General features: G+C 35.8%; 7 protein-coding genes and 1 long non-coding RNA gene across 10 annotated transcripts; 5 read left to right on the forward strand and 3 right to left on the reverse strand.

Annotated features, from left to right (window-relative positions):
* Positions 1-8,076: 8,076 nt before the first annotated feature.
* Positions 8,077-8,850, reverse strand: LOC113508709. The gene has a single exon (XM_026891795.1). It carries the CDS (start codon positions 8,848-8,850, stop codon positions 8,077-8,079), a length of 774 nt encoding a protein of 257 aa, XP_026747596.1.
* Positions 8,851-11,525: 2,675 nt separating this feature from the next.
* LOC113491838 lies at positions 11,526-12,009 on the forward strand. The gene is made up of 2 exons (XR_003400462.1): positions 11,526-11,860; positions 11,951-12,009. It is a non-coding gene; the product is annotated as an uncharacterized LOC113491838 (long non-coding RNA).
* Positions 12,010-16,432: 4,423 nt separating this feature from the next.
* On the reverse strand, positions 16,433-19,388 carry LOC113491819. 2 transcript variants are annotated; one of them, XM_026868990.1, is made up of 3 exons: positions 18,939-19,388; positions 18,366-18,860; positions 16,433-17,613 (listed from the first exon to the last, which is right to left on the reverse strand). In XM_026868990.1, the coding sequence occupies exons 1-3, from the start codon at positions 19,119-19,121 to the stop codon at positions 16,726-16,728; spliced, it is 1,566 nt and encodes a 521-aa protein (XP_026724791.1). In that variant the 5' UTR covers positions 19,122-19,388; the 3' UTR covers positions 16,433-16,725. The 2 variants fall into 2 exon arrangements, with proteins under 2 accessions (XP_026724791.1, XP_026724792.1); XM_026868991.1 differs by having other exon boundaries at positions 18,366-19,388.
* Positions 19,389-27,994: 8,606 nt separating this feature from the next.
* Positions 27,995-29,580, forward strand: LOC113491827 (fibrinogen silencer-binding protein-like). The gene is made up of 4 exons (XM_026868999.1): positions 27,995-28,576; positions 28,873-29,025; positions 29,111-29,236; positions 29,345-29,580. Exons 1-4 carry the CDS (start codon positions 28,177-28,179, stop codon positions 29,545-29,547), a joined length of 882 nt encoding a protein of 293 aa, XP_026724800.1. The 5' UTR covers positions 27,995-28,176; the 3' UTR covers positions 29,548-29,580.
* LOC113491824 (putative nuclease HARBI1) lies at positions 29,540-31,619 on the reverse strand. Its single transcript, XM_026868996.1, has 3 exons — positions 30,699-31,619; positions 30,321-30,598; positions 29,540-30,155 (listed from the first exon to the last, which is right to left on the reverse strand). Exons 1-3 carry the CDS (start codon positions 30,905-30,907, stop codon positions 29,584-29,586), a joined length of 1,059 nt encoding a protein of 352 aa, XP_026724797.1. The 5' UTR covers positions 30,908-31,619; the 3' UTR covers positions 29,540-29,583.
* A 271-nt stretch (positions 31,620-31,890) lies between these two features.
* LOC113491831 lies at positions 31,891-35,627 on the forward strand. The gene is given in 4 exon segments (XM_026869004.1): positions 31,891-34,135; positions 34,137-34,386; positions 34,539-34,614; positions 35,283-35,627. Coding segments are annotated over 4 exon segments (585 nt in total). The 5' UTR covers positions 31,891-34,078; the 3' UTR covers positions 35,485-35,627.
* A 5,149-nt stretch (positions 35,628-40,776) lies between these two features.
* On the forward strand, positions 40,777-45,687 carry LOC113491818. Of its 2 annotated transcripts, none has more exons than XR_003400459.1 (2): positions 40,777-45,135; positions 45,334-45,687. XR_003400459.1 is itself a non-coding variant. In XM_026868989.1 (2 exons), exons 1-2 carry the CDS (start codon positions 44,250-44,252, stop codon positions 45,597-45,599), a joined length of 1,152 nt encoding a protein of 383 aa, XP_026724790.1. In that variant the 5' UTR covers positions 44,229-44,249; the 3' UTR covers positions 45,600-45,687. The 2 variants fall into 2 exon arrangements, 1 of the variants encoding a protein (XP_026724790.1); XM_026868989.1 differs by having other exon boundaries at positions 44,229-45,135.
* A 7,198-nt stretch (positions 45,688-52,885) lies between these two features.
* Positions 52,886-54,471, forward strand: LOC113491826. Its single transcript, XM_026868997.1, has 2 exons — positions 52,886-53,425; positions 53,901-54,471. Exons 1-2 carry the CDS (start codon positions 52,904-52,906, stop codon positions 54,405-54,407), a joined length of 1,029 nt encoding a protein of 342 aa, XP_026724798.1. The 5' UTR covers positions 52,886-52,903; the 3' UTR covers positions 54,408-54,471.
* Positions 54,472-63,906: the final 9,435 nt, after the last annotated feature.

A 63,906-nucleotide genomic window follows, 5' to 3' on the forward strand; every position in this document is an offset into this window, starting at 1 on the left:
CGAATGCCCAATAAAACTATATAATTATTTTATAATTATTATATTACAAATAAATAAATAAAACTATGTTTATTATTGGTTTAAGTGTGATTAGTCAGTAAGATCATCAGTAAGATTTATGTTTGCGATATTCGTTGAAATGTCACGTGTCTGGTACTGAACATTATTGTCATCCCATTCTTGAGAATTATTTTCAAACAGCGCCATAGAGTCGTCTTCTTTAGAATTTTCAAAATGATCTGCAACGAATATGAACTACGAATGCAACCAGTTTGATTCGGTAGTGTTGTGGAACGAAATTACATAAAACTTTTGAAACTGGTTCAAGTTAATTAATTGAAAATTCCAACAAAATAGCTTTATCAAAATAAAAGATAATCTCGGAAAACATACATACATACTAATTAAAATGAGAATACACTTATTTTTAAATTTGGTTAAATTAATAACTTACCTTGTCTGTAGTGTGGTGAGAGCCACCAAATAATAACCATCGATTTACAATACGACTATACTTATTTATTAAACTATAAACTATTACATGTCGGTTGTAAGTAAGTTAACATAAAAAATTGGGATAGCGGCGTGCGCTCTAATAGAATAATGAGGCAGCGTGCGGGCGGTCCTGTGGTGTTGATGGCTCTGGGGGCTTAGAGAAAGTAACATCGCTTTGTAGCGAAACGATACCGAATTTCGACATCGTCTGTGAGATAACGACAAACATTTCCTATCCAATGTAAATCTGTTGTCGGGATCGTTGTGACGAATCGATCATTCGTTAAAAACCAAAATATTGTTTATGGCATCGAAAATTTTGCCGTCACTGCAGCTGTCAGTTCAAATTGTGTTAAATCCGCGAATTTTTGTTTGTTTCAAAATTAGTATAAACTAAGTGTAGCATTGCTTTCATAGAAAAGTTTTCAAGCAAAAACAGTATTCCGACGGTGATTAGTGTTATTACTTATAGATCGTCTGCACAACTTAATTATATTTAAAATACTCATTTTTTTATTCACTGATGTTCAAACGATGAGTGAGTAAATTATTTAATTTTTAGCGATAAATATGGAATCAAGAGTGCGAGCAAGTCCCCAGCAAATGACAACGCTGCTTGAATATATGAAAACGTAAGTAAATACAAGTCACTTGGACTGAACTGGCTAATATGTTAACACGTTCACTGTCCCAGTACAAAGTTATAAAAAATATTCGTACGTCCACCTACAAACTCGCTCTAACTTGACAATAATCATTATAAGGGATTACATTTATACTAATACGGCCTAAAAAAATGTATTTACAGGAAAATACCTGAAAAAAAAACATGACTCCCTAAGGAGTCATGGACGTGTGAACTAAAAATAGTGTGACTCCTTACGGAGTCATTGTAAGTCAATCATCATTTATTTTTATATATTCTGTGGTAGTGTGGTATGAAATGTCAATATCAGCTGTGAAATGTCATACCGGTAAAATAAAACTCTACGCTTGTACCAGTAAAAAAATTTGAACAAAGAGTTCAAATAAAAAAGGATCTTTGTTTACACAATGGCTGCTCAGAACATTCGTGCTACTGACATAATCCGTCTACTTGAAAACAGTGACCAATCGTGTTCCGAGGACGAAGATGCGCTGGTTTTTGAACGTGAGTCTGCACCAATTATTATTTATGAAACTATCGACGATATAAGGGACTATACAGGGTGTAAGGAACACCGTGACTTTTCCGTGGGACCTGAGTTCTAGACATGATTCCAGACCCCACTGCGTTGGAATTTTTCATCGGTCTTTTCATGAAAATTGCAGTTTTTTTTCGCGTTTTTTTAATTTTATGTGTCATAAAATCATTTTTCCTACGTATTTCAATAATATTTTCATAAACAAAATCATTATTAAGCCGTTTTCACAAAAAAAGGCAATGTAAATGAAACACTAAAAACTGCTCCCGATCAGCTGATTCGTAAAGGTACTCGTCGGTCATCGCTCTCTTGCAAATCTAACCGAAAGTGACGTCAAAACCGAACCAATACTCATGAGCGACAAGCGTAAGAGATAGCGCAACTATTGCGCGCGCACTCGCACGCATTATTCGTAATCCTGCCTACTATTCCTTTAAAAAAAGCCGCGCGCTTTGTAGGCACCGCTAGCCGCCTTTGTCGACACCGCCAGCGCGTCGCCGACACCTACAGCGGTATCGGCGAGTGACGTACCTGTGACACTGGATAAAATAGTACATCGATTTTTGTTACACGGGTTCCATGTTATAAAATAGAAAATCACCTTCTCAGTGTTTATCAACTTATCGTACTACGAAATTTATTAAAACCTTTTATTATTAACAGTTTGTTATTGTTTAGAATTCTGTAGTTCTAAAACATGTTGTTATAAACAATAATTTATTTTTTCTAAAATTAAACTCTGTTTTGTTACTAATATCCATCATCTACTAATGAAATTCCTGCCTAAAAAATTTTATCATTTTTTTTCCTACGAACTGCTGAATAATTATTCCAGTCACATAAAACAATTATGTTCTTACACAAAAGTAAATTTTGTGATTAATCAATTTTAAAGGTTTAAGTTAAGTACTTTATTGTCAAGAATAATTTTACGATATTCACTTCGACCTCATATAATTTATCGATAAAGAATCATAGGTACCTAGGTCCAACACTACTCAAAGGTAAAACCGAAAGTTCGGCTTTTTTCAAAATAGTACCTATTTTTACTCAGTTTGTTCCTTACGCTAATCGAATGTGCATGTGCAATCGGGTAATTCGCGGACTAATTATCGTGTAGGCAGACAATTTTATTGTGTTAAGTGATATAAGTGCGTGTGTTGTGTGTGTATTATTTAAATTACGATCCTAGTAGCTCGATAGGTTATTTTACCGCCCGGGAGAATGGCAACATGCTAATGTGTTATGGCGAAGCACGTGGCAATGCAAGTCTCGCGATGAACATTTACAACATTTACTGGACGCGGTACTTTTTGCCCCGGGTTCAGCAGCAGATTTTTCGCCGCGCCAAAATTTGTGTGCATGTGATGGCGGACATTTCGAAATTTTCGAACCTTATCTGGTTAGAAGTGAGCGAGATTAAGGTAAGAGTAGGTTTGATTTAATAATACACAAGACACAGATTGAAGTCAGAATAGTGTAAATTGATTGGTATTTTTTTGTGATTGTTTTTCGTTACATCACAACATTTTTATAAAATGCGCGCGCGTTTCGAATGTTTCGATCGTGTCGCCGAGTGTCGCCCTCCTACCACATTACAGTTCGTGTAAGTACGTACGCTGAGCGTAAGGATCGCGCGGTAACCAATTCATTGCGTGCTCAAAAATGACTAAATCTATAAATATTAATCTCCGACGGTAGCGACTTCTTTAATATTAATTAACACGTTATTTTAAAGTCATTATGCGACTTTGGTGGTACGGTGTTCCTTACACCGTGTATTCAGGAGGAGGAGCTACGCCAAGAAGAACAGCAATCTAATGTGCCCATTCATGCAAATATATCCCTACATGATCCCCGAGTAGAAACTCAATGGTCGTTTCAAGTAGATGACCTACCCTCACAAAATTTTACAGGTTGCGATTACCGCTCTCGACAATTTATTCACTTTGACATAAACACAGATGTATTCACTATATTCCGCCAAATTGTGGATGATAAAGTTAAAAAACTAATGGTGGAACAGACGAATATTTACGGTAGGCGTCTAAAATCGAGAGCTTCAGGAGAATATAGTCGCATAAAAAGATGGACTGACGTAACAGAACATGAAATGTTAAAATTCTTAGGAATGGTGCTGTTCACTGGAATTGTCAAACTACCCACAATTGAGAGTTATTGGAAGAAAAACCCTTTATATTTCCATCCGCTCATGCACAATATAAATTTATCCTATAATCGCTACAGCATTTTACTAAAATGTTGGCATTTTGCTGATAATGAGGCTCCAAGGAATGACGATGACAGGCTTTATAAAATAAAGCCACTTGTTGACCTGATTATGAAAAACGGCCATGCAATATACACACCAGGACGTGTTATTGTCGTCGATGAATCAATGGTGCACTTTCGCGGACGTATTACCTTTCGGCAATACATACCATCTAAAGCCCACAAATATGGCATTAAAATTTACAAACTATGTACAATTGATGGTTTTGTATGGGAATATCTGCACAACTTAATTATATTTAAAATACTCATTTTTTTATTCACTGATGTTCAAACGATGAGTGAGTAAATTATTTAATTTTTAGCGATAAATATGGAATCAAGAGTGCGAGCAAGTCCCCAGCAAATGACAACGCTGCTTGAATATATGAAAACGTAAGTAAATACAAGTCACTTGGACTGAACTGGCCAATATGTTAAATGCTATTGGTGGTGGTGTCAGCAAGACTACAACCAAGTGGAAAAAAGTACACACCTAATCAACAGTTTTTGAAAGATTCTTCCTTCGCAACAGTGATTCTTCCATTACTGGTGCTATGGGAGCAGCTAGCAAACCTATGTTTTCAAGGGTTTAATGCAGTGTATGAAATTTGGCTTGTAATCTGTCTAAAGGTTTTTGTAGACTTTTTAATTTTATATTATTATACTCAAAATATGTAAAATTTAGATTTTGTGTCCAATGGCCATATTAGAACAAATTATCAAAGTACTTTAACCTATTTTAGTTACGTATAAATGCATATATTTCATGTACAGTTAAAAGGAATGATAGATGTGATCTTTATTCAAAAAAGGTGTGGGCTGATTGGAAATCCAAAACAAAGAAAAAAGCTTTAGCCATAAGGCATCATGCAAGAGGGACGGGAGGTGGGCCAGCATGCAAACAAGCATTGTCAGCAAGTGATGAGAGAGTGCTGGCCATAATGGGTGCGCTAGCAGTGTCAGGCCAAGGATATGTAGAAGAGTTAGGATTTAATGTAAGTATTGTACATCTTCAGTGCTCCTGCTCAATAATAAGCAATGTTTTATAAAATATTCAAATTTGAAATATACTTGGTGAAACAAAAATTAATTAATAGATATGCAATACACTAAAATTTTTCTTAGATAAACTGTTTAGTATTACTTTCAGTATTTATTCCATAAGTGTGTATTGTTTTCAATTAATCTTTGATTACCCATTTTTTTTCAGCGATCTAATCATTTTGCACAAGATGGTCGTGTCACCCAAGATGTTGTGATCTCATATTTAGAAATTGATATATACAACATGTACCTAACAGAATAAACGCAAGACCTGAAAGTAGTTTGCTCAGAATCGGCTTCTGAATCGATTCCCATCATTATTTATATGTGTTAATTTTCTCCAGAAATATCCTTCATTTAATCTAAATTAGGACCACTGCATAAAACCAACGAAATCAAATATTTTATTTAGGGAATTATAAGCCTTAGCTCAAAGTAATAAAAGTCCATAAAAATGCACGGCTGAATTTGTAGATCGCTTAATATCCATCCATACACACACGTAAAAAAATCAAAGCATTTTAGAATAAAGTATGATAGTGTGCGAAAGGTAAAATATTTAATTTAAGAAAGATTAGTCTTTATTTCCAAGCAATACGTCTTACTTAACTGCACAACCGAATTTGTAAAAATAACAATATCATTTCTATCCTTACCTACACACACGTAGGTTTTTACATTTAAGCTAGTTAAATAAAAACATCATTTTAGGAAATTTCAAACTTATCTCAAAGCAATAAAGCTTTTTTAAATGCATTACTGAATTTGTAATTCCGCATTCACAATATTTTGTAGAGAAATGACAAAATATTAGAAAATCATAGGTACGTTTTTTGCAAACGCTAAATCAATATGAAAGAGCGAGATGCAATAATTTACTGACTTAGCCCTTTGAGTTCCCGCTTTTGTTTGATATGCCGCCGGCGCACGTGCCGCCAAATTAGTCATTCGCCGGCAACCGACAAGTGAATTACGCAATTTTGTTTTTGTTGTTTACGCGCGCGATGGCTTTCCGGTACAGCAATATCCAGTGTACTGAGATGGTGAGGACACTGGCTCGTTGCGACGATAATGTGGAGTTAGCGTGTCGAGTCTTCAATGAACGACATGGTACCAGAGTGAGCGCCAGGACAATGCTAGGTGCAACTCAGCGCCTGAGGGACTTCGGTACGTTTCGTCCTAACACGGCCTTGGATAGAGGGACGAATGTGCGTTTGCAAGAAAACATTCTCGATTAACGTGTGGGCGGGAGTTGTAGGTACACACATACTCGGCCCTGTGTTTTTACCGAGGTTGGCTGGAGATACCTACCTACACTTCTTGCAAGAGATATTGCCCCAGTTATTGGAGGAGGTCTCTCTCTCGTTGTTACGACGACCCGTGTTTTACCAACATGATGGAGCTCCCGCGCATTTCACTTGGAACGTTCGACGGCATCTTGATGCGGAGTATGACTCTCATTGGATTGGACGTGGAGGACCTATACCGTGGCCTCCCAGATAATCGATCTCGATCTAACACCGTTGGACTTTTTTTTGTGGGGTCGAATAAAATCGCTAGTGTATGTAAACGAAGCAACCAGTATAAATGACCTCAAACATAAAATTGAACTCGCGTTTGTTAAAGTGAAAAGTGAAACTGAAGTGCTTAACATATTTAAAATTAACTTAAGAAAACGTGCAATAATGTGTACCGAGCAAGGTGGTGGACATTTTGAAAATCTTTTAAAAAGAGGACGAAGAAGAAGTATTTAGTGTAAATAGCTCAGGTATGTACCTTCGTAATACTTATTTACTACTGTAAATACATAAATGATTGAAATCTTTTAAACACTGAATATGTTTTATACCTACGTAATAATAAAACCGGCCAAGTGCGAGTTGGACTCGCGCACGAAGGATTCCGTACCATTATCGACAAAATAACCGCCAAAAAATCACGTTTGTTGTATGAATAACCCATTTAAATATTAATTTTATTCCGTTTTTAGTATTTCTTTTTAGCGGCAACAGCGAAGTCTTAACAACATTGACAATTTTATCCTCTTGGTACGGAACCCTAAAAATGTAAACACAATGACGAGTAGGTGGTAATATCGCGAAATCGGTTAAAAGACGCGTGACATGTCTGACTTTAGGTATTGCCGTACTGATAAATCGCAGTGGGATGAAAGGTTGCTCAATTTAAAAATACTTTCTTAGCTATCCGTAGTTCAACTGAATTATTCGAAGTTTAAAAAAAGCCTGTAAGTGTGATGTAAAGATGAAATCATTATTTTACTAGTTAGGCAACTAACAATATTTTTTTATTTTTTTTATTTAGCGTATACTGTCCCACAGCTGGGCAAAGGCTGGCAACAATAATTAATAGGGTAATACCACAACTTACTAATATCAGCTAGGTACGTAATATTCGGCCATTAAACGTAAAGATACATACCTAAGCTTACATGCATTGCTTTCTACTCCTACCTACATGTTACGTAGGCATGCGCACGAGTATGCGCTATGAGTGTGTGCGTAGGGATACAGTAGTATGCTCAAACATTATGCGTCCAGCTAGGACAATTATTTTATAAAAAAAACATAGCGTTCTTTAGGTAAATCGAATTACAGATGTTTCTTTAGTTCTATCATTAAATTTTCTAATTGGGGAGTCTGAGGTCTTGCGTTTATTCCGTTACACGTTGTATATATATATCCTTTAAATAAGTAATGCAAACTCCTTCCTCAGACGCGTCAACTGTATTCGAACTAGGGTAATTGAAATAAAACACTAGATTTCAAAGTGAACACAAGAAGACAAAAATTTATTACATTCAACTAGCCTAAGTGATTTGTGTGAAGAAAACGATTGCGACTTATAATTTTTCTACTAACGCCATCTATCGAGTTGACATTTCAACTCTACTCCGATGGCGTTAGTTTAACTCTGCGTCAAATACCAATATTCATCTTAACATTCCGCCCACCATGGACAAAACATGATAAACTGAAACACCGCCCACCTTGGCATAATATTTTGTCCATAACAAGCCCAAAATAATTACAATTATTATTATTATATTTATTTTTTAAGTTTAATTACCGACTGGCAACACACATAATTTAGACACTGGTCTTTTAATATGTGACCCCTTACACTTTAATGTCACGACACGTGTTATCCCGTCCAACCCTGGATGCTTTTCTTCAATAACACCGTAAAGCCACCGGGCAGGCGGTAGGTCGTCCTCCTTTACCAACACAATATCTCCAATAGCTGGTTCTGGAGTTCGATATGCCCACTTATAACGGTTTAGGAACTGTGTCATATACTCATTTGACCAGCGTCGCCAAAAATCTTGAACCATTCGCTGGCAATGTTGCCAACGCTTCAAGGTTGATATATTGGATTGCTCATAGTTAAACTCCGGTACAAGTACGAGAGGTTCTCCAACTAAGAAGTGTCCCGGAGTTAATGGTTCTTGGTCTTCACTATTGCTACTTAAAAGGGACATGGGACGGGAATTCAAACAGGCCTCTATTTGCGACAGCACCGTAGCCATCTCTTCATAAGTCAGAGTATTGTTACCGATAATCCTCTTCAGGTGATGTTTTGTCGATTTTATACCGGCTTCCCATAATCCGCCAAAATTGGGAGCGTGAGGAGGTATAAAATGCCATTTGGTTCCGTTGTCCCCTAACCACTCTGCTATCTCCTTAACAACGCTTGATTTCTCAGCAGTCAGTAAGGTCTTCAATTCAAGATCTGCACAATATCCACGCCTAGCAACAAATCTCTTAAAGGCTGCTAGGAATCCTTGCGACGTCAAATCGCTGACAGCCTCGAGGTGTATAGTTCGAGTAGCCATACACACAAACAAACAAATATAGCCTTTATAAGCGTGATGTCCTCTGCCTTTGGAAGTCCTAATGTTAATAGGACCGGCATAATCAACGCCCGCTTGATGGAACGGGCGACATGGGGTCACTCTTGCTTTAAGTAGTTGACCCATAAGCTATTCTGAGTTCTGAGCTGCATGACGAAGACAAGTTACGCATTTCCGCACATAAAATTTGCATCGATTTTTAACGTCCAGAACCCAATATTTCGATCGCAAATAATTGACCATCAATTGTGGTCCGCCGTGCAACGTCATCTGGTGTGCGTTAGCTATTAACAAATTGGTAAAATGAGATTTTGCAGGTATTATAATTGGATGTTTTTTATTATGGTCAATTACGGCTCTTTCCAAGCGTCCACCTACTCTAAGAATTTCATCGTGATCGACGAATGGATTAAGCGAGGTAAGTACACTTTTCTTTTCTACTTTTTTTAGTTTATGTAGACTTTCAATCTCTTTACTAAAATGCTGACTTTGACATTGCTTAATACATGTAGTTAATGCCTTATTAAGTTCTTTCGCTGTTAACCACACACAGGAAATTTATCAGACTGGCTTTGTTTGCTTTTACACATTTTAATAAATCTTAGACAATACGCGATTACCCTGACCAATTTTCTTAGTGAAGAAAACTTAGTCCATACTGGAAGTTCGTCCTTATTAATTGTTTTTTCTTCTAGGTCTGTTGTATTTTCTTCACTCTTTCCATAGTCGATCTCTTTATTTTTTAACCATATTGGCCCTTCCAACCACAACTGATTGGAGATCAACTCTGCTGGTTTCATTCCACGCGAAGCGCAATCTGCCGGGTTGTCACCTGATTTTACATGCGACCATTGACTCCTATCTACGACGGTTAAGATCTCTGACACTCTATTGGCTACAAATGTTTGCCAATTAGATGGATGTTTACTTAACCAAGCGAGCACCACCGTAGAGTCTGTCCTCCCGTGAATATGTTCCTTGGCAATATTCAATACATCAGCAACTTCACTCAATAACTTGGCTAGCAATACCGCTCCGCACAATTGCGTGCGACCTTAGTTTTTGCTGTCACCAATCTTGTATGAACAACGCCTTGCTGACCAAAGACTATAAAACCTCTTGACGGCGCATCCAGTGCTTTGACGTTCAAAAACTATTAGTATTTTGTCGCCTATATAAGCTATCTGTATGAGTGACCATTTTAGTTTGTGTCCAAGTGTTAGACCTGTGCGCACGCTAAATTATCGTAAATTATTTTGCAATTAAAACGCATTAAAATGCCTTCTTGTGCGGTGAAGTGGTGTTCCATTCCAAGACATCGAGTTACAAAAAGGATGGCATAACTTTTCACCGGTAAGCAAGCAGAACGATTATTTTATTTATTTTTTTAGGTTATACTAGCGACCCGCCCCGGCTTCGCACGGGTGCAATGCTGATATACTAAATACGCTACAGAAAAACTGTGAACGTTGTTTATAAAAAAACATAGCGGCCCGCTCCGGCTTTGCACGGGTTTAAAATATGTAACTCACTGAAAAAATGATAAAATCAATCCAGTAGATTTGATTTATTCATTTACTGCCTGCCAACGATATCTTCGCTACGTTTCATCGATTTTTAATTTCTCGCGCGGAGATTTTAATATTACGATAACTCATTACCTATTCACTTTTTTGGTGTAGTGTAAAAGGCAATTTTGTTCTATATTACATGTAAAATATATCTAACTTATTTATTTCGATAAGGATTAATACTGTATTGTTAAAAATAGGTTCGTAAATAACCCATAATTTTACTGTATTAAGAAAACACATAAAAATGGTTATTGTGGGTTATCCTTGGAAGATAGACATTTACCACCGCGGACTTTTTTGTAGATTTATTAAAGAGGTACAAACCCGCCATACATAGTTTTGTTGTAACTCAAAAGGTTTTGGCAGCGTTCTCGAGGAAAGCTCTCGAATGGCTTAATTTTTTCCGACATGTTTAACTAATATCGTTGTAATATTGTCAGTTTACACAAAACCTAAACTTATTATACACTAAAACCTTCCTCAAGAATTGCTCTATCTATTGTTGAAAACCGCATCAAAATCCGTTGCGTAGTTTTAAAGATTTAAGCGTTCATAGGGACATACAACATGATGACAGAAAAAGCGACTTTGTTTTATACTATGTAGTGAAGAGATCTGCATGTGTCAAGATAAAATGGTTGGCGGGTGACCGATGCAAAGGTGCAGAAACGCGCGTTTATGTCTTTTGGAAAAGTCTCTTTCTTTCATTAGTCAATTCTAATGCGGGTATCTCTTTCTTTCAATGTGTAGGTCTATCGTAAAAAATAGTGCTGTTACTTTTAGCTGAAGTCAATTCAAACAAATATCGAAAATAAAATTTAAGAAAAATTATATGAAGAATGTCATTACTATTTTGCTCAATTAATTAAGTACATGTTTTCATTTTAGGTTTCCGAAGATTCCGGAACTAAAAGAAAAGTGGATGAATAAAATAAATAGGGAAAATTGGTTCCCAACGAAATACAGTGCTGTGTGTTCAAGGCACAGTTCACACCTGATTGTTTTGAGTATTTAAAACAACGTCGCCGTTTATTTAGATCAGCAATACCAACAATGTTTCTACCAATTTTGTTACGATGTTTTATTGATAAAATGCTAAGAAAAGTCAAAACATAAATATAAAACATTATTTTATTACAGGCTTCACCTTATAGTTTGACTGAGTCTAATACTAACGTACCTGGGCCTTCGCATCACAATACCGGCAAAGTAAGTTGATTTTTTTTTATGATAGGTCCGTGGATTAAATTTAATTTAACTGCGATTGTTGTACCCGATATTTTCAATTTTAGAGTTTATCATCAAGAACAGAAGTGCATTCTGAAGTAAATACAATAATTGAAGACCAGACTCTTGTGCCGTGCGGTCTACTAGATGATAGTAACATTCTTAGGCCTTCCCATGTTTATGAAAGTCCCGTAAGCTTAATTTTATAATATTTTACATATTACTTTATAACTAAGTAGTTCTGTTAAGTCCAATATTAATATTTCTTATTATATTTTCAGAGTTCAACAATGAATACCAAAGTAATAGTAGACCCAGAAATTGGTGAGCTCACTCCACGCAAACGCAAAATGAAACGACAAATAGACCATCTTATATATTCTCTAAATAACAAGAAAAAACATGTAAAGAGGCTTCAAGACAAAAATAGATTTTTGGTAAAAAATGCGAATCTAAAAGAAATTTTAAATACATTGTCTAAAAAATCTTATATAACCGTAGAAAATGAAAATATTTTATCCTGCATAGGTGTACAAAATCGAGAACTAGTTAAACGTCAAATACTTAAATCTAAAACAGGACATATGCCAAAACTAAAATACTCTCCAGAATTACGAGCGTTCGCTTTGACACTGCATTTCTATTCGCCAAAGGCATATAATTTTGTAAGAAAAACATTTAGTACATGTTTACCAGCCACGAGCACGCTCAGAAAGTGGTATCAGTCGGTTGATGGTAAACCAGGGTTTACGAAAGAGGCGATTGATGCCATTAAAATCAAAGCGACAGAATCAAAACAAAAACTTTACGCTACTATTATATTTGATGAAATGGCTATAAGAAGCGGAGTCGAATATCACCCCCAAGGCCGGAGGTATTATGGCCACGTTAGTTTCGGTACCAGCTTGGAAACAGATTGCCAAGATGAAGCCAAGGAAGCACTAGTATTTTTGTTGGTACCGATCAACGCTTCCTGGAAAATTCCAATTGGATATTTTTTAATAAATGGCGTTATCTCTGAGCAGAAAGTGGCTCTTTTAACGGAAGCCATTCATTTAGTAGAAGAAGCTGGTGTTGGAATTAAAGCTGTCACATTTGACGGTTGTCCAGCGAATTTGACGATGGCCAAAAAGTTAGGCTGTTCTTTTGAAGGTAGTAATTTCAATACTACCTTTAAAAACCCCAGCAATGATGATAAAATTGCAGTATTTCTAGATCCGGCGCACATGATAAAGCTAATAAGAAATGCGTTCGAGTGCTATAAAAATTTTCAAGACAAACATGGTGAGACCATTTCCTGGCAACACCTTGTAAATTTACATAATTTGCAAGAAGCAGAAAATTTTCATCTTGCTAATCGCATCAGAGCAGCTCACATATTTTTTAAAAGTAAAATAATGAAAGTGAGCTTGGCTACCCAAATTTTTAGCAAGAGTGTGTCAGATTCACTCATGTTTTGCAAGGAACAACTCAATTTACGGGAATTTGGGCAGGTTACACCGACAGCACGTTTTTTGGACTTGATAAATGACCTATTTGATATCCTAGACTCGCATACCCACGGTTACGGCCTGAAAAGGGCGGTAAATGTTGAAAATGCAACCAATGTGCTAGTAAAACTTAGGGCTTCAAAAGATACTTTATTAAACTTGTCTACTCAGATAAAAATAAAAAATACTGATCAAACTGTTCTACTCATAAAATCACCAAGATATACTGGATTTCTAGGATTTTGTGTATGTATCGAAAGTGCGATATACCTTATCCAGGACCTCGTTGTAAATCCAAACTGCGCATTAAAATACTTACCACTCCACAAAATCAGCCAGGATCATTTGGAGCATTTTTTTGGAAGTGTAAGATGTCATGGGGGTTCAAACAATAATCCCAGCGCTCGACAGTTCGAGAGTATTTATAAAAAGCTTCTCACCTATGCACAAATAAGAAATAGCGGCAGTGGAAATTGCTCTGCTTTACATCAAATGTCTATTTTGCAATGTACATCACCAGTGGATCGTATCAATGTCACAACACGATACAGAGACCTTACAGACACACATGAAAAGTCAATTGAAAGCGAAAATGTAGATTTTCCTGAACTTGAAGATCTTACACACGTTTCAGAATTTGGTGAAAGGGTTCTTGAATACATGGCCGGCTACACCGTCCATGCATTGATAAAGAAATTAAAATGTCAAACGTGTATTGGAGCTTTGATTGGCTTAGAAAATGTTAACTCCTTACAGTACCAAAAAGATCTAAATAAGAACAAGTTACTTTATGGTTCCACCACCGTTATAGAAATTTGTCGCCGTTGTGAAATGTACATAAAGAGGGCGATCAAAGAAAACGGATCCAAAGTACTGCCCTCAAAATGTAATACAGATTACTTCATCCGATTAGTTATGAAATCGTTCATCGGGAAAAAATTATTCCCGGAAATATTATTTCATCAATTTGAAGTAGAAAGCTCTAATCACTTGATTGATTTAACAAAATGCATAATCCAAAAGTACGTAGACGCTCGATTGTCATTTTTAACTAAGCACAATCAGGACCCTAAAGCTTTTATACGCAAAACTTACACTAAACTTATTCATTTTAAAAATCAGTAATAACTTATTTCGGTTTGTTCATTAATATTTAAATTCTAGTTTTTCGTTACCACCACCTTTACTATAATATCATTTTGAGAGCGTCAGAATTGTGAGTGTTTTTTTAAGAAACTCTTAATTAAATCTCTTTGGCTTTGAAAGTTTTGAAGGTTTGTGTTTGTTTGTGTCTTTAAAATTAAAAAAAATACGGTTGGATAAAGTTGATTAAACATTTTATTTTTGTTTGGTGTATCATTTTTTATCCTAATGGTACTACTTTACATACCTACTGTGCACATTACCTACCACCACCTACAACCACATCAAGTTGCATATCTATTTCACAACCTCAATAATAAGGGCCGTTCTAGTACATTTTGCACATGGCAATTATAGATTATATGAAGTTTTTAACAAAATCACATTTATACATTATTTTATTTTACCATCATTACCTTTCATTTAAATAGGGTATTTCTACGACTATTTGTATGACACATTAATAGTCGAATTAAAAGAATCATAAAGTCGATTTATCGATATCGATTAATTTGGAAAAAAATTATTGAACGGCACTTTGCAGAAATATTTGTACTGACATTGTTGCATTAGCCAATCACAAGCGCGCATTTTTCTTCACTCCCCGACCCGCTGTTGTGAGTCGCGTTCTTAGAAGAAATAAGCCTATCGGCTCTCAAGTGGTTAGATTCTCTTTGACTCTAACGTTTACAACACTATCACTCATCCCCAATTAAAAAAGTTAACATTATTACCTATTCAATAAAAAAAGAATCATGTAAATCGGTGTAGAAACACCAAAGTTATACATGAAATAATAAGAAATCGCGCGTGAATACAGAGTCATGCTATAAGGATTATTTTTGTGTATCGGTTGCCGCGCTCGACGCGCGTCGTGGCGGGAGGTATAAAAAGGCGGGGGGTCCGCGCTCGAGCGTCATACAATATTTGGCTGTTGATGCGAATAGACGTTCAGACTGTTCGACCTTATTGACAATCAATAATTGTTATTTGCAAACCGTGCTTATCAGCACGACTTTTAGTCTTTGAATAGTTTATTTTTAGAATTGTTTTGTTGTTAGTTTATATAATAGGTATTAGATTAATAGTATTAGTAGTAGGTACACCTATTAGTTATTTTGGTAGTGTTTAATTGTATTAATAGTTTATTTTCGTAATTGGTAGTGTTTAATTATATTAATAGTTTATTTTCGTAATTTTTATATTATTTATTTTGGTAGTGTTTAATTGTATTAATAGTTTATTTTCGTAATTTGGTAGTGTTTAATTAAATTAATAGTTTATTTTCGTAATTGGTAGTGTTTAATTAAATTAATAGTTTATTTTCGTAATTGGTAGTGTTTAATTATATTAATAGTTTATTTTCGTTATTATTATATTAGTTATTTTGGTAGTGTTTAATTGTATTAATAGTTTATTTTCGTAATTGGTAGTGTTTTATTATATTAATAGTTTATTTTCGTAATTATTACATAATAACTATATATAAGAGGTATTCCACATAACGCACCTGTTTTAAAACGCACCTGGTGAAACGCACCTATTTTATTCCACGTAACGCACCCATGTTTAAAAATAGGGAAGAGAATTAACTAAACATAATAAAATATATCGATAATTTAAAGAAATCATTTGTACATCGATATCATCACAGGTATCGTACAAGTTGCTTAACCAAAAGTGAGAAAGTGAGAAAAATATCTTTTTGCTTTTGGCACTATAATGTGTACCTATTCAGAGGAATGTTATTTTGGGTTCAAAGAGGAAGTTAATATGATGTTAATAATAAATAAAACGCACAGGTATAATAGAAATGAAATGCGTGTAATAATCACAATCACATCATTAAAGCAGTAGGACCTGCATAATAATTACAAGGTAACTTTGGGTGGTTGTATCGTAAATTGTTTGGTATCGTAGATACAGTTTTATACAGGTTCCAGGTATAATTTCAAAAAGAAATTAAATTAGATTTTTTAATAATTATTTAAAAAATCTAATATAATTTCATTTACATCATGTACTGTTTAATTATAAAAATAATAACAGAGTTATCATAATTAAAACGATTAAAAAATGAGGCATTCGTACTAGTCAGGAAAATATTTAATAAGTTATTATTTTCTCTATATAAAATTACAAAAAAAAACCAGATTGTTTCGCTGTCTTAAATAATAAAAACGCTATTAAATCCTTCTGGTTTGCAATCACAGTCACCTTAAAGCTAATAGTCTAAAGTAAATATAAAAAAACCTCCTTTAACTAAATATAATAAAAAATCACAGATGGTTATTATAATCACAGTAACAATAATCTTATTACTAACAGTAAGTATATAAAAAATAAATAATCTTTAATATAAAAAAGCACAGAATAAGCATTATCAATTCGTTGACTGATTAATCGTTCCTACAAAAAAAATATTAAAATCTTAGCATCTCCAGACAATGCCCTATAGAGATAGAGCCAGTCACGTATTGATTTAATATATTTTCAATTATATTGTTTCTTTCTTGGGCATGTTTTTGATTTTCGGAAATGTTCATTTTCAATCTCATTTCAGCAAAATTATTGCAGTAGTTTTGCAAGTATATTAACAGTTTGGCTAAATTTACACCGCCCTTTGGGTTGATTTTTTTATTAATTTCTGAATAATGTGATTCGACAAAATTATTTGTTTTATTCTTTTCACCGTAACATGTAAATTTGCCTTTCCAAAATCGGTGTTCTAACCATTGGGCAACCATATAATCGTTAAATTTTGTGACATTTTTGTCCTGTGGAGACTGACTCATTATATAAAGCCATGCCTCATCTAAATCTGTTATAGGTAAATGAGGTAATAAAGTGCATAAAGCAACATGTTTCCTAAAAATGCTGTTTTTGGATAGACCTAGATCCCGAGATTTTCTTCGAAGCGCTTGTTTATAGTGAAAAAAACACCCACTTACAACTGCATTTGGAAACACTGCTAGAAAACCGCTCATTGCGGCTTCCTCAAAGTCGCTTTTAAAAAAATCTACTTGCGTATTAGGTACTGTTGTTTTTAACAATTGAAATAATAATTTGTAAGTTGATTTCTTTTTATCACATAATAAAGCATACACTAATGGTTTCACAACGCCGTCTATGTCTCCGTGGATGCTGTAGAGTTGTTTGAATGGTTTTGGCACACTTTTGAAAGTTCCGTCGCAATATAAATGACGACATCTCCCTAATTCGTCTTTACTTTTCTGGGTAGCAAACAAAAGGATCCTCCTTTTACCGTCATTATAATCCGCAAGGATGAAGTTGCAAAATGAGTTTGGCACCTAAAACAAGAAAATGCTATTTATTTATGGTCATTGACAATGATCGGTTAATTAGGTACACACGGCTGTACATCAAGCTGTACAAAAACCAGTATAAGCTGACCGTTCAATCTATGGAAAGATCATATAAAGCGAGTCCAACACAAACTGGTTTTGTATAGCTCGATGTGTAGCCGTGAGTACAAAAACTTTTACAAAAATAATGATGTTGACAAGTCGAGCCTAAGCGCCTTTAAGGTTTATGATACATATATAACATAAGTGTTTGGGGTAGAGTTGATAGGTCTAAAGCTCACAGACCCACTTATTTAAATGATTATTTGTTAAGTTTTTTGTCTAATGACAGGACAGGACATTTTAATGATTGTTGAATTTTTGACTTTGATTGGCATGTTTTATTCAAGAATTAAAAAAATATGCATTTTAACTTTAAAGAAAGTTGCTTTATACTAGAAGGTTGCTCTCTATTTCTCGTCTAAGTTTCGTGCACGATGCGCGGGCGCGAAGAGGGTCGCGGGGTACTAAAGGGTGGCGGGGAGAAGGGTCGGGCGGCGGACGGCGCGCGCGCGGCCAACACCCAACAAAGATCAATGGTTTGTGCCTGGCTGATAGATGGCGCTAAAACTAAATATTGCCAAAGCAAGCGGTGCGAACAACATTATGAAATAAAAAAATAGTATAGAGCATAGATTATTATGACTAAACGGCAAGGCATCAAATAAAATATAGGTATTTTTATATTAATTACTTACTTGTACATCTGTTGGAGATTTCCCAAACAAGCGCTTGACTCCAAGACTTTTATTTCTTTTGTTATATAGTGTAGTTTTAACATTTTTAAATTCTGGTATATCTTGTGTCAAATTTATTCCCTGGTCTAGTAAATTATTTAGCTTTCTTTTATAAACCTCAGGAAGAGGGTCCAAGGTGGACATGGCTTCTTGATGTATGTCATCCACGACTTCTTGTACAAATTGTGTTACTTTATTCTGCGTACAAAAATGCTCGTTGTTCTTTAAAACATCTTCATATTTGCTGAGAGTAAGCACGGCACCACATGCTTGTATAGTACACCGCCACAAAGTGTTCCCATTTTTATACATTTTAATTAGTCTATGCGTTTTATTTTTATATAATAAAACTCTCTTGCCCTTTCTGCTTTTCACATATTTAATTAGCTCGCTTTTATTACTAGTTCCAGCAATTGGTTCCATGTTAAAACTGCACAAACTTTTTAAATAACTACACTTTCACAACTTCACTTAACACATTCGCGCAACTTATGAGTCTAAACACAGCAAAACAAACTGCAATTTTGCGTAAACAAGTTCCGGAAATGCTCGGCTAGATTCGTGTGAAGTCGGTAAACGCAACCTGTGACGCGAAAGGATACAATGGGGAGGCGGGGCTGCGGCTTGTGTCTGTGTGCTCCCGCGCCACGCGCGCCCCGTATCGCCAGAGATTAAGGGAGTATTGTAGTAATACTTTCGGTTTTGGTTTTCGTCCATACTAACCAGGAATACTTTATTTTAAAAAACACTCTATGGTCGAGGAGTAAAGCATTTTTGTAAATTATATAAAATATTTTTTTTTACTTATTATCGATAGTTTCAGTTAGCATCCCATCTCTAATCGAAAATTTATCGTAGGTGCGTTTCGTGGAATAAAATAGGTGCGTTCCACTAGGTGCGTTTTAAAACAGGTGCGTTAAGTGGAATACCTCATATATAATTGTAAGTGTAAGGTAGCTTCAGTTACCGTCGATTAAAAATACACAATGCCACCTAAAAAACGACCATCTTTATCTCGAAATTCGAGAGATGCTAAAAGGATGAGAAATGCGCGTTCTCAAGAATCGGCAGAGGAAAGAGCACATCGGTTAAACTCTATGAGAGTTAGTGCCTCAACCTCTCGAGCCAATGAAAGCTCTCCAGAGAGAGAGATGCGATTAGCAGCTGACAGAGCGAGACGAGCTACATCACGGGCGTCTCAAAGCTCTTCTCAACGAGAGCTGAGGCTTACCATTGACCGAGAACAACATGTGTTATCCCGAGATGCTGAAACTGCGTCACAACGAGAATTGCGTCTCACAGCTGACCGCGAACGTCATATATTGTCTCGCGAGTCAGAAACCTTCACTGACAGAGAATTGCGTCTCACAGCTGACCGCGAACGTCATATATTGTCTCGCGAGTCAGAAACCTACACTGAGAGGGAATTGCGTCTCACAGCTGACCGCGATCGTCATATATTGTCTCGCGAGTCAGAAACCTACACTGAGAGGGAATTGCGTCTCACAGCTGACCGCGAACGTCATATATTGTCTCGCGAGTCAGAAACCTACACTGAGAGGGAATTGCGTCTCACAGCTGACCGCGAACGTCATATATTGTCTCGCGAGTCAGAAACCTACACTGAGAGGGAATTGCGTCTCACAGCTGACCGCGAACGTCATATATTGTCTCGCGAGTCAGAAACCTACACTGAGAGGGAATTGCGTCTCACAGCTGACCGCGAACGTCGTATTTTATCTCGAGAATCTGAAACTTTAACTCAATATGAAGACCGTTTGACAAATGATAGGGTGCACCATAATGTTATTCGATCTCTCGAAGACGCACATGAGCATGAACAACGACTAGAGTCGGTACGCGAATATTATAATTCTTTGAGACAAGAACGATCAGTAAGTTTGTCTAATGAAAGATTAAGAATCGAAAATATTCGGTCTCTTGAAACGGACGAACAGCGAGAGGCCCGTCTTACTGCAGACAGATTTCGACATAGCCTTAATAACTTAGATGTACACATAGAAGATCAATCTAGGAATTCGGTGGCTTGGTCCGACAAATATAAAAGTGGGTTTGCTTATAACCTCACAATTGATTATGGATCATCTTCTGTAATAGGCGATATGAACGTGGTATGTCGTTTTTGTAATGCTTCAAAGTGGAGTAAGGAGTCAGCTGGTTTCTGTTGTTCTACAGGTAAAATAAATTTGCCTTCATTCGAAGACCCACCGGAACCTTTGAAATCACTACTTTTAGGGGAACATATACAATCTAAACAGTTTTTAGATAATATTCGCACTTATAATAGTGCATTTCAAATGACATCCTTTGGCGCTCAACAAATCTCAGAAGGTCATTTCATGCCTACTTTTAAGATACAAGGTCAGGTTTACCATTTGATAGGATCCCTTTTGCCTGAAAACCAACCTAAGTTTCTTCAAATATATTTTGTATCCGACTACAACGAACAGTCGAATATAAGAAATCAATATTTCCCGAATTTAAATACTGAACTCATATCACAACTTCAGAACATGTTGCATCAGGTTAATTCGTATGTATGCAGTTTTAAATCGGCATTAGAAGCTCTTCCTCGAGATGATGATAACAATTATAAAATTGTTATAAATGCCGATAGGCGTCCAACTCAGGAACACCCTGGGCGTTATAATGCTCCATCCACGAATGAAGTTGCTGTGGTATTGGTCGACCAGGAATGTGATAGGCGTGATATCGTTATCCGTTCCAGAGATAATCGTTTGCAACGTATTTATGAAACCCACAGGGCTTACGACAGTTTGCAATATCCTTTGATATACTGTCGAGGGGAAGATGGTTATAATTTTGCTTTATACCAAACTGATCCGCGTACAGGCGCACCTAATTATAATAAAAAGATTTCATGCCTTCAATTTTACTGTTACCACTTGCAAGTAAGACGGAATAGGTTTGTATACTTTCAACGTTTTCGTGGCTTATTCAATCAGTTTATTGTAGACATGTACGCAAAAATTGAAACCGAAAGTTTAGTTTATATACGATCTAATCAAAGGCAGCTGCGCGTTGAAGAATACGTGCACCTTCGCGACGCCATGCAGCAAGATAACGATACGGTGAATATGGGTCGTTTAGTTATTTTGCCCTCTTCTTTTACTGGTGGTCCACGATACATGCACGAACGTACTCAGATGCTTTTTGTTACGTAAGAAAATATGGACGTCCCGACTTATTTATTACTGTAACTACCAATCCTAAGTGGGATGAAATTACTCGGGAGCTTCTTGAGGGTCAAGCACCGCATGACCGCCATGATATCATAGCAAGAGTTTTTCATTTAAAATTAAAATCAATGATAGATCTACTTACCAAAGATAAAATTTTTGGAGAAGTATTGTGTTATATGTATAGTATTGAATGGCAAAAACGCGGCTTACCTCACGCACATATCCTGCTTTGGTTGAAAGATAAGGTTCGACCTAATGATGTAGACAGTTTAATCAGTGCTGAAATTCCAAGTCCGATTGCAGATCCCGTGTTATACGACATTGTTAAAACTCATATGATACATGGTCCATGTGGTTCGTTTAACGGGAATTCTCCTTGCATGCAAGACGGTCGTTGCACTAAAAGATATCCAAAAGCCTTAGTGGATGGCACTGTAACAGGACATGATGGATACCCATTATATCGTCGCCGTTCAAGAGATAATGATGGTTTTACTGTTGAAAAGCGAGTGTCTGGACAACAAGTTACTTTAGATAATAGGTGGGTCGTTCCGTATTCTCCTGTGTTGTCCAGAGCATTTCAAGCTCACATAAATGTTGAAATGTGTAATAGTGTAGAGTCAATAAAATATATTTGTAAGTATATTAATAAGGGCAGTGACCAAGCTACATTTGCTTTGAGAAATGAACATGATGAAGTTACAAGATTTCAGTCAGGCAGATATATAAGTTCTTCAGAAGCTGTGTGGCGGATCTTAAGTTTCAACATTCACGAAAGATATCCACCTGTGACTCATCTGGATGTTCATCTTGAAGGCGGCCAACGTATATATTTCAACGCCGAAAATGTCACAGAACGGTTAGAGAACCCTAGACAAACAAGTTTATTAGCATTCTTTCGACTTTGCCAAACTGATGATTTTGCAAAATCTCTTTTGTATGAGGAAGTTCCATCGTATTATACCTACGATAAGCAACGGGGTGTCTTTTAATCGAAGACGCCGTGGCAGGCCTGTAGATGGCGAGTCAGGTATTTTTAAAGAACATGTTCTTGGTAGAGTGTACACCGTTCATCCTAACAACGCTGAGTGTTTCTATTTGCGATTATTATTACATACCGTGCGAGGACCAACCTCATTTATAGATTTGAGAAAAGTAGACGATGTTGTTTATCCCACTTATCAAGCAGCTTGCCAAGCGCGTCATTTGCTTGAAAATGATCAGCATTGGGATGACGCTTTAGCAGAATCCTGTGTTAGTGATAATCCACGACGGTTACGCCATTTATTTGTAACATTACTCACATTTTGTAATTTGTCAGATGCTGTAACATTATGGGAAAAATATAAAGAAAAATTTTCAGAAGACTTTCTTAGAAATATACCTAACAATGATGAAGGCACAACTAATGATAATTTCCGTGATCTTGCCATAAATCAGTGCTTATTAGCTCTTCAGGATGACTTAACAGCAGTAGGCGGTAAATCACTCTGTGAATATGGTTTGCCAACACCAACCTCAGTCGGAGAGGTAACTAATAGGGAATATTCCGCAGAGATTGGTTACAATTTAACGGAACTGCTGACAACATTAGAAAACGGTGTCCCAATGATGACTGCAGAACAACGTTCAGTTTATGACCGCGTGTGCAATAGTGTTCAAAATAATTTGGGAACAATATGGTTTTTAGATGCACCTGGAGGAACTGGAAAAACCTTTTTGACTAAATTAATATTGGCTTATGTTCGAAATCAGCGTAAAATTGCTCTTGCCGTAGCTTCATCAGGGATAGCTGCAACATTGCTACCAGGAGGTAAAACTGCTCACAGTATGTTTAAAATACCAATTGATTTAGATCGCACGGAAAATCCAACCTGTAGTATTTCAAGAAATAGCGACAAAGCTAAGGTATTACGCGAGTGTAGTTTAATCATATGGGATGAATGTACGATGGCCCATCGAAAAGGAGTAGAAGCGGTAGACAGAACTTTAAGGGATATAAGACAAAATGATCGACCAATGGGCGGTATCACGGTTTTATTTTGTGGTGATTTCCGACAAACCTTACCGGTAATACCACGGGGAACCCGAGCTGATGAGGTTAGGGCTTGCCTGAAAAGCTCTTATTTATGGCGAGATATACAATCGGTGCATTTGACTATAAATATGCGAGTGAGAACTGGAGATAACCCGGATGATAGTCAATTTTCTGACACATTATTAAAGATTGGTGAAGGTACCTATCCACAACTACACCAAGGAAAACTTATACTGACGCCTGAATTATGTTGTATGGTGCAATCTCAACCACATCTTATATCGTCGGTTTACGGTGACGTAACAAATATATTAAATAGGGACAATTCTTGGCTATGCGAAAGATCTATTTTAACTCCTCGCAATGACCAGGCATCTGAGATCAATAACAAAATACTGTCGAATATACAGGGGGAAAGCAAAGTTTATAGATCAATAAATAGAATGGTCGATGAACAAGAAGCCACTAATTACCCGATAGAATTTTTAAATTCTTTAAATATGCCCGGACTTCCCTCTCATGAAATTTGTTTAAAAATTGGGATACCGATTATTATGCTCCGAAATTTAAAACCACCACAACTTTGCAATGGAACTCGACTAAAAGTAACCCAGTTGCAACAAAATATAATCGAGGCTCAAATTTTAACAGGTTGCGGTGCAGGAGAAACCGTCTTTATTCCCAGAATACCCTTAATACCAAATAATTTTCCATTCCAATTTAAAAGGACGCAATTCCCAGTATCGGTGTGTTATGCAATGACAATTAACAAGGCTCAAGGGCAGACTTTTCGTGTTGCTGGAGTAGATCTCGGTGTCAGTTGTTTCTCACATGGTCAGTTGTATGTTGCTCTTTCCCGTGTTAGCAGTTCTAAAAGTCTTTATGTTCACGTGCCGGACGGGTCAACTTTCAATATAGTTTACCCGGAAGCTTTGCACTAAAGTATTTTCGTTTTATAGGTACCTTTACCTTACCTTTATAAGGCAGTGGTACTTATATTGCCACCAGAATTTGAACCTTAACACATTATTATAAAGTTTAAAAGCTATAAATATTTTTAAGTTCTGTGTCTTATAAAGGGTTAAGCCTTATGTGAACGTGATCTAAACAATATTACCAATATAAATAATAATAATAAATATTACCAATACATTAACTTAATACACAAGGATTTACACGCTGACGGAGTCGCGGACACAGCTATCTATACTTTTCTGCCGGAAGTCACTATTCCACGCGGACGAAGTCGCGGGCACAAGCTAGTACATAATAAAGTAAAACATAAATAAGACAAGTATTTACTAACAAAATACTTAAATCTAAAGGAATGATATTTACAAAACAAAAAAAACGCATTTAATGTTGCATATTCTGTCAGTTTTCGTGCATATTTTAGGCATTTTTCATGCATATTTGCATGCATATTTCAAGCTTTTTATGTTGCATATTATCCGGTCTCTAGTTATTAGTGTTGTTAGTGGGTTGTTGTTTTGTTTGTATGAAACGTAACGTTTTGTATAAGCATGAGTGATCCCGGTGCGGGCCCAAGAGGCTTATTACCAAAACGTCGCCTAAACGTTGACCCTGACGACATTATGTCTCCGAAGAAAAAGAGAATGAAGCAAACTCTACTATGTGCTTCAGAAAAGCAAACAGTCATAAATATTTTAAGCAATTTTAGGAGTCCTGGCCTGCAGGTACTACTCCTTATAAAACTGAGATGATAATAAAAAACAGCAGAAGTTGCCGGTAAGGATTAAAGGGTTATAGGTCAGATGGAATAAATACACGTGCTGATGGTAGAACTTATGTATATTTTATCACTTGTTCACACTTTACACTTCACAGTACTTATCTGTTCCAAAATGCGACAGCAACTGCCCCTTGCTAAACTAACGTCGATCCGTTATATTCAATTTTCCCCTCTCCAATTTTAAGTTGACAACTGACAAAATGTTACTTCCGCTGGTGCCAGTTTAGCATTCAATTATTGTTAAATAATTGTTATTTACTTCATTTAATAAATAGAAATGGTAAAAACATTGAATATATTGAACTTATATAATTTAACAATAAATAGGATTTAATAAAACATTAAAACACTAAAATATTATAATTTCCAGTATGTATAATAAACTTGAAAAAAATAAAAGGTTGTTCCTGACTGCTTTAATTTTAAATATTAAACAACTTGTACCTTACAGGATGATTCATAAACGTACTATAATTAAAATATTTAAAAATTACATACATATTTTTTCTTATTTATCTACACTGGTCAGCAAATAAACCGAGCCACCCGCTACCTAGGAACTCTGATTCGATTTTCTCAAAAAGTATGAAACTTACGACTATCAAAGTTTTACCTACAAAAAGTGCGTTTCATGGTGATTAAAATGACTATAAATTAATTCGAAAGTACTGTCAACTCACATTGTAATCAAGCAACAAACACAATGACATCGATTTGCTCTGTTTTCACCAGAGTTTGACATTAGCGTTATTTTTCTCTACAATGAGGGAAGTCGGAGAATTCTTATCATTTCTTTAGTTTTTATCCATCGTTTGCTCAGACGCGTGTGTTTTTGCTGGTTTTTTCGATTAATAATGGATACAACACCTCAGGAAGCAGCTCAAGCTGTAGCATTACTTCAAGCAGGCATTGCGCAACGTGAAGTCGCTCGAAGGCTTCGAATCAGCAGATCTTCGGTGCAACGAGTTTACAGACGATACCTAGAGACTGGAGCATTCGATCGCCGTCCAGGTACGGGCAGACCTAGGGCTACATCAGCAGCAGATGATCGTTATATCCACCTTACTGTTCTGCGAAATCGCCGCCTCAACGCAGTTCAAGTCCAACAAAGTCTGCGTGACCAACGCCAAGTGTTCGTAAGTTCTGATACCGTCAGAAGGAGACTTGCTGAACGGAACCTGACACCAAAAAGAGCGGCAACAGGCCCACTTTTAACGGTAGCACACCGTCGAGCAAGACTTGAATTTGCTCGAGAGCATAGGGATTGGACGTTAGAGGAGTGGAGTAATGTACTCTTCACTGATGAAACCAGGGTGAGTCTACATGGTAGCGATCGACGTCAAAGAGTATATCGTCGCCCTGGAGAACGTTATTCTCAGTGTTGCATCGAGGAAACTGTTGCTTTTGGAGGAGGATCTGTAATGGTCTGGGGCGGCATCTCGTTAACAGCACATACAGCGTTAGTTTTCATCGAACCGACGGGCCGTACACGTGGACTGACTTCTCATCGCTACATTACTGAAATCCTCGAACACCATGTGGTCCCCTACGCAGGATATATCGGACAGGATATGCAATTGATGCATGATAATGCACGGCCTCATGTTGCGCATGTAGTGACCCAGTATCTACGCGACGTCAGCATTCGTACGATGGACTGGCCAGCTCGAAGCCCGGACTTGAATCCGATAGAACACTTATGGGATGAGCTGAAACGTCGAGTTCGAGCCCGGGTACCTGCTCCAACAAGGCTTCCGGAGCTGCGAATCGCTATTGAAGAGGAGTGGAATACAATTCCTCAAGATTTTATCGTCAGGCTCGTAAGGTCGATGAATACAAGGATGCTGGCAGTTATCCGAGCAAGGGGAGGGAATACGGAATATTGATCAATAACTTTTTTTTATTCAACTTTTGTTTTTGGCTTTAATTTTGTTTTACACTTTATCATTACTAACGATTGTCACGACTGGAAAACGACTCTTCTTTGTAAAATCCTTAATAAACTCTGAAATATTGATTGAACCATAATGAGTTTCCTTTCATTTTAATCACCATGAAATGCACTTTCGTTGGTACAACTTTGATAATTGTAGGTTTTTTAGTTTTTGAGAAAATCGAATTAGAGTGCCTAGGTAGCGGGTGGCTCGGTTTATTTGCTGTCCAGTGTATCTCGTGCTACTGTGTACAATATGCTTAAAGAGTACAACACATAAGGTCGCCTGCAATCTCCCCCTCTTCGACAACGGAAGCACAAGAAACATGATGATTTTGACAGTATGACATTAAGGGTTTGTTTCACAATCAATATGTAAAGCTTTGAGTAGTTACTTAACGAGTTAACTACTTCGAGGTTAAATCCTTTCGTTAACTTTTTTTGCGTTTCACAATCATCCAATCGGTAAATTAAAGTAAAGAGTAACTAATTAATACTTACTCAAGTGTGTGCTGGCAACCTTAGAGTTTAACGTTTCGTTTCAAGGCGCGCATAATTTAAGTGATTTTTTTAAAGTGTAATAAACACAGAATAATCATTAGAAATATTTTTAGTTTAATTATCAAGTATATTAAGGTGTATTGATGTAAAAAAATAGTACATTGTAATGTAATGTGACTCATTTCACATTTTTGACGATGTTTTTAAAATCAATGTTTCTGTAAGAACGGAACGCAACGAATTGTCAGTGTCAGTTTTAATGGTCAAGGCTAGCTGGCGTTTCATGGTGATTTTGTTTGGAATCGTACCGAAAATTTGTTAAAATGGCTTTAAAACGGGAAAGAGGTAGTAATTTTACTCGCGTAGAAAGTGACACGTTAATTCAACTTGTACTTAAATATAAAAACGTGCTGGAAAACAAAAAAAGCGATGCCGCTACATGGGCGGAAAAAGAACAATGTTGGCAGAAAATAGAAACAAGTTTTAACAGTATAAGTAGTGTTCGATTTCGTAGTGCAAAAGCGCTAAAAATCAAATACGACGGAATAAAGAGGGATACGAGAAAGAAATCCGCGGCGATCCGGGCAGAAACGTATCGTACGGGAGGCGGTCCAAGTACCGCTCCAATGTTGACACCGAGCGAAGAAAAAGTAAAGGAGATGATTTTACTTTCAGTGGTTGGAATGGACAGTGTATTTGACTCTGACAAAATAACAGAAACAGGTAAAAATACTTTTTACCCATATCAAACACAAGTAAACTCATACCTATATATAACCAGGGGGGTGATTTTCTAACCCCAACATCTATCTCGATTGCTTTCAATTTGACTGGCATTGCTTGTTGTCTACAGCATGCTTACAAAATTGCTTTAGCAAATGAGCAGTGGTAGTCAAATTGAAAGTGATTGTGATAGATAGTAGGGTTAGAAAATACCCTCTCAGGCTACATTCAACATAGCTTGACTGTTTACCTAACCTACTGATCTTAAAATTGGAAATTACTATTTTTATTTACAGAATCTCCTCAACTGATGACCAACCCAAATATAATTGATGATAATTCTAGAAATTTCACTGAGTTTCACCAATCTGAACCTGTAGTTGTTGAAACTATTGAAATGCCTGATGAAACGCTTCTGATACATGAAGAACCAATATCAAATGCTTCATGTGAGTGTTTTCTATTTCTATTACCTACCATTATTATTCCTTGTTTCATTATTACATAAATTTAAAAATATTTTTTTGGATTCAGGTGAGAATGAGCAAAAAATAAGAAAGTTGAGCAAAAACAACTCTGATGATGCCGATGTTGAATCTGCCACAAAATGGTCACAATGGAAACCATCATCTTTACGTGCAAAGAAACATCCTGCTTTGTGTGAGTTTTTTGTATTTTTTTTTATATATTGTAGCCAAATATAGGTTGTTTCTATATGTGAGTGGTCGACAGCATGCTCTAAATATATTTATTTACTACTTGTTCCAGGTAAACAGAAACCCAAGAGACCTTTTGAAAGGGTGGCAGAAAGCAAACTGGAAATTGCAGGCATCCAAAAACAAATTCTTGAAGAAGAATTAGAGAATAAACGGAAACAGTGGTTATTTGAAGAAGAAGAACGACAGCACAAACAAACAATGTGGGCCTTAGAGAGGCAATTGTTACAAAATAAAATAGATAAAATTGTGTAAACATTTTATTTCCAATAAATTTTTGTACATAGCTATTCATCGTATTAGTGAAGCAAAATAGTCATTTATTAAGTTGCTGCGTACACTACTATCCTCTGTATTCTGTGTGCTGCTGTGATATTCCTCCCCGTTGTCAGACTCTTCTGGCCAGTTTTCTTCAAATTGTTGATCTCCCATATCAATAGCAATGTTGTGTAATACTGCACATGCCACAATCACAGCCTGAACTCGTGATACATGCAATATTATTTTTTTGGTTAGAACAGGGAACCGATTTTTCCAAACACCAAATGTTCTTTCTACCACATTCCTGGTTCTTATCTGGGATTCATTGTACAGTTGCTCTGCAGGTGTTCTTGGATTTGAGAGGGGCGTTAGAAGATATGAATTGTTTTCGTATCCATTATCACCGAGAACTACACAAGGACCAAATTCTCTGTTCATCAATTGTTGCTTTATAAATGAATTATTGAATATAGTTTGATCATGGGTTGCTCCGGGCCATCTAGCCACAATGTCAATTATTTTCAATTTTGCAGTTACCAGAGCTTGAACATTAAAAGAAAAAAATGACTTTCTGTTTCTAAAATTTTCTGCATTTTCTCCACCTAAAAATAAAAATATATATATTAAATTACATTAATTTGAATCTGTACTTATTTAATATGAACTTTTGGAGTCTGATAGGTATGACCAATACAGAACAGATTTTAATTTGGTAGGTAGGTACACAGTAATTTGAACTATTACGAAATACAAAAATTGATTCTTACCTGGAGATTTGATAGGTATGTGTGTACAATCAATAGCGGCTATTACTTTGGGAAATCTTGCGATATCATAAAACTCTTCCTGCAGGTGATTCGTATTTGTAGGAAATTTTATAAATTGTAATCGTAATTGCGCAATCGCATGTGAAACTAACTTAACAATGCGACTAGCAGAAGCCTTGCTTACACCAGTGAAGTCACCTACTACGGTAAGGAAACTTCCTGTTGCATAATATCTCAATGTTAATAAAAGACGATCCATAGGCGTAACTGCATAATTCCTGGAACAAGGACACAATACATTAGACGAGGTAGGTGCATAACACAGGCAAAGCACTGAAGTTACATAGATACCTAGATGTATGATAGATAAAAACTTACCTCGACGTAGGAGCAGTTATTGTGTCCTGTATTAGAGAAAAAACATAAGTCACAGCTACTTTAGAGAGTCGAAATCTCATCTTGAAGTCAGTATCGTCATATTTTTCCATATTATTCGAACGATTTCGAAATATTGGTTCCCTACGCGGTCCCGTCACTCGATCAAAAAATTCATCGAATTCCTCTTCAATAATATCAAAAATATCCATTTTAAAACGAAAACAAATTGATAGGCACTTTAATTAAATGCGGATTTCGAACCGCATTTATTTGAGGTTATAACATTTGTCAAATTTTCTTATCCAGTAAACGGCTACTTGGCAGTCCATCCGATGATTAATTTACTGATCAGATAAAGTGGTGATTAACCTTACTGTTGGATTGTGAAACGCAATTAAGTAGTTTACTGAGCAGTTATGTTCGAAGTAGCTTACTTAGAACTTTACTTCGCGATTGTGAAACAGGCCCTAAGTGAAATACGCAGGAAAATTAATTCCTTCTTTTTTAATAATGAGTTGCCTACCTTGGACAAGATATTTGAAGCAGTCAATAGTGATGAGTCACTGTCTGATTTTAAAAGAAGTAGTCTGTATAAGTTAATTAAAGAAACATTAAAGTTCACTTATATTAAACAGAGCAGAAAAAGTGCACTCAAGCAGGAGATATGTAGTTCTATGAAGAATAAAATATCTTCATGACATAAAAAGGCTAAGGACTGAAGGGAGAAAATTACTATTTAGATTATATAAATGATAAGCGCGCGTGGACTTAGTATTATCTTTGCACATGTGGTCTCCCTGGCGGTCTACTAGATCATTATTTATTTTTTTCCTTATTATTATCTACCATTAGTTTAACCACAGCCTTTATTCATAGAAGCTATGACATGCCTTGACATTCCTGTTAAGGATTTGATTAGGACTACATATTTATTTATTTATTGCTTTCCTTTTTTTGTGAAATATGCTTTGTATATGTATCAATAGTGTAAACCTCAGCAAAACTTACTCCATTGTAACGTTTTCTCTTCTCTGGATGTCAGTTTTTATAGAAAATCTTAACATTTTTCTATTTGATACTTGTTTTGCTAATTTACGCTGTTTTTGCAGACATTAGTTATATGTAAAATGTAACTATAATATGCCGGTTCTTCTTCATAAGAATGACACTTTGGAACCGTGCAACTAGAGTCAGTATTGTAACTATTTAAAAGTGCCTGAGAAACGGCCTATTTGAAATAAAACTTTTTGATTTTGAGATGAGACTTGGCTAAATGAAGACACAGTGCTCCTAATATTTCTAACCAGTTTTTTATTCACAGAGCAATGTGACCAGTGAATAACAATACATACGAGTAAGATATATCTAAAAAAGAGGTATAAATATTGCATAAGATTGTTTTGTGAAGATTGTATTTAAACTAAATAATCTTTTATCATGCGTACAGTATACAGTTACACAAAAAGGTAAGATATGGCAAGACACAACCATTCAATCCTCAAGAGAAGCACACCGGGAAGGTCTATCCACTGGTTTAAAGAACCCAACGAGAAAAGGGAGACGGCTTATCATTGGTCATATTGGTATGTACTTGATTAACAAGCATTTGTTTTTAATGTCACCACCATTAATAACACCCCATCGACATTGAATGTTGATTAATTGTTGATGCCTGTCCATAGAGAACGCATGTTAAGACTGTATCACAACTTTATCTACCACTGGACTGTAATATGCTGAATATAACCCATATAAGGACAGTCATGGTGCAATCATTGACTCACTTGCTACTTAATTTATAGTACATACAACCTATTTCCAGCAGTAAAATAGGAGCTACTATGCCTTCAGAAAAGTGATATGTATATGATCTTGTATTTATTTCACAGGATCAACTGAAGGTTTTGTAGCTAACGCTGCTTTAATATTTGAAGCGAAGAAAGGTGATGGTGATTACCACTCTGAAATGGACTCATTCAACTGAAGTGGTTTAAATTAATTTTGACTAAAATTGAGAGTGGCGCTGTAATTGTAATGGACGATGCGCCATACCATTCCAGAAAACTGGAGAAGCTGCCTACTACAGCCACACGGAAAGCAGACATACATGATTGGTGAAAAAGTAAAAATATTCCATTTGGGGAAAAAGACCTTAGGGCAACTTTATTAGAAAAAGTTAAAAAACAAAAACATTTATACCAAGAGTATGTAGTGGAATGCTAGGGAGAAAGGGATTTCAGTTTTGCGCCTCCCGCCCCACCACTGTGAGTTCAATCCCATAGAATTGATATGGGCTCAAATGAAGGGGTATGAAGTGAGACATTTACTTACCCAAGCCCTAGAAAATATTACGCCAGAAGGATGGCAATCATACGTTGCTCACAATTAGAGAAGAGGAAAGGTTTTGCCAGCTCGAGGGTATAGAGTGGGAGGCGAGGCTTTGTCAAGGCCGAGTGTCTAGTTAGCTCGAACGGGTAGTATGGTGTGTATTAAGCTGCATTTAGACGTTGTTGAGCGTTCAAGCGCAATAAGGGTATGCCTCCGACCCAGCCTTATAAAGATGATGATGAATTTGAACATTCTACAACAAGAGCCTCTTATTTAAAACGACGGTCAGGAAAAAAGAACTGATATGTATATTTGATAGGAATCTATTTTTTTTTTACTTTACAGCTCAGAGTTCGTATCAAATTCGTAGATTAGTTTTAAATACATACATTTACCTAATTGCATTTCATGTAAACAGAAGGAGAGGGATAAAAGACTAGAAATTATTTCGTTTATGTAATTGATATCTAAACATAATTATTTTTATAGCAGTTTAAGTCGTGAGAATAATTCGCCTTTTCGCATTAAAAGTCTACAATTTCCAAAAATATTCAAAATCGAGTTAATCGGCGGGAACATCTGGTATCACCAGTATTTTTCTCTTAAACGAATAGAAAAAGAGAACGATAAAATAGAGGCCCAAAGTATAGTGGTCTCGAACCTACCGATTTTTCGGTATTTCTACCGATATGGGCTTCTTTCTACCGAAATATAACGATTTTTCTACGATTTCACAGTATACATGGAAATTCTCCTGATTTTTCTACCGATTTTACACTTTTAAGTTGGCAACCCTTTTCATTTATGTTTAATGTAACGGGGAATCCCTCAAGTATGGACCTAGTGCAGAATGTAGTTCATATATTTTGGGGAATACCCTTGACACCCTTGTGTCCTACAATTCGATGTTATAAGGGGCTTCCCGCTTGGGAATTTACCTGTCTAGTATATATAAACAGGAATTCGGTTTTATTTTTTCATTAATTTTCTTACCTTTGAAGAGTGAGTACCTAACCGAAAGAGTCCCTACAAAATCAGATAATTAAGTTAAAATGTCGTCTGACGCGGAGCCAAGCACAAGTGCGAGTGTAAGAAGAAAGAAAAAAATATCTACAATATTATAGAAAATAATGGGAAGAAGAATTTCCAGGTTGGCTGCAAGATAGTTGTAAAGGCGAAAGCTATGCCCATTGTAAAAGTTGTGATAAAGATATCAACATCACATCAGGAAAAGACGCTATAAAGAAACATAATTCTTCACAAGCACACTCAGTATCATCAAAGAATATAAAATCACAACCGAAGATATCATCATTTACTGTGACCAAAACTCAAAAATCTGATATACTGGTTAAGCAAGGTAATTTTTTAGTTATTTATTTTACTATTTACATTGTAGTATTATTTTGTTTTCTATTTATCGGTTTATAGAAGCAGTGGATATAATTATACCCTAATCGCTACTAGACATACTAGATATACCTAATTTTAATTCTTTATTTTTATTTTCAGGTGAAATAAGATTACCCTCGTTTGTTGCTGAACACAATCTACCATTCACTATTATGGAGCACCTACCGCAGTTGAGGCAATCCGTTTGTCCTGATTCAAAAATAGCAAAAGAAATAAAATGCTCTTCAACCAAAACTTATGACATAATTGATCATATTATAGCTAAAGAAAGTTTCAATAATTTATGTGAAGATCTAGGTCAAACTAAGTTTTCGCTTATTATTGACGAGTCCACTGATCTTAGTACGACCAAACACTTGTGCTTAGTTGTGAGATATGCGAAAATGAATCGTATCAAAGATTGTTTTTAGCTCTTATTCCATTACAAGAAGCTAATGCAGCAACCTTATTTGAACACATTGTAATTTTTTTAGAAGCAATAATATTCTATGCACATTTAATTACACATATAATTGTTGAATGATGATTAGACATTGTGTCACTAATGGATTAAAATAATTTGTTTAAAATAAATAAGAAAGTAACCTAACTTTTTTTTTCAGAATGTCTTCAAGGACGAAAAATTATTATAGAATTGATTAATCATTCTACAACTGACCCTTCTCGTGAAGTTTCAGAAGTAGTTGATGTCTGTCATCTTTTATTTTAGGTACCCGTTAGGAGGTGTAGTTGTGAATACTAGATGAAACATGACTTTTTAAATCTTGTATTTTGTCATCTATTTTGTCAATCGCCATCGGTTCGAATTGCGTGAATCTTCAAATACCTATTCTTTTTTTACAGATGTTATGTGATATTACAAATAAACCCGAAAACCAGCGCTATGGCAATGCCAAGGACTTTTTTGAAAGCGAGGCCACTCATCCTCATAAATATTCTAGCCGTAAAAGAGACCAAGTTGACTACAATGTTTCACCCGTACATTCTGGTGAAATCAGTCCAGATATCAGCGACAATGACGATCCCACCTATGATAGTCAAGTAAAAAGAAAGAAAATAGAACCAGTACATCCTTCATCACGTCGGCATCTAGCTCCAGCAGCTCTTCATACACCAGTGGTTTCTTAGGTTTACGCGAATATTAGACATTGAAATGAAACTACTTTTACGGATTTTATCGCGGTTTAATTTTAGCGGGCAGACTGCCCGTGACCATGATACCTGCAAAGGTTTCGAAACGTCGGGAACTAAAATCTAAAATTAAACCGCGATAAAATCCGTAAAAGTAGTTTCATTTCAATCTTCATACACCAGTTCAAGCAGTTCCAGCAGTTCTTCATCTTCATCTTCTGATGATGATACAGTAGTACAACCTTCTACTTCCGATCACGTGAATGAAAATACTATTAATAATACTGTTATTTTGTATCGACAATATCACTCATCTAAAGGTGGTAGCGCCATCTACCATAAACTATGTAAAACACTGCAGTTTGCAATAAAGTTCAGTTCTTGTCTGTGATTCAAGCGTTTGATTTATAAGAGGTTATAGGCCCAGATTTTATAAGTTTTCTCGCAAATTTTCGTGGAAATTCTTAGTTTTCCTAGTGGAAATAGGTATTGCATATTGAGAAAATTGTAATTAACGCTGTGACTGTGAAAATGACGACGAACTCGTCAGTGTGCCGAAACTGAAAGGGCGGGAGAATTATTGTGAGTGGACTTTCGCGGCTGAGAATTTCTTAGTTCTGAAGGGAATGTCTGAACCTATCAAGTCGAAGACTATACCAGCAGAAATAGGAGCAGCAGGTGACGCGAAAACCAGAGCAAAGTTAATTCTAACAATAGATTCGTCACTATACGTGCACATAAAAGGTGTTAGACCTGTGTCGATCACGATTGATCGAATCTTTTTGATTCGATCGCAACCTGTGTCCAAGTGACAGAATCACGTATCTCAAAAGAACCCGATCTTATTTGACTCGATTATCAGGTAACAAAATAAACTAAATTGGACTTTATTTTCATTCCATTATGGTAACTAATTGCGTGCTCGTACAATCGATTGAGTCGTGCAGTCAAGGACACAACACGACGTAACAAGCATAATGTCTTCTATCTCTTTCGTTTACATACATGATATTGCACTTTCATTCACCTCACTCTTTCTCCAAAAGAAACCGGTTTGTACAGGATCGGTCACGACGCTGAGCCGCAAGCTATCGATCGAGTGATTGAATTTTGTATGAAGAGATCCGATCAGTTGCACTAGTAACTTATGACCCGCGAGTCGTGACACGAATGTAAAGATCGGATCGCAATATTCAGGTGTTGTTTTGTTTGCTTGTTTTAGTGGTTTTTAAGACATTATATATTGCGAGTGATTGCTTATTAAAATAGGGAAACTGTTTGGTGTTGGTGTTTATGTATTTTGCATGAATGTCTGAATGTGAATGTGAATTGAAATTAACGTTAGCTTACCGAATTTAACTGTACAAATTTAGTTTTAGTCGTGTTATTTTTTTATTTTGTCATTACCCAATAACTTAAAATGTCAGATCTGGCTAAGAAAAGGAGTAAAATTTGGAATCATTTTTCTGTAATAAACCAAGATAAGGCAAAATGTGAGTACTGCTCGAAAATTATCAGCTATTCTGGTGGTGGCACAGGTAATTTAACTAGGCATATGAAAAAACTACATGGGACTGTATCTATTGAGCAACTTATAAGTGAACATCCCCAAGCACAGATTGGCCTACCGAGATGTATAGAATCAAACGCTATAAGAACAGATGGTGTGCCTTCTACTTCTACACTAAGTGAGTTAGTACCTTCTCCATGTGATAAAACTGCACCGGCGGCGGCAACCCCATTCGTTCGCCAAACCACGCAATTGCAAGTTCAGTCAAAAATCAATCATTTCACTGTGTCTACGAGACCATTACCAATTAGTAAGTCAAAGAAGCTTGATGAACAAATTGTAAAATTTATAGTCAAGGGTTATCATGCGTTTGCAATAGTTGAAGAGGAAGAATTTAAAAATATTTTTAAATCTGTATTGCCCACATACACATTACCTACGCGCAAAACTATATCTTCCAGCTTAATACCTAAACTTTATCAAACGACCAAAGATAAAGTTCTACTACAGTTAAAAACAGAAGCTGATGCGATATGCTTAACCACTGATGGCTGGACATCTACAAGTAACACGAGTTTTGTTGCGCTGACAGCTCACTATATTGACCAGAATTCGTTGCTTAAGTCGGTTTTATTAGGTTGCATTGAATTTGACGAACGGCACACGGCAGAAAACTTATTTAATTTTTTGATAAATGAAGTTGAAGCATGGGGCATATCAAATAAAATTACAGGAATAATAACAGATAATGCGGCAAATATTGTGGCAGCCGTTCACTTAACAAGTTGGCGCCATTTCCCTTGTTTCGCTCACACAGTAAACCTCGTAGTTCAACATAGCTTAAATAATATTAAAAGACAATTAGATCGAGTTAAAGCAATTGTACAATATTTCAAACATAGCTCATCAGCTGAGAGCAAACTGACGGCTATGCAAAACCAAATGGAATTACCTCCCCTGAAACTGAAACAGAGCGTTGTAACTAGGTGGAATTCCACGTATGACATGCTTCAAAGATTGCTTAAAATTAAAGATGCTGTCATAAGTACGCTAGCTATCGAACAACCCCGTCTTAATACCTTGACGATGGATGATTGGCTGCTCATAGAAAAATGCGTTAAAGTTTTAAAAATATTTTATGATGTGACGGAAGAAATGAGCGCTGAAAAGTCGGTCTCTATGTCGAAAGTGTTGGTGCTGGTAAAAATTATGAAAACACATGTCGAAAATTGCATTGCCGAGAATGCTCCTTCTGCACAACCTGACGAATATGATCAATTACTTCGAACTCTTAATAAACAGCTTAACGAACGCTTTTTTGATGTAGAGGGTAACGTTTTGGCTGCAGAAGCATCATTTCTCGACCCCCGCTTTAAAAAGCATGCATTTACTAACAAAGTAAAATATGATAACTGCATGAAATCTATCAAAGGAAGACTTCGTGGGTTGTGTGCGCGAGAAGATGCGACACTTTTACAAGTTCAAGATAACCTGCCGCCGCAACCTTCTACTTCTGGCAACATCTGGGCGTCATTTGATAAAGAAGTGGAAAATGAGATAATTAAAAACCCTACAGCTGCAAGCATAGTGGAACTAGACAAATATATAAACGAACCACTTATAAAAAGAACGGATGATCCGCTAAAGTGGTGGAATGAGCGTCGTCTCCTTTATCCACATTTAAACACTTTAATGAAGCGTCGATTATGTTTGCAGGCAACATCAGTACCATGTGAGAGGATATTTTCAAAGGCCGGAATGACAATTACTAATAAAAGAAGCTCGTTAAAGCCGAAAAAAGCCTCTCAAATTTTATTTTTGAACCACAATTTGGAGTGAATGCTCAGTACCAATAAAATTTATTTTCTTTTTTTTTATTACTTTTATTTTATTTTTTATCCCTAAAAGTTGATTTTCTTCAAATCGAACGTCGAACGGCATCAGGCAATAATTACACCACAACACACAGATAATATCAGCATACCTCAATCGGTTATTTTATATAAACGAACTGCGACCCGAATGATCGAAATGATCGAATCTTTTTAACCCGATCACCATACGAGTGGGTCACGATCGACCCGGGTTACGACAAATGATCGATCGACACAGGTCTAATTTGTGCAAAGCTCGCCCAAGCGAAATGAATAACTTGGAAGAAGTCAGAGCTAAACCCGTGAATACAGATTTATACAAGCATGGATTTAGTTCATTGCATGCTTGGATTCGGTCTATGGAGTGTTTATTGCACATTGCGTACAGAATGGACATAAAATCATGGCAAGCAAAAGGTGACGAAAATAAAAAAAAAGTGAAAGATAAGAAAGAAGCCATTCAAGAAGCTTTTCGAAGAAGCACAGGCTTACTTCTAGATGTTGTTAAGCAAGGTAGTGGCAATACAAACACTGGAAATGCTGCAAGAAGGTTTTTTGCAAACCCTGAAACGACTGCGCAAATAACTAAATTAGACGATAATTTAATTAGAAGACTCGCCGTTATTTTGCAATGCATTTCCTCAGGCGAAAAAATTCAAGTTGAAAAATTCAAATTATATTGTGATGAGACAGCAAATTTATTCGTGGAATTATATCCGTGGTATAACATGCCAGCAAGTTTACACAAATTATTGATTCATGGATCACAAATAGTGGAACACTTATCAGTAGTGCCTATAGGTTTTTTGTCTGAAGAAGCATCTGAAGCAAGAAACAAGGATTTTCGTAAATTTCGAGAATGTCATACACGAAAGCATAGTAGTATCGCCACTAATGAAGACATTCTTCATAATCTGCTATTATCTTCCGATCCTCTTCTCACCAGCTTACGACCGAAGATGACAAATAAAGCAAAAACGTCTTCATTTAGAGAATTACACGATTTACTCATACGTAATCAGAGTGAATTGGAGTTCATTGACGTTTCAACGAATACAATTGCTGCATGTAGTGACGTTGAAGAAGATGATGACGATAATAATGATCATGATGTCGTTATTGATGAAGATGAAGAAAATGTAGTTTAAGTCTTATAGTACCTAATATTATTATTAACAAGCAGGTTGTTTGTTCATTTCTTGTTTTTGTGTATTTCTTTTATTCTGTTTTTTTTTTTGTTTTGTGTTATATTATTATTTCTTTCCTTTCTACTATTGTTAGTAACAAAATGGTTAATTAATCAATTTCCTATTATAATTTAGTTCTCAGTAGTTGTTTAACTTTTATTTTTATTTCTTTATAGGTTTTATTAATTTATTTTAACAGTGTTTTATTGTATAAATAAAAAATATATTGGGGATAAATATAATGACCACCATAAAATGCTTTGATACCCTTAGTTTTGTAACCAAAAATATCTACTTAACACCAGAAAAATAAAGTCTAAAAATATAATAGTACCAGCTATTTTAGACACGACTCCACTTTGAATTGTATTCGACCACCAAATTTAGTAAATGATCACCAAATCTTGACGACCAAATTAATGTATTATTTTAGCCTAAATAAATCACTGTGATTGCCATAAAATGTAGGCTTATTATCAAATAAAGTATTATGATGCCATATTAAGTTATGTCTCCGGCTTGCAATTTCCTCCCACCGCACCGCAAACGCCGCGCTGCGCCCGCCCGGACACGATCCCCATAATTCAGTCACGTGCGTGCACTTGCGTCTATTGGGTGTCTTTTGTTTTCTGTGTATTGGTATCAATCTTCTTAGCAATGGCGAATGAAAACTTAGCGGGACCGAGTTCGTGTGCTCCATTGTTGGGTTCTTCATCGGAATCAGATGAAGACGAAGACATCACAGAGCATACGAAAAAACGTCGAAGGCAAAATAAAGTTTGGGTTTTTGAAAGAAAATTTTCAACTGTGCGGAGCGCAGAGGAATTTATTAAAAATGAGAAGACATGGTCAATACAAAAAAATCATATGACTGAAGAAGGAGTTAAACGTTACTATCGTTGTAACAAAGTGAAGGTTCGTTCTGAAGTTCAGTGTTCTGCTGCGATTTATCTTTTATTTGACGCATCATGTGATGATATATTATTATTTCGTACTGAAAAATGTCACGACCATGATAATTGTGACTGTCGGTCGACTAGTGGAATAAATGAGGCAACGAAAAAGGAAATAGAAAAACTATTCGAACTGCGTTTGAAACCTAAATCTATTATGAAGAACTTAAGTAAAATTAATGGACTAGTTCTGCCGACTAAGTTACAGTTAAACAATTATCTTAAAATCATACGTAAGAAAAAATACGGGCCATCGGTAATAAGCTTGGGACAGCTTGAGTTATGGTTAAAAGAAAACTCTAAGATACCTGATGACGATCACGAAGTTTTTGTTTTGGCCTATGAAATTTCTGAAGATGATTTAGATCAGAACTTCCGGTTCATGTTAACGACGAAATATTTAATTGGTCTATCACGTCAATGTTCTGTTCTGCATGCGGATGCCACGTATAAGCTTATTTGGCAAGGATTTCCAGTACTTGTGATTGGAACTACAGACAGAGATAAACATTTTCACCCATTTGGACTAGCGGTGACAACAGCAGAACGAACGGAAGACTTTATTTTTTTATTTTCTGAATTAAAGAAAGCAGTTTTCTCAATTTTCTCATACCCTTTAACTTGTAAAGTTTTGGTTTGTGACGCAGCGAAGGCTATACAAACAGCCTTTGCGTCCACATTTGGAACAGATACAGTCATAAGAATGTGTTGGGCGCATGCGAAAAAGAAGATGCAGACAAGAGTAGAGCAAAGTGTGCAAAAGAAATCCCAAAAAGAGATCTTGGAAGATATTGATGCTTTACAGTGTGCCTCAACTCAGGAAATATTTGATCGAGCCAGCGAAAAATTTTTGGACAAGTGGAAATCTGAAAACGATTTTAGTGCGTACTTTGAAAACGAGTGGCTCATACTAAATCGTTTCTGGTATTTGGGCGCATCTCCGGGGACTCCTGCTACAAACAATGCTCTAGAATCCTTTAATAAAACAATAAAAGATGGTGGCACGCTTCGTGAGCGTCATCCTTTGGCGCGGTTCTTAGTAATCGCTTCTGATATAGTCAAGGACTGGTCTAATGAATACATCACTAATACTGAGAGACGGTTCGCTAAACTGCCGACAGTATCTTTAAAGACGTGGACAGAAAGTTACCAATGGGCAAAACTGTCGAAGCAGGTGCCTTTAAAGAATAGCACTGAACTAGTTTGCTCATACAGAATTCCAGCTGGGTTAGATTTAGAATGCAAAAATTTTGAAAAGCCATGGGAAACCTTTGACGAATACAAAGAGCAACATTTTAAAGAGTGGGAAGTTATAATGCCCCGAGAAAAGGAAAATTGGTTGCAAGGCACATGCAATTGCCCAAAGTTTCTCAAAAATTACATTTGTAAGCATCTCGTTGGATTGGCGATTCGGCTTAAGCACGTCCAACCACCTTCAGAGGCCAGAACTATTCCGATTGGCATGAAGCGCAAAAGAGGACGACCAGCCAAAGCCAAAAAAGCGTTAATTGTGCAGTAAATTGTTACAGAAGACTGATTCTTATTAAGATTTTAATATTTGTTATTAATTAATTATTAGAGGACTAACTTTTTATGTTTGTTTATATAATTAAAAAAAGGATGATTAAAATTGTAAGAGTTTTATTTTTTCTTTGTTCAATGTGTTTTTCAATACACTCCCTCGAAAACACATTCTTATCGCACTGTTTAGAAAAAACTAGTGCAGGAAAAGGCGCAGTCTATCCCCCGCCCCACTATAATATTTTTACATTTATTGTATCAGGCCGAACGCGCATCGTCCCTCACGAGTCGCGGATCATCTCCCGTTCATTAATTTCAGTGAGCATTGAAAAACGTGCAAAGTCAATGCAACCCTCGGCTCTTTGGGTTTGATTTTTTTGGAGTCAGTTTACTTAAACAGGATAGCAAGGTGTAAAAACTTTGATTATCATTTTATATTAAAACGCTGGTATAATTTTGGTGATCATTTACTACTTTTGGGATAACAATGATTTATTTGGACTCATTTTGCTTAAATAGGATAGCAGAATTTAAAAACTTTGGTTAAAATTTTACTTTAAAATGTTGTTTTAATTTTGGTGATCATTTACTATTCTTGGCTTACTCATGATTTACTTGGAGTAATTTTACTTAAACAGGAGAGCAAAGTGTTAAAACTTTGGTTTTAATTTTACATTAAAATGCGAGTTTTATTTTGGTGATCATTTACTATTTTTGTCTGCTATTTGTTACTATATCTGGTGGTGAGTTAAACATAAGCCAAATATATTTATACCTACACATCGTCTTATTGATCATAAAACTCTTTTTCTTTTCGACTTGTTATTGAAAACGCGACTCCACCTACTACTAAGCTAATGATGACATTATCCAATCACAATACAGAGATTAAGGGCTGTTAACTTAGTAATTACAATAACTAATTAGATTTAGCAAGTACTATACTCTTTGCGCTGTAGCATGGTGCGGGTGACAGTTACCTGTATGACGTTGACATCTGTCAATACCACATGACTAGGGATGTGACCTTATGCAATTCATTTTTATCGCTAACGATACTCGCGGCATAAACCTAGTTCTCTTTAAATATTGTTATGAAAATTAGTGTGTTATTCAGTTCTGCAGTGTAACTACATGTATAAACTTGTCAATATAAATGTTTTAAGGCTACATAATTATCTTTGTTCTTATATAAAATAATGAAAATCGGGTTTGTTTTTTTTCGTGACAACATTTTTGCTCTATGGCGCGGCGGCCATTTTGTTTACTCCTCCGATGCTGTGAGTACGAATACGAGTGCTAGCGCCTTGACACGTATTACGATTTCATTATTTGTTTTCATTTTTGTTAAATTGTTATTTGTTATAAGTTTGTTAAGTTTGTTGTTTTATTTGTTAAAGTTTGTTGGTTGAATTTGTTGTTATTACTATGCCTAAGCATACAAAAAAAAAACAGTTTTGGGTAGTCAGGCCAGGGAGCTTGTTGTTCGCCTCCGAGACTACTTTGAAAGAGAACAACAAAATAATGGACCGTTGTTACCATTGAATCGAATTGTAGAACGAGTAGCCGAAGCTCTTGATATTGGCCGCAATACTGTTTCGCGTATAACACGTGAGAAAATCGGCCAAGATGGGATGTCTGAAAATAAATTATCGACACCCAACAAAAAGCGGACCAAGGTGAAGCCAATCACAGATTTAGATGATTTTACTAGGGTTGCTATTAGAAATCATATTTATGATTATTATAGAAGAATGGAGCTACCCACATTGCTCAAGCTTCTAAAATCATTAAAAGAAGTTGACTTGTTCAAAGGAGGTATTACTTCGTTGCGGCAAGTTATAAAAGATATTGGCTTTGTTTACAAAAAAGTTAACAAAAGGAAGATTATCATGGAGAGGACTGACATTGCCCTAGCAAGATGTACATTTTTAAGGAAGGCTAAAAACATAAGTGATTGGAGCAAAGTTGTCTTTTTGGATGAAACGTGGCTAAACGCCAACCACACAGTGGCTAAAAGTTGGACCGACGATACGGCACAATCGAGTACCAAAGTACCGGAGGGCAAAGGCGAACGCCTTATTATTTGTCACGCAGGTACAGCAAGTGGATTCGTCCCTAATTGTTTGCTGGCTTTTAAGTCAAAAAAAACTACGGAGTATCATGAGGAGATGAACTACGAAAAATTTAAAGATTGGTTCATAGGTCTATTAAATAATTTAAAAGAGCCTATGACCATAATAATGGACAACGCACCCTACCATTCGGTACAAGTTAATAAACCCCCAAACCAATCCAACCGCAAAAGCGAGTTGGTGAAGTGGCTGAGTGAAAACGGAGTTACAGCGGATATAAAAATGTTAAAGACGGAGCTTATTGCCTTAATCCGGCGTCATAAGCCACCAACTCCTACCTATGCTCTGGACGAGATAGCAAAAGAAAAAGGCCACCAGGTCCTTCGACTACCACCCTACCATTGCCAGTATAATGCTATTGAGCTGATTTGGGCTCAAATAAAAGGTATGCTTTTAATTTCAATTCCCATTTTGAAGCTTTATAAACAAAACAGCTTTCCGATCGTAGCATGTAGTTTAAAAACATTACCAGATACTAGATTAGACGTATTTCAAGAGTAATTTTTTGTATTACTTACTTATGAAATAAATGATTATTTGATTGAATTGAAATACTTTTTTTCATAAGTTCGTTTATTTTTAGGTCACGCCGCAAGAAATAATACTTCGCCGCCCTTTACGGCAAATAAGATGTTGGCCCTATTACAAGAGGCCATCAACAATGTTCATCCTGAAGACTGGTCGAAGGTCGTGAATAAAACAAAAAGGGATATTATGTCTGATTGGGATCGTGACATACATATTGACAACATAATTGAGTCTTCGTTAATAATATCCGTCACAGATTCAGATGATGAATTGAGTGAGAATTCAGATGTTACTGACTCTGACATGAGTTTAGACGAATAAAATGTATTTTTTCTCTGCAACCATGCCCTATAAATGTTCTGTTGTATAATTATAGACCTTTTAACAACAAAAATTGATATACGCTCAATATACGTTTTTTATTATAAAAAATATCGACTATCCATCGTAGCAGTACATTCCATCACTAAATACGTCTATGGCGTTACGTTATACGCATAACACTTTGCTTAATTTTTCATTCAATTTGATTTTATTTATTTTATTTGTAGACTAGAACATTCTGGTTGGGTTTAATTTAATTTACTACAGTTATTAATGATTTAATATATTGCGAATGTGGTACAGCTGAAATACTAAGTCATAATTTGTAAATCGCGGCAACTTTCAAGAGTGAAACGAAATGTTACTGAAACTGTCACCCGCACCATGCTACAGCGCAAAGACTATAGTAATCGTTACTTAATGACTCATTAACGCTTTTGTTGTTTGGCAACAGAAGCGTTCATAAGTCATTAAAGTTATCAGAAATGAACCTGTTATTTAAGGAACTACTTAGGGATGACTTATTCTCAGTAATAAATATACTTAATGTACCTCCATTTCATCAGTTATAAATAAAAAGTATAGGAACTGAAAGTTAAATATCTCGGAAGGGGGTCTCTGGGGGCACCATGTGTCCTTGAAGAAAATGTGGCATAAAATGGCTAAACAACAGTAGTGAACACCGCGAATCGAAACAGGGAGGGAATCATGAGATAAAGACATTTTTGTGCCCATTTCCATACAAAAATAACAGTTTTCATCGAATTGCTCATAAAGTACTGGTCAAATAAAAAAACCGTAGTGACATTTTTTGTAGTTCCTTAATAGAGTAATGCAACTGTATATTTATTTTTTTTAATTTAAATACTTTTTCAATTTTTAATTCTATGTTAAACCTCTTGTATGGGGACGATCCACTGTGCGGCGCAGCATTTGCAGATCTCAATTGGCTTGTTATCGTTTTACTTGGTAAGTACAGTTATGTATAATTACAATTTATGTATATTTATATGTATTTTTTTAAAGAACTGGCTAATTAAAGTAAAATTGTATATTTTAAGCTTTCAATATATAATAAGGACGTTATCCTTGCGTATTGTGTCTATTGATTGATTAGAGAGCGGCGATTACTCACGAAGCAATATCGATATTGTTTCGTGAGTAATTGTCATCATAAAACAGTTTTGATTCTATCAATTAGAATATATCGCATAAAATAAATTATTTAGACTTTATTATATTTATAATCGATATTGTTCAATATTAATGGGTAATTCTTAAAATTGGGTTTGGCGCGTAGTAACGGATAGATCGTAGTTAATACACTGGTCAGCAAATAAACCGAGCCACCCGCTACCTAGGAACTCTGATTCGATTTTCTCAAAAAGTATGAAACTTACGACTATCAAAGTTTTACCTACAAAAAGTGCGTTTCATGGTGATTAAAATGACTATAAATTAATTCGAAAGTACTGTCAACTCACATTGTAATCAAGCAACAAACACAATGACATCGATTTGCTCTGTTTTCACCAGAGTTTGACATTAGCGTTATTTTTCTCTACAATGAGGGAAGTCGGAGAATTCTTATCATTTCTTTAGTTTTTATCCATCGTTTGCTCAGACGCGTGTGTTTTTGCTAGTTTTTTCGATTAATAATGGATACAACACCTCAGGAAGCAGCTCAAGCTGTAGCATTACTTCAAGCAGGCATTGCGCAACGTGAAGTCGCTCGAAGGCTTCGAATCAGCAGATCTTCGGTGCAACGAGTTTACAGACGATACCTAGAGACTGGAGCATTCGATCGCCGTCCAGGTACGGGCAGACCTAGGGCTACATCAGCAGCAGATGATCGTTATATCCACCTTACTGTTCTGCGAAATCGCCGCCTCAACGCAGTTCAAGTCCAACAAAGTCTGCGTGACCAACGCCAAGTGTTCGTAAGTTCTGATACCGTCAGAAGGAGACTTGCTGAACGGAACCTGACACCAAAAAGAGCGGCAACAGGCCCACTTTTAACGGTAGCACACCGTCGAGCAAGACTTGAATTTGCTCGAGAGCATAGGGATTGGACGTTAGAGGAGTGGAGTAATGTACTCTTCACTGATGAAACCAGGGTGAGTCTACATGGTAGCGATCGACGTCAAAGAGTATATCGTCGCCCTGGAGAACGTTATTCTCAGTGTTGCATCGAGGAAACTGTTGCTTTTGGAGGAGGATCTGTAATGGTCTGGGGCGGCATCTCGTTAACAGCACATACAGCGTTAGTTTTCATCGAACCGACGGGCCGTACACGTGGACTGACTTCTCATCGCTACATTACTGAAATCCTCGAACACCATGTGGTCCCCTACGCAGGATATATCGGACAGGATATGCAATTGATGCATGATAATGCACGGCCTCATGTTGCGCATGTAGTGACCCAGTATCTACGCGACGTCAGCATTCGTACGATGGACTGGCCAGCTCGAAGCCCGGACTTGAATCCGATAGAACACTTATGGGATGAGCTGAAACGTCGAGTTCGAGCCCGGGTACCTGCTCCAACAAGGCTTCCGGAGCTGCGAATCGCTATTGAAGAGGAGTGGAATACAATTCCTCAAGATTTTATCGTCAGGCTCGTAAGGTCGATGAATACAAGGATGCTGGCAGTTATCCGAGCAAGGGGAGGGAATACGGAATATTGATCAATAACTTTTTTTTATTCAACTTTTGTTTTTGGCTTTAATTTTGTTTTACACTTTATCATTACTAACGATTGTCACGACTGGAAAACGACTCTTCTTTGTAAAATCCTTAATAAACTCTGAAATATTGATTGAACCATAATGAGTTTCCTTTCATTTTAATCACCATGAAATGCACTTTCGTTGGTACAACTTTGATAATTGTAGGTTTTTTAGTTTTTGAGAAAATCGAATTAGAGTGCCTAGGTAGCGGGTGGCTCGGTTTATTTGCTGTCCAGTGTATATTCACAACATTGTAAAATTTTAACTGATTGATTTGTTAATGTCCGTATCGTATGGTAGGTACTTATGTAGGATTACCGTTCGTGGAGGTTATGAGATTGAAGGAATATAGAGTGCACCTGTGTTTACGCAAATACTTGTGCATGTGCATTATAACATATCCTGCGTATATTAGCTTTAGTCTTTGTTGACCGAAAAAAGGACGTTATTATTACTTTAATGTCCGTAATTTTGACATGTCGTTTGTTCTTCTTTTGCTAGAATAAATTTAATGACCACTGTGTTTCTTCGTAGGTAAAATGGCTTCGAACAACTTCCGAGAATTATATAATTTTCACTTAGAAAATTAGTACATATGGTAGTAAACACTGACGTCTGCCACGATAATTCTGTGCGGAATACTGAGCTGAGCACAAGTACGTTAACTATTGAAATCGAACCTGAGGATACTAAAAAATCTGAGGATGAAATTTTTACGGATCGTCAGGATATCGCTTCATCACAGGACGTGGTTAATGCAGATTTCTCATTAAACTTGTCATCAGCTGCATTGGGAGATATACGAGTTTCAGATTATTCTTTTTCCAAAGATGAAAGCTTTGGTTTGTTGTGTAATGAGACACTGACACATTCTCTTATGGGCAGTCCAGTTGCTGATTTTGGCACAGAAGATGAACCTACCACCTCGCAAGGTCTTCAAGAGATCGAAAACCAGAGAAGTAACGAAAGCTGTCCGGACGTAGATAATGCACCAACAACATCGAATAATCAAATTCTAGTAACTGATTCAGTTATACAAAATGAAGATAATGAAGCCGCAAACAGATTAGTGTGTGATGCTTTAAAGGGCACAACAAAAAAAGGAACACCAAGAATTAGGAAACTGTATACAGAATCTACAAACACTAGAAAAGAAGCAAAAAAACAAAAAAAAAATGAAAAGTTCTGTGTTAAACCAGCATGCACTACGTCTTGCAAAAAAAAATGTGGAGAGAAATTTTCAGAGTCAGACCGTATGAATATTAACCAACAGTTTTGGGGACTTAATTACGAAAGTCAAGGATATTATATTCAGTCATTAATAAAGAAACAACTCGTTAACAGACGCTTACAAATTAGTACCTTATCTCGTAATAATACGTTCAAATATTTTTTGGAGAAAGCGAATGAAAAATTTGAAGTGTGCAAAATATTCTTTTTGACTACTTTGGGTTATAATAAAAAAAATGACCGGCGAATATTAGATGCTATAAAAAACCAGGCCTGCTATCGCACATTATCGGAGAAAACATGCACCAAACAAACGATACTTACCTAGTGATCTAAATGCGACTTTAATGTTTAAAGACTTCCAAGACAAATTCCCTGATATCAAGGTTTCTTATGAATTATACAGACATTTTTTAAAAAAGGACATGAATATTTCTTTTACTCTTTTGGGCAATGAAGAATGCGAGGACTGTGAAAGTTTTAAGTTACACCAGCCCACATGTCAAGATTCCGCATCCTGTGATACCTGTATATCATATAAACTACACAAGCAAAAATACGAGAAGTCACGGAAATGTTATCAAGAAGATGTTGATTTATCGACCAAATTCACAGAAAAAGCTTTTTATTCAGCAGACTTGCAAAAAGTCATCATGTTGCCACGTATTGATATATTTAAAGCTGTTATTTTTTGTCCCAGAATAATAGCTTTCAACGAGAGTTTTGTACCTTTGGGGCCTACTAAGTCAACCTCTCAGCCATTCGCCGCAATATGGCATGAAGCCATATCAGGACGAAAACAAGAAGATATAATAAGTGCTTTTAGAGCGTTTTTCATCTGCAAACGCGACAGTACTGACATAGTAGTATGGGCCGACAACTGTTCCAGCCAGAATAAGAATTGGGCATTTTTCTCATTTATTATTCAGATAATTAACAGCTCTTTGATATGTGCCAACACGATTACCATTAAATATCTTGAATCAGGACATACTTTTATGTCAGCCGATAACTTTCACCACCAGGTTGAACAACAATTAAAAAGAGCAAAAAAAGTTTATGATTTCTCAGACTTCATTGATTGCATTCAGTTAGCTAATTCCGGAAAAGTAACAGTGAAACCTATGGAAGTTACTGATTTTTACAAGTATATTGATCATTCATCGCAGCATAAATTGAAAAAGAGCACAAATCGGATATATTTGAAAGATATTGTTAGTGTCGAGGTGCGTAGGAATAATTTTAATTTATTTGTAAAGACCGAACATGATGGTGAACTCCGAGAAATAGGGTTCCTAAAAATGAAACACATAAAGTCTCATTCAATTCCCGATCCCATACAAAATTCAAGTCCTAGGGGTATCACTGAAGCTAGAAAATCTGCAATTATTTCAACGCTCACTAGAGTTATTCCAGAAAATAGACTACCATTTTGGCAAAACTTGCATACCAATGACAATTCAATTGATCTAGTTAATATTTTAGATGTAGATGATTGTGATGAGTAAAGACTGAACTTGCATTTAAATTAATACATTTTAAGACTTACAAAGTGCCATTATTAGCTCTAAGTTCTTTATTGTTTTAGTTTTTAGGTGGGAGCTGAGATCCCTATTTGTTTTTGTTTGTAATCGGGAGCAGCAGTCCCGTTTGAAGCATAACGTTGATTATATGAATGTTGATTGTTTTATAAGTTTATATGATTAAAAGCCTACTAGACCTTGTGAAGGTCTCTAAATAAAAGTATTCGAATTTTATTTTTTTTATTTTTACACACTATCCTAAATTCAAGGGTCTAAAATATTTTGTACTGCATGTATATAATAGTATTTATTTTGACTTTACTATTCCTTTTACTAACACAAAATGCAGTAAAAAGTATTTGCTAGACATGAATGCAGTAATAAGCACAAATACTGCATTTCACTTTGTGATAGACTATAAAGTCCATTAGTAACACAAGGTTGAAATGCAGTAGTCAACTTTATAAATAACCTAAACCAAAATTAAATATTTGAAATTAAAATATATAATGCATAGTAATAAAATATACGTATTAGTTACAAATTTAAATACATTTGATTTCCAGACGACTAGAGATAACAAGAAATCATTTAACCGCGTTTTTCTCGAAACCGCGAAATTGCAAGTACTGCATTTACGATTACGACGGCAGAATGGTAGATCGTCATTTTTGACACGTGACTTAACTTTAACTATGCAAACAAGATGGCGATTTCTGTTGTGTGGTGTAGATCTGTGTTTGTTAATTTAATGATTTTATGCCTAAAAAATGGAGGACTTAATGAAATTTGTGAGAAAATGCGACCCAAAAGAGACAAGGAAACGATCTGTGAATAGGGCAACCTGGAAACGTGAGATTCTACGCGAAAAACGGTACGTGATTCATCCTTTAAAATCAGCATCAACATTAGCAAGAATGGTATTATGCAGTAAGTATCTATGGAATATAAAACTGCAGCAGATCTATTTTAATATTTTTTTATTATTCTTGTAAATATGAAAGTTTACTTTTATATATCTTTTGTAAGCATGTTTAATTGTTATGCATCATTTGAAGTGAACCATAACCATTAACTTTTGTTAATGTTATGTCAATGTTATTTCAAAATATTATTTCGGTTTTAGGTACAAACCCTCAAGCTTGCCGCAGTTTCCGCAGTGTGGACACAATCAAAAGGCGTTTCGATGTAGTGAATTATCATGTCAAGATATAAGAAAATTTTACAAGAATTTCTATACGTGTGATACGAAAGTGAAGCAAGACTGTTTTATACTGAAATATTGTAATATATCAGAAGCCAAAACATTAAAACCCAACAGTAAAAGAAAAGTTGTTATTAAGTATTTTATACTTAGTAAAAGCGGGACCAAAATACCGGTTTGTCAAAAAACTTTCATGAGAGCACTAATAATAAAAAAAGATCGAATACAGGGAGTTATGAACAGATTTTTAAGTAGCGGAGATTAAATGCCAGAAGAGAAGCGTGGAGGTGACAGGAAGAGAGAAAAATATGAAGCAAAAAGATTATCCGTCGAATGGTTCATCGAATTCTTTCAGGGACAAGAGAGTCACTATTGCCGTTCGAAAAGTGCCAATAGAATATATCTTGATTCAGGCTTGACAATACTTAAAATGTGGCGTATGTATAACGCTGCCCGTGACGAGGATTTGAAAGTTAAAGTTTTTTCAGGCATGTTATTAATACTAAGTATAATATAGGCTTTGAGAATCCTAGGACAGACGTGTGCTCAACGTGCATTGAACTGTCAGAACGCATAAAAACGGAAAGGGACGCTTCAAAGAAAAACGTACTTATGGTCGAAAAAAGAATTAATCGCCTCAAATACAAAGCTTTCTATGCAATATTGCAAGAAGAAAACGAAAATCTTCAAACCATATCCTTCGATTGCCAGAAGAACCAGGCGATGCCCAAAGTACCGGATCAATCTGCCTACTACAGTAGACAGATCAACTTTTACCACTTCGCCATTGTTGTGGGAAATTCAAAGGCTAAACTGAATAAAAATAACATTCATTCCTACTATTGGGATGAAAGTTCACACTGCAAAGGTAGTAATGAGATAATTAGCGCAGTTTACGATTTCCTGAAAAATTTTGAATTTGGAGATACAATAAAAATTTTACGAATAGTGTCTGACGGTTGCGCCGGACAAAATAAAAATACAGGTATGATAGCGATGCTCGGTAAATGGTTGTACACAGAAGCCCCAACAAATATCAAGAAAATAGAGCTGATCTTCCCTGTTGTAGGTCACTCCTTTATACCTCCAGACAGGCTGTTTGCCAGAATTGAGAAAACACTGAAAACAAAGGAAGTGATAATCTTTATAATAACTATCGTGAGACTGATTCATTATTAAATGATGTAACGGTTTACTCACGCGTATTTATCGGGGTAGCCCGACTAGTTTCGGACCCAACCGGAGTCCTTTCGTGAGAGCATTCACTGCCACCAGCGTGGAAACCAGCACTGAATGCTGCGTTATGTCATACGAAGCCAAGCCTGGAAAGCGACGCGGTCAGCATAGTATGCACTGACTCAGCCAGTACGGGAGCACGGACGATGCCAATGACGACAGCAGACCCCCCACCCGCGCCACCGGCGTCGCCGGCCCCACCGCCGCTCACGGCGCGGGCGCGACGCTACGCAGCGAGATGCGCGGCCGCTGACGTCAGTTCGACTCGCGATCCCGCCGCGTCTGCTCATGATTAAGGACTCCGGTTGGGTCCGAAACTAGTCGGGCTACCCCGATAAATACGCGTGAGTAAACCGTTACATCATTTAATGAAGTGATAATCTCTCCATCCGAATATGCAGCTGTTTTAAAACAAAATGGTATGTGCAAAGATCTAGCATCAATTCCTGTATTTGATTGGAAAAAAAGTTACGAGTCCATCATTAAACCTACCACGTCTTGGCATTTTCAGTTTATGAAAACAAAAAGATTTTTTATTACAAGAACGAAAACAGAAAACATTTTAGTACAGGGTGAAGAGACGTACAGAAACGAAATACGCCAAAAAAAGACTATCACAAAAAACAATAAAAATATCACCATGATATCTCCTCAAATAATCCAGCCAAATCGTGTTTACATAAAACAAGCTAAAATTCAAGACGTCGACAGACTTCTTAAAAAACACTATGGAAATGATTGGAGAAACTTGGAAGAATTGATTTTTTTTAAATCTTTAATCGAGAGAATGAGTACCGCTGAAACGAGAGACTTTATAAGATTGTCGGAAGAGACTGATTTGTGTGAAGCAGGATTTACGGATAATATTTGTCATGTTTGAATTTTTTATCCCCCTCTCTCTCTTTCATTTTTATTATATTTTTAATAAATACGTAAATTAAATTATAAAAACACAATAAAACATTGTATTTCATGCCTATAACAGATTTATCGTATTTTTTTAATATTATCAATCAAAAGAAATTACTTGATTCTGGATTTTTAAGAGATTTTAATGAAAGCGACATTTACCTACTATCTTACTGGTTGTTGATATTTTGTATAACACCATCCTTCACTAAGATTTTTTCAGTTGCAAAACCCACTAAAATGTTACATGTTACCATCAAATTCCTCCTAATTCAGGAGTGAGTTTCATAAGCCGCTAAAATAAAAGAAAAAACCTCCATATTTTTGTTTATTAAACTGATTCATTGCTGAAAAGGGATTTTGAAGTGTTGCCATGGTCTGTGCAATATGAACCCATATCGTACAAAAATGATTAATGTTTATAACATTTATCAACGACGAGAAGTTTTTACTAGTTGGTGAAAAATAAACAAAACTTATTTTAGTGGCTTTTGAAACTAGACGACTCAGTTAATAATTGATCAACCTGATTTTTCTTTTTTTTTTAATTTATTTTGACATTGATACGTAATTAGGTTAGCTTTATGATTAACCCTTAATAGGGCAAAGGACAATTGCTTACCACCTTAGCTTTTTGACCACAGAGCAAGGGTCGTTTATGGCACACTTTCGTAAATTCTATAATTTTAATGCGAAAACATCTATAAAACTTTTATTAGTACTGGCAACTACGCTAACTGTCAAAGTTTGCAAGATACAAACATTCAGAAAAAAGAATCATAATATTTTGACAATCGCCGGTGTTTGGCGCCAACAAATTGAAATTTTGTACTAAAAAGATTCCGGTAAGTGATTTTGTGATCTTGTTTAGGATAATTTATTATATTGACCTACATGACTCGTACAATAATTGTTGAAATGAAACTTGTGCTGATTGTACAATCATCCAAAACTCGGTGGTAAAACTCTTACCCATTTAGATCAACAAAGTAGTATTTGGTGGTAATATAGTTACCTTTACTCATTCGCGTACTTGTTATTTTAGGAGAATGTCAAACAAAAAGAAGTTATCTGAGTCTGAGATTATCGCCAGTATTCAAGAAGATGATCTCTCCGATATTGAAAGTAGTGACGAAAGTGACTCGGAGGAGCCAATTTTAGCCAATAGCGTACTGGATTACGACGATGAAGTTTCGCGAGGTCTTTCAAGAATATTTGGTGAAGAGCCTGAGTTGGAGCCGAGAATATTGCAGAATTTTGAAGATCCTCCAGGACCCCGTGTTTCTGTAGAATTTCTGGAAAGCTTTGAACCAGTAACTGAAACACCGGTGAGGGAAGTAAGTACGCTAATTGACTATGATTCAAACGTCGTTATGGATGCTCTCTCTGAACCAAGTTGCTCAACTTCAGCTCAGTCTAACTTAGCGCAGCCTAATGAGGCGGTAAGCGCAGACATAACATCTAGAAGACCTATTTGTGTGGCTCGTAACTGGTCAGATAAGATTCCAAACCATAGCATACCAAAGTTTGATAGAAAGCTGACTGTAAACATGCGCGTCACACATAAAACATCGCCTATTGAATATTTCGACAATTACTTCCCTCATGTTCTGGTAGAGTTGCTAGTAGAACAAACAAACCTTTATGCAGCACAAAGGCAAACACTTCACTGGAATCCAACATTTCCAGCCGAAATGCGTGCATATCTTGGTGTCCTAATCATGATGGGTCTTCACCCCTTACCTGATGTCAATCTGTATTGGTCAACGGATCTTTTTTACAGAAATCCTGATATTGCCCAAACTTTCACTCTAAAAAGATTCAAAAAACTGACTGAAAACATTCACTTGAATGATAATACTAAAGAACCCGCAAGAGATACGCCAGATTATGATAAGCTTTATAAAATACGGCCTATGATAACGAAACTAAACGAAATATTCCAGACTCAATGTTCCCAATCAAGCAATCAATCGGTAGACGAAAGTATGGTAAAATTCAAGGGTAAAAGCACACTCAAACAGTACATGCCCAAAAAGCCCATCAAAAGGGGCTACAAAGTATGGGCTCGGTGTGATGCTAAGACTGGATACATGTATTTTTTCGATATATATGTTGGTAAAGCAGACGAAAATGCATCAAGTGAGGAAGGCTTAGGATATAATGTCATAATGAAACTATGTCAAGGTGTTCCACGCAATACTCTTGTAGCTTTCGACAACTTCTTTACTGGCCTTCCGCTTATGAATGATTTGCTGATAAAGAAAGGAATATATGCCGTTGGTACCGTGCGCTTGAACAGAAAAGGCTTACCAGAAAAGTTGTTGCCCAAAAATAAACTCAAAAAGGAAAAACTTGAAAAGCACGAGTTTATGTATAAAACCAAAAGTCCAGTTTCTGCTATACAGTGGATGGATACTCAACTAGTGAGTATTTTGACAACAGCACACAATCCTAAATCTGTGTCTACCGTCAAACGAAGACAGAAAGATGGTTCCAAGAAGGATATTACTATCCCCACTGCTATTGCTGAATATACTGTGAACATGGGAGGTGTGGATCATTTTGATCACTTCCGAGCCTCGTATCCAATCGGCCGAAAATCGAGACGCAACTGGTTGCGCCTATTTTATTTCATGTTCGATGCAGCTGTCATAAACGCGTACATAGCCTACACTCAAATACACAAGCAAAAAGTTCATACACATCGTGATTTCAGACTGCGTTTGGCTCGCAGTCTTATAGATGGATTCACAGTAAAGAAAAGAGCCACTAGTATTATTTTTAGGAACAAACAAGGCGGAAATTTCGGGGTACCCGCTGAAATCAGGTGCTCTTCTGTGCCACACTACCCAGAAGATCAAGGTAAATTTACTAGATGCCGATTTTGCAGCACAAAAAATACTCAAAAACGATCACGGATCATTTGCGGTGTCTGTAAAGTAGCTTTATGTACCACACCATGCTTCAAAAGCTTTCACATTGCTCCAGATGAAGAAGAAGTTATGGACTGTCGCAGCTCTGCTTCTAGTAGTTTAACGGGCTAAGGTCAATTAATTACCACCAAGACATAAACGTAAACAGGCAATGGTAAAATGATTACCACCGAATTTCGCGTAACTTATGATTACATATTTTTTAATTAATATTAATAATGTTAATAAGTGTCCTATTATACGAATAAATAATAGCAGAAAACCTGGTTTTTCAATAATTTTTATCTCCACCCTATTAACCCTTAACCAGGCTATGGATTGAGCATTTCCCACGTAGATTTTTTAATATTTTTAACAGGTTTTGGTAAAAAATCTACCCACAATCTGTCAAAAACGCAAACAGAAATATTACCAATAATAACACAAAAAAAAAAGTGGAACGAAACGCAAATGTCACTTTTGCAGCCATTTCATCTGTGGTCAGTCTCTGAACGAACATTTTTGTGACAAGTGCACCGTATTTTTAAACATTATGGCGAATCGGAGAAAGGTAAGTCGTACAATTTTTTGATATGTTGTAGAATTTGAGTTTTGCTAGTGATTTGTCCATAAATTATAGGTAAAAACTTCTAAAATATCATAATATAACGAAATAAAATATGTGGGGAACCATATGACCTAAGCCTGTGAATGCCTAATTTTTGTGGGAGTTATTATGTCCATTGCCCGGTGAATTGAAAACTTTACTTTATACTAGGTTTTTACCGCGGGTTTTATTTAGGATTTACTGACGGTCATTTATCAAAATATAAAATGTGGGTAGTGGTAAACTTTGTTCGTCATTATTTGTCAGTCTATTTTAGTTATTCTATTCTTATTTTTTGTTATTCAGATAATGAACGATCAACAGCTAGAAAGCATACTAAGCGAAATGTTTTCATCGGAGGAAGAAGAAGATGAAGACCCATATTTAGATTATGTCCCAAAACCATTCAACGAAAGACTGAACGAAATTCAGGGTATGTCAACCCGACAGTTATTACAAATGTTAGACGAAAATGCACATCAAGCACCATCCCGTGACTTGGCTGAAATGCTTACTCCTTCTGTTGACGAACTAAGGGTAGCTTTTGTTTCGTTTGCACCATTGCCTGACTTACCTGCTCATCCTGAAATGCTTACTCCTTCTATTGGCGAAGAAAGAGCAGCTTGTGTTCCGTTTGCACCATTGCCTGACTTAACTGCTCACCCTGAAATGCTTACTCCTTCTGTTGTCGAAGAAAGGGCAGCTTGTGTTTCGTTTGTACCATTGCCTGACTTACCTGATCACCCTGAAATGATTACTCCTTCTGTTGACGAACAAATGCCACCTTGTGTTCGATTGCCTGCACCATCCTCTAGCTCACCCGCTAACGTGCCAACTTATACTGATTTGCAAGTACGAAATAGAACATGGACTACACATGTTGAAAATTTTAACGAGTTCAAATTTGACAAATTACTAGAACCTACTAAACCATATAGCCTGCAGAGTCTCCCCATTGAATATTTCAGTAACTTATTTCCAGGTGAGATTATTCAAATGATCGTCGAATACACAAATAAATACGCGCGCATGAAACAAAGCAAATTCTGGCGTGACACCAATGTAAAGGAACTAAAAGCATTCCTAGCTATAATCATTCTAATGGGAATAAATCCTCAGTCTGATATAGAGCTTTATTGGAGCGCAGATCCTTTTTACAATAACATAGAGATTAGTGGTACAATGACATGCAAGAGATTTAAAAAAAATTTAGAAAATCTACATGTTTGCGACAATTCAACTCATTTGCCCCAGAATCACAAAGATCACGACAAATTGCAAAAAATAAGACCCCTATTAGATTGTCTCAACAGGACTTTTCAAGAAAATGCTACCAATTCGGAATCCCAATCAGTGGATGAAAGTATGATCAAATTTAAAGGGCGCGACAGTAAGAAATAGTACATGCCGGCCAAGCCCATAAAGAGAGGGTTCAAGGCGTGGTGCCGTTGCGATTCCAAGACTGGATATTTATATCAGTTTGATATTTACACAGGCAAAGACCAAGAAGCCAATGAGGAGGGATTAGGTTACAGAGTTGTAATGAAACTTGGAGGGAATTTACCACGAAACACACATTTGGTTTTCGACAACTTTTTCTCCTCTTTGGCTCTCATGGAAGCTCTTTATCATAGAGGTATTTTGGCAACTGGAACAGTGCGAATGAATCGAAGAGGCCTACCTAAAGATCTGCGTCCATCACGACCTAAAACACCTGAAGAACGAAGACAGGTCAAAGAAAACAAATTGGATCCTGGGGAGTTTACATACCGCTTTTGCCACCCCTGTGCTGTAATCAAATGGCAAGACACTAAAGAAGTTTATGTCTTAACAACCGCAGTTAACCCAACTAAAGTGGAAGTGATCCAGAGAACACAAAAGAACGGGCAAAAGAAAGACATGTTTTGTCCTACTGCGATCGCGGAGTACACAAGGAGTATGGGTGGTGTGGATCACTTTGATCACTATCGAAGTTCCTACTCAATTGGCCGCAGATCAAAAAAATCCTGGTTCCGGATGTTTTGGTTCTTGTTTGAGAGTGCCATTATTAACGCGTATATTTTATATAAACACAATAATCCAAATCGGAAAAACATACATCGCGATTTCCGTTTACGGTTAGCTAGAAGTTTAAAATCGGACCACATCTCAAACAAAAAACAAGATCCGGTGGTATACAAAAACAAAAAAGGGGGTGTTTTTGGAGTCCCGGATGAAATAAGGTTGGGGCAAAGAGGAAGTCATTTTTTAGCATTGTCCACATACAAACGGTGCCGCTTTTGTAGCACAAGGAAACAAGAAAAGCGGTCAAAGTATGAATGTGAAATTTGTAAGGTAGCATTATGCATCACACCTTGCATGAAATTGTACCACCAAAATCAGAATCCAGAAATTCTCCATTAAGGGTTAAGCTCAATTTAATATACAACTCTTTTATTATAACACTTGTTTTATTTTTTTATTTAATTATTTTCTAGTCAATGGGTAATTTTGAGTCCATTCTGAGAAATATATAAAAAAAGAAATCAGTCTTTCAAACATAAGTTTATTTGTAAGGACTCAATCCACATTTTACTAATCATTTCAAAATCTATAGCAAAATTTAACAATAATTGATGGCCAAATAAAACATAAGATACCTTCTTAGTAACCCCGGGCAAATATTTTGAAAGATCTTCCATTTTGTTAGAGAAATTACAGCTAAAACTTTAAACGCAATTATCTCAAAAGTAACTTTTTGTGGATTGAGTCCTTTCTGCTTAACTACGTCCAATTATTTTTAAGAACAAAAGTATTCTATTTGATTTTATTTTGTTACTTAATTAATGACCACAAGCTGTGCTCATTTTTCATTTAAGCATAGTATTTTTTGTTGATTTGTTTTTATAAAAATTTATACTCCGCCCCTAAGATGACCCACTGACCCATATTTTAAGGAGATGTTATAGTCCTGTCTACTATTAGTGCCATTTGATGTCTATTTTTAGTGTATGTGATTTTTGATGCTGTCATCTTTTGGTGTCTATGGCGAGGCCAAGAAAAATATAATTTTTAATTAAAAAAAGTATAGGTATTCAAGATTTTATATGAAAAAGTGAATATTTAAATGTAGCTAGAATAGTACAAAAAAAATGTAAGTCTCATTCTTGGGTAAATACATTTGATTTTTAAGAATGAAGTTTCATTTCTCCTTGAAGTGCTCCATTAGTGCTTTTACTATGATTAAGCGTGCGATATGATTTAACCTTTCGAGCAAAGAATACAGGAGACAATCAAAAGACCAACAGGCAAACCCCAACCAATTTATTCGACAAAATCGGACACAAACGAAACACTCTTGAGTAGCATGACTATTTTTACATCAGAAATACAAATGAAATAAATGAATGTATTTGATGGGTTTCAACAAGCCGTCGACACATAAAGAATAAAATAGAGAACAGAAACGAAGCAAAAACACGATACAATTAAGCAGTATAAGCACAGACTGCACAGATACAGATACCATAAGCCCAGAATTACAGCCACAGAAAATAAATAATGTTCAAATCCATTATTTGGCTTCGTGGCTTTTGATTTATGAATAACGATAATTATTTTTCACATATTTTGTATTAAATAGGAAAGCAATGTGTTATTGTGTTATAGGACTGTGCTATTTAGATATAAATGCGATACTGAACTGTAATTTAACAATTATTCCTGAAAAGGTATTTCAGAAGAGGACCGTAAACCATTTAAGTGGGACGGATATATTTTTTGTTCATTAAAACACAATGACGCTGATTTGAAAATGTGTTTGAGTGCTAAATAAAATTAACGAAAATTAAACTGCTTTAAAGTTTAGAATCGTTACATCATTTAAAGCCCGAGAGGTCTTGTGACGTATCCATCTTCGCCCTCAATGATATACACCGTACAGGCACCGGGAACGGAACCTACGTATTCGCACGGGTGAAACCGCAAGGCACACAACACTAGCTGTAGTGTTGTAAAAATAAAAACAAAAAAAAAAGTGAGATAATAATGTATTGTAATATTTGTAATGCAAATCGTCTGAAGTAGTACTAAAGTTATGTAATTTCTTTTTCATTTTTAACAAGGTCTACCTATGACTTCGCGTGACATTTAGCAAAAAGTTTGTATTATGTTTATTTAATGATGCAATGGTTTACTCACGTGAATTGATCGTGATTGTCCAACTAGTTTTGGACCCGACCGGAGTCTCTCGTCGCAGGATTAATCATGAGCCGACCCGGCGGGGTCACGAATTGAACTTAGAATAACTAACGATAGTTACTATAAAAATAAGTTTGTATTATGTTTTAACCCCTTATAATGTAACTTTTTTACTTTATAACATTTCATACAATCTACAATAGTAGTTATATATATTATATATATATATATATTAATTATATATATATATATTAATAAATATATATATTATAACTTTTATTAATATAATAATAAATATATATATTAATAAAAGTTATATATATATATATATTAATAAATATTATTTGCTTCGGACTCAATATTCATATACAAAATTCAGCTGACCCCTTTGTATCTTATAAAACCAATACACAACCAAAATAAAACAATGCAAGTTGGTTGTAAAACAAATTGCTCTTTTATTTAGCATAATAATACTACTAAAGAATATAACTAAATATCAGATCATTAACATAATGGGATATTTTGGACGGAATTGTATAATACCGTATATTTAAAATATAACTCAAAAATCTGTTTTAAATATATAATAATTTAAATAATGAGAGTGTATGTAATTAATTCAATATCAAGAGATTTGCAACATAGGTAAACTACACATAACGATTGCCCGATGCATGGAATATGCATATAGCATTAAACAATACAAAATTAACAATAATAATTTGATTACAACATCCTTCTGTTATCGTATTTTTACTACCTAATATTAAGTAGTTTGTCAAAACTTAAGTTAAGACCAGAATTTGGACGGAGAAAAATAATATTCTAACTATATTAACTATACTGATTTAAATTTATCAAATTCAGAAAATAATAAAATCAACACGAGTCATGAAATACGGGTAAATATACAATTTGGTAGCAAAATGGGAAATATTAAAATCGTTTAGGTGTTATTGCGATTTTAATGATGAATATGTTAAAAACTTTTTTTAGTTTTATGTAATATGAATTTAGGACGGATAAGGCACAATTTCGGATTTGCAGGATGCAAAAAGGCACGATTTTATTTTATCCAAGTTAAAAAGGCCAAATAAATAGGTTCTAAGTTATGATGATCTACAGAAATACGGGTGGGTTTATGTGTATTTACACTTACCTAAATATAAACTCATTCTTACACTTAAAACGGAATTAAATTCTTAAATATTTACGATAACATATTAAAATTGCATGTTATTATACAAGCTACGGTATAAAGCTGTATAATAATTTAACAAAATTTTAAAGTTTATTTTATCTTACAACACTTTGTGCTGATTTATGTACAAATATGCACTTTATACACAATAAGGTATTCAATTAAGAACTTTGTTCAAACAAAATATACAGATGATTGCAATGACTTTTAAAAGTAAATAAAAAATACATTTCTTATGAAATACGTAAATATATCGAGTTACGATGTGTTTATTGCGAAAGTGCAACAATTTCTAACTACATTCTTGATTGAATGAAAATATACATGTTATAACGTAATAATATGTATAATATAAAACAATAGAGGTTCCTATACTCAATTTGTAGGTACTTAAAAGACAAACAATCTCGGTGTCTTTATACCACATATTAAATAAATAAGCCACTCATGTTTGAGGGTATATTGAATTGGAAATCTTGATGATTTACATTGACTTTTTTTCGCGTTTTATCCTACAACTATTATAAAGGCGAAAGTTTGTAAGTATGGATGTATGGATGTTTGT

The sequence above is a fragment of the Trichoplusia ni genome, chromosome 3 (assembly GCF_003590095.1).
Source record: "Trichoplusia ni isolate ovarian cell line Hi5 chromosome 3, tn1, whole genome shotgun sequence".
Classification (NCBI taxonomy): domain Eukaryota; kingdom Metazoa; phylum Arthropoda; class Insecta; order Lepidoptera; family Noctuidae; genus Trichoplusia; species Trichoplusia ni.

Excerpts from the sequence above, each read along its gene's own strand:
- LOC113508709 (XM_026891795.1), bottom strand. The coding sequence starts at position 8,850 with ATGGCTACTCGAACTATACACCTCGAGGCTGTCAGCGATTTGACGTCG.
- LOC113491819 (XM_026868990.1), bottom strand. The coding sequence starts at position 19,121 with ATGGACGAAAACCAAAACCGAAAGTATTACTACAATACTCCCTTAATC. Across the intron at positions 18,861-18,938 it reads GCCGAGCATTTCCGGAACTT|TGTAGTTATTTAAAAAGTTT; the intron begins GTTTACGCAAAA and ends AAGTTGTGAAAG. Across the intron at positions 17,614-18,365 it reads AATCTCCAACAGATGTACAA|GTGCCAAACTCATTTTGCAA; the intron begins GTAAGTAATTAA and ends TTCTTGTTTTAG.
- LOC113491827 (XM_026868999.1), top strand. The coding sequence starts at position 28,177 with ATGGCTTTAAAACGGGAAAGAGGTAGTAATTTTACTCGCGTAGAAAGT. Across the intron at positions 28,577-28,872 it reads TGACAAAATAACAGAAACAG|AATCTCCTCAACTGATGACC; the intron begins GTAAAAATACTT and ends TTTTATTTACAG. Across the intron at positions 29,237-29,344 it reads AAAGAAACATCCTGCTTTGT|GTAAACAGAAACCCAAGAGA; the intron begins GTGAGTTTTTTG and ends TACTTGTTCCAG.
- LOC113491824 (XM_026868996.1), bottom strand. The coding sequence starts at position 30,907 with ATGGATATTTTTGATATTATTGAAGAGGAATTCGATGAATTTTTTGAT. Across the intron at positions 30,599-30,698 it reads ATAACTGCTCCTACGTCGAG|GAATTATGCAGTTACGCCTA; the intron begins GTAAGTTTTTAT and ends TCCTTGTTCCAG. Across the intron at positions 30,156-30,320 it reads CATACCTATCAAATCTCCAG|GTGGAGAAAATGCAGAAAAT; the intron begins GTAAGAATCAAT and ends TTTTATTTTTAG.
- LOC113491818 (XM_026868989.1), top strand. The coding sequence starts at position 44,250 with ATGTCTGAAAATAAATTATCGACACCCAACAAAAAGCGGACCAAGGTG. Across the intron at positions 45,136-45,333 it reads GATTTGGGCTCAAATAAAAG|GTCACGCCGCAAGAAATAAT; the intron begins GTATGCTTTTAA and ends GTTTATTTTTAG.
- LOC113491826 (XM_026868997.1), top strand. The coding sequence starts at position 52,904 with ATGGTCGAAAAAAGAATTAATCGCCTCAAATACAAAGCTTTCTATGCA. Across the intron at positions 53,426-53,900 it reads AAACACTGAAAACAAAGGAA|GTGATAATCTCTCCATCCGA; the intron begins GTGATAATCTTT and ends TCATTTAATGAA.